Source organism: Bufo gargarizans, chromosome 7 (genome assembly GCF_014858855.1).
Source record: "Bufo gargarizans isolate SCDJY-AF-19 chromosome 7, ASM1485885v1, whole genome shotgun sequence".
Classification (NCBI taxonomy): Eukaryota; Metazoa; Chordata; class Amphibia; order Anura; family Bufonidae; genus Bufo; species Bufo gargarizans.
Genome location: NC_058086.1, coordinates 229,751 through 301,839, shown reverse-complemented (window position 1 = coordinate 301,839; position 72,089 = coordinate 229,751). Strand labels below are relative to the sequence as shown.

Sequence of the window (72,089 nt, the reverse complement as noted above, 5' to 3'; positions counted from 1 at the left end):
TGCTCCGTCCCCGGTATTAACACACCATTGTAGCTGTGCACACAGGTAATAAATTTGGAAGTGGGGTAAGCCTAGGCCACCATTACTTGGCACCATTTGCAAATATTGTAATTTAATGCGGACCCTCTTTCTGCCCCATATCAGGTCATTTATCAAGCGATCAATCAAATTGAAAACACTGTCCTCAATCCAAGCTGGACAGGAGCTAACCGTGTACAGTATCCAAGGCAACAGAACCATTTTGATTAGCGCAATCCTGTTAATCTGCGAGAGCGGAAGTTTCTGCCATACCCTTATTTTTCTTTTTATCTTCACAACTAAAGGGGTAATGTTTAGCTTATTATAATCCATAATGGTATTGCTGATTTTTATCCCAAGGTAATCTAAATGGTCTGTAGGGGCAATGATTCTGATCCTAAGATCATTCAGGGGAGGCATCCGGTTCAGGGGGAAGAGTACAGACTTTGTCCAGTTTATCTCATATCCGGCAATTCTGCCGAATTCCTCTGTTATCCGCATAACATCAGGGACGCTTCTCCATCCGTCATTCAGGTAGAGTAAGACGTCATCTGCGTATAGACAGATCTTATCATCTGTCCCTCTCCCCCCGAAACCCACTATACCGGTTTCAGCCCGTATTCTGCAGGCGAGGGGTTCCATAAAAATTGAGAAGAGAAGTGGAGAGAGGGGGCATCCCTGGCGTGTCCCCCGCTTTAGGGAAACGGCAGGTGTGAGCACCCCATTAACCTTAATTCTGGCTGTTGCTTCACTATATAGCAATTTAACCCATCCAATAAATTCCTGGCCCAGATTCATCATATGCATAACACGCCAGAGGAAGGGCCACTCCACCCGATCGAACGCCTTAGCGGCATCCAATGACAGGATGGAGCGGTCCTCCCCCCCTCCAATCTGAATATTCAGGATGGTCCGGCGTATGTTGGACTGTATCTGTCGCCCGGGGATGAACCCGGTCTGATCTACATGGACCAGGCGGGTTATTACTTTTTTTAGCCTGTTGGAGAGAACTTTTGCAACTATTTTATAGTCTGCATTAAGCAACGATATAGGGCGATAATCCTCCACTTTATTGCCCATTTTCTCTTTCTTAAGGATCAGTGTGACCGTTGCTTCAGTCAGAGAGGGGGGCAACCTTCCACATTTGCTAGATTCATTTAGGACCTGTAACAGTCCGGGCAGAAGTATCTCCGCATGGCACTTATATATGCCAAATGGGAGCCCGTCCGATCCGGGCACCGAGGAGCCCCGGGTCTCGTGCAAGGCCACCTGTAGCTCCTCCAAAGAGATGGGGGCGCTCAAGGGGGCAGAGTCCGAGTCCGACAGCACCGGGATCCTAACCTGTTCCAAATAGTCATCTATTTCAGTCACTGTATCTGTCACGCTAGATCGATATAAACTGTCAAAGTACTTAACAAACTCTCTCTCCATCTCCACTCCTCCTTCCAATCTACGCCCGTCACCCGTCAGTATTTGTCTAATTCTTTGGGGGGGCTTTTGGTTCGCTATAATGGAAACCAGTAGTTTACTCGGGGTGCCTCCCTCACAGAAATCTTTATAGCCCCTAAAAAATAATTGATTCTGCGCTTTTTTCCTCATAAAGATGGTATAGTGATCTTTAGTGGATTTTAACTTAGTGCGCGTATTCGCATCATTCCGTACACGGATACAACCCTCCAGATATGAAATATTTGCCTCCAATTTTTTTTGCTCAGCAAAAAATTCATTTTTTTTCTTTTTTATTCTGGAGAAATAGAGCCCGCGCATAAATGCCTTCATGGCATCCCAAACAAAGTGGACATGTGCTGTGCCATTATTCTCTTGCCAAAATTGCGCAAGTTCTCTATCTATCCCTGCAGAGTCATTTAGTATAGTTAACCAATGTTCATTCAATCTGAACGGTCTGCTAATCCCAGCTTGTTGTCCGGTCTTCATCACTAGTAAGATCGGTGAGTGGTCGGATATGCCGTGGACCTCATATGTCATTTTTAAAACGGAATCAAGCATCTGCTCATTAGCCAAGGCCATATCAATCCTGGACATAGCACTGTACGCTTTACTAAAGCAAGAGAACACCTGTTTGTTACCATAGAGCCATCGCCAGACATCTATTAATCCTATCTCCTCACAGAACCCGCGAAGTAGGGCGTGTTTTCCCTGCGCACTATTCCGAGCAGCTGAAATTCTATCCAGCGCCGGATCAAGTACGCAGTTAAAATCACCACATATTAATATCGGCGATCGCTCTATATTATGCATAAAAAGCGCCAGCTGTTTTAGGACTGTCATTGTAAACGGAGGCGGGATGTACAGGAAAGCAAGAACGCACTTTCTGCCGTTCCATTGAGCATAGAGGAAGATATATCTCCCATCTATATCAATCAATTGGTCCAGCAGAACAAAGTCAATGCTTTGATGTACATACACACTGATCCCTCGGGAGTATGTCGAGAAGCCGGAATGGAACTGGTGCGCCGCCCATCTTTTTATTAGATATCCGGGGATATTAGGTGTCGCGTGCGTTTCTAATAGGGCAACTATTGCAGGGAGGTGTCGAATAATCAGATCAAAAACCACAACCCGTTTTATTCTATCGGCCAGTCCACGCACATTCCATATCATAACTCTATTATTGATCATATTATGAGTTATAGAGGAGGCGTCCATCGCCCCCCAGGGGCAACCGCAACCATGCCAGAATCCTCCCCCACCCACTGCCCACCCACCCCGTTTGACCCCCACCCCTCATCCCCCTAACTGGTTCACTGATGCGGAGCATCATTGTAAACCTCTTACTTATTCGCCCATCCGTCCATGGGCAGCCCCCTCTGTTCCCACACCCCCTTCATTGGGCAGGTCTCCTGCCACCAAGACCCGACGTCTAAATCCTGACAGAATCTAACCATTCTAGAGTTTCTCTAGGTGAATGGAAAAACATTACAGTATCTCTGTACACCACTCTTAGCTTGGCAGGGTATAACATAGAGTATTTGATATTTCCATCCCGTAATCTTTTCTTGATATCAAAATACTCCCTACGCTTGCTTTGAGTATCCTTAGAGAAGTCGGGGTATATCTGTATCTGGTGTCCGTCGAGGGTAGTATCACCTAAATCCCTCTTGCGTCGAAGCACCCAATCTCTGTCACTGGAGGATAGTATCCTAATTAAGAGGGCACGAGGGGGGCCACCCGGCGGAGTCTTTTTTGTAGGAATTCTATGTGCTCTCTCCACACATAGTGCAGGAGTATCTCCGTCTGATCCTAGCATTTCAGTCAGCCATTTTTGCATATACGCCGCAGGGTTCCCCCCCTCTACCCCCTCTGGGAGGCCCACTATTCTAAGATTATTGCGACGTGCTCTATCCTCCATATCGGTTAGTCTTGCATTAATCCGTTTGTTTTCTTTGTCCAATTCTTCTATTTTTTTTGTCATCTGTCGCTGTTCTATTTGAACCTTAGATAACCCAGTGTGTACAATTGAGATATCGGCCCTAATTTTATTCATGTCTTCTCTAATAAGAGTAAGCTCAGTCTGCAGTGTCTGTACGGTGGTGGAGACATCTAAAACTGACTGATTAGTGATCTGCGCAACTGATAATATATCTGCTAATTTATTCTCAATGATGTCAAATCTCGTACATTGTTCAACCAGTACTGGTGGGTCGGTCTGTGTTTCCACCAGTTCGGGTATTTTTCTCCCCCCCCTCTGTTTAGGTGGAGGCGATTTCAGATATTTATCCATTCTAGCCTGTGGGCTATTACCATCGCCCGCCCTGGGGGATCCCGTGCCCCCGGATCTCCTACTATATTTAGGAGGCATATTATCAAATCTCTCAAAACGGGGGTACACCGTATAAGGCGAGTAGGGGATGGAGAGGAGGAAAAGGAAAAAAAAAAAAAAAAAAAAAAAGGGGTAGACTATCCCAGTGGCAGAAGGCTCTCGCTATATAGCCCCCAGTCACAAGTATCCTAATACTGTTTCTGCATCTGATATTTGTAGTTGTATCTATCCAATAGCGAAATAAAAATTCATATGTATACCTGGCATTAATTTGTCTAAGCCCGTCTGTATGGATATATAAACATATACATAGCTATATAAACGTATACATATACAAAAGCAACAGTGGTTATTTACATAGCATATAAATCAATCAGTCAGTATCAGCGGCTTGACAACGGCAACATATGAAAACAAGTGTCAACGAGGGCAAAGCGCCTATTCCAGACAGTGGTGCGAGCGGAGTCAGTAATAGAGAATACGGGTCACAAATACCATCGCCGCTCACCACATATACCCTGGTTGGACCCAGTGACAATTAGGACCCCAAATTGACGTCGGCATATAATATCCTTCCCGTAGATTCCGGAGTGGTGGGAGGTAGCCCCTCCTACGGATTGCCGTGGGGGTAGTTCAAACAATCCAGTCAAACTGAGTGCTAAGACATGGAAGTAACCCCTATTAATTAATTATAAAGAGGAGTATCAGGTAATAAATCCCCATGGTCCCGTTGTATATTCCCTGTAGTTTCACTCGTTCTGCGGCCACATAGTCAATACGCAATCACCATAGGGGAATATATAAATGCTGCGACCGTTGAGAGGTTAAATTAACATCAAATAAGATCGTGGCAAACTGCCACGTGAAGGCAGATCACACAGTTGAGTCGCACACCTGTATCAGGATAATGTCAAAGTTCCAGCCCCCTATCACCAACCATCAACTTCGCAGGGGAGTAGTCGCGAGGTAATCGCGGGGTCGTCTCGTATAGCCGTAGACAGTATATGCCGGAGGCCTGCTCCTAACTGGCCAGGTAGTCAATGATCAACAAATAGATCGAAGTTGGACTAGGCGGACAACAGCCATCTTTGCACACAAGGTTAGAGACGTTGAACATGAGACGTTGATTAGTAGGGGGGGGGATGACGATGGATAACTTTGACACAGAGGCGATCTCACCCGTCTTCAGCAGCCGTCAGATGTATCAAGTATGTCACTGCCGACCGATGTATACCTCTCCGCCACCGCTCATCTGTAGTCAGCGATCCCACTTTGCAGCGATCCCACTCTGCAGCAGGCAACATCCGATGGTGTTTTTTCCCTTCTTTTTTTTTTTTTTCCTTTCCCCTTTTAGGGTCTGCTACATGCGGGCGTCAATAGGCATCAGCTGGGCGCTATTCCAGGAGCCACCGCAGTCCACATCGCTACCGTTCCTTGATTCAGCAGGACAGAGAGCTCCCTGTCTCGGTAGCCGATTTCAAATAGACCGCGCTGCAGGCTGCCGAGCAGGGCAGGTGAGGAGGCCAAGACGCCGAGACGCCGGGCCGAGGCGGGTGGGTAAGGGGGCGGCACCCATGCGGACGTGCGGTACGCCCACGCAGCTGCTCCGCTACGTCATACCGTCTCCGCCTTCTTTACAAGAGGAAACTGGCAGGCAAATTCAACTCTGCTATATCTTTCTCTTTGACTCTGCTGTACTGGCAAGCTTAAATATTATCTTTGCTTTCTTCTTGATGCTGCACTTTCTCTCTATATTCTGACTCTAGGTTATACCAGGGAACTTTCCTCCTGGCTCATAAATCTTTAGGCTTCTGCCTCCATGGCCAGCAGAGCTTAAGGTGCTCTGGCTGGCATGGGCATGTCCAGCAGAGACATGCCCCTGCACGCCCTTTCCCTGTCTAGGGAAGACTAGACTGGAACTAACTGGTCCCCACCCTTTCTGCAGGAAGTAGGACTGGCTCACTTTCCTCCAGAGGGGGGTTAGAATGGAATGTTAAGTTCCATTGTATCTAAGATAGCTCTGTCATATTTGATGCCACCTGCTGTCGAACCAGACATATTACATGAACACAACAGTTGCATAAAGATATTAGGAATGCACAGTTTATAGGACCTGAACAACAATACACAAAAGTAAATTGTGTTAGCTCATTAAAGACAGTAGCATGGTGTAGGAGTGGTAACACCATGCTGGGGTGTTACACATACACGCGGGCACGGGCCACCGGGCTCCCTCACTCCCTTCTGCTACCATGTGCCATGCTGACAAGAGCAGGCAGCAGGTAGTTTAAACTGTTATATCTGCTCCCTCTGCTGGAGCTTCCTTCCTTGCTGGCATAAGTGCAGCTATGTGTCTCTCTCCCTTGTGTGAAGATGTTTGTTAAGTATCTGCTTTACTGTGTACCGGACCATGCTTTTCAACTAAACTTACTTTGCTTAATTGCCCTCCTGCCTCTGACCTTGGACTTCGATTACAGATTTTACTTAATCGTTGCCTGTCCTTACTCCACACTTCCTGACCACATCTTTATCCTCGGTGCTTTTCACCAATATCTCTGACCCCTGGTTTAGCTGCCACTGGCCACCATCAGAGGCTATAGTGAAGACCAGGTAGTTACTTAGTCACGCTCCTCCAGGGTAAAGCTGGTCAGTGGCTCATTGATCCACACCTGCTTACATAACAGGGTAGAGGTTCACCAGTCTGTGAAAAAGCACATCTAAAAATTGTGGAACAATTTCAGAAAAATGTTCCTCAACGTAAAATTATAAAGACTTTGAATATATCATCATCTGCAGTGCATAATATCATAAAAAGATGCAGAGAATCTGGAGAAATTCACGTGTGCAAGGCTGACAGTCATTATTGGATGCTCGTGATCTAAGGGCCTTCAGACGGCACTGCATTAAAAACAGACATGATTCTGTACTAGAAATCACTGTATGGGCTCAGGAACACTTCCAGAAATTATTGTCGGTGAACACAGTTTACCATGCAATCCACAAATGCTAGTTAAAGCTGCATCATGCAAAGAAGAAGCCATATGTCCACACTATCCAGAAATGCCCCCGTCTTCTCTGGGCCAATGTTCATTTAAAATGGACTGAGACAAATGGAAAACTGTTCTGTGGTCAGATAAATCAAAATTTTTAATTCTGTCCCGATAAGTGGGGAAATGAAGAACACCAAATAAACAAACTACAACAGTAACACAGACTAGGCCCCAAAACTAGTTAGGCGATAAAAGGTAACCTCCAAGTTATCCCTGAGCCTCTCCCTGACTGCTAACAGTATGAGCAAATCCTAATGGTGGAAGAACTCATACACCGGAAGCTAAGACCTGCTGAACCTGTCACAAAACAGGGACCAGCGTCTCCCTGAGACCTAGACACAACACACACACAAAGAAACAGGAGGACTTAGCTTGAGATGAGTAAGAAATAGGAGAACCTCTAACAACCAACTTAGAACTCCAGAAGGAAATAACAACCGCAAGGTCTGCAGTGAGAGCTAAAATAGAGCCACTAAACAGCAAATGAGCAGAACCTGTAGAGAGATGAGATCCTGCCCACAACAACAGACAGCTAGGAAAAACAGAAAGACCTGTCAGATAGACTCACGTGCTGCAAGTCTATCTCATCTTCTCAGACCTCCCATAGGGCAGGTAGTGACAAATTCTCTTTGGGAACCATGGAGGGCGTGTCCTGCAGACTCAAGCAGAGAGGGACCAAGACGAGAATCAAGAGACATGGGCAGCTTAAACACCTGGAAAGGCACTATCAATGTTAAACAGCATATAGATGTTTTAGAAACACGTATGCTTCCATCCAGACAACGTCTCTTTCAGGGAAGGCCTTGTATATTTTCAGTATATCTACATAGACAGGCACTCCTCACCTGGTCATACACAGATATAAACATTTATTTCTGAAATACATAAAAACTATTATGAAAAATGTAAATATAAATAATTTGCTTGTTTATACAGATATGAATACACAAAGTCCTTGAAGTATGGGAAGATTTTTGTAAATGTCCAGTTGGTAATCACTTTTTCCCATTGAAATCAGAAACACATGAAGATGATTTTATCTTCCCCTAATTGAGCATAGAGGTGCAAAAAAGTGCAAAGAAAACAATTTTTATGAACAGGCTTTTTTTGTGGACATAAACGGCCTAATTATCATGCTCCTGCAGTCATTATTTTATTGATTGAGATAGGAGTATTATATGATATCCTTTTATAGTTGTCAATATATCATTTATGTTGCCAGTAGTATGTCATTAGATTTTTTATATATACAAATGATGCTTAAGTAATTCCCAGTAATTATAAGGGTTATTAAAATATAGCAAAGTTCCAATAATATAACAGTTCATTTGTGGTACTGTAAATCGATATTATTGAACTCCCACAGCCGTTGTAAAGTTGTATCTAATTCTAACTCATGCAGGTCCGGCTCCCCTTCTGGGGCCCCGTGATAGGTTGAACATGTGGGCGTGACGTCAGTCCTTTGGCGTCCCACATGTATTATGCCGGTCTTATTTGGCCTTATTCGGCCATTCCGCCAATCAATGCTAAGGTACAGTACTGTGGGTGGAAGCACTTCCAGAAAAAATAAAAAGATGTACACTGTTAATCACATATGGGATGCGGGTATCGTCCTTTTACACCAGACGCGTTTCGGATTCTAAGACTGACTCCTTCCTCAGTGGCTAACCAGCGTTTGCCCATGAGGCTCCTATATATCCCTTGTTTGGTTGTGAGGAAAAACTGGGATGGATTTCATCTGTATATGGATTTGTAAATCTTCATAAGTAAAGGTTCATAGTGTCCATTATCTCATAGTACAATCAATAAACTACAAGCTTCAAATTCTTCATAAATAAAAGGCCATAGTGTCCATTCTCTCATACTGTAGTCAGTAAACTCCAGTTTTTATTGCAGTAACGCAGCGGTTTTTTTTTCATTTTTATTTTCTTTTCCTTTCGTTTTACATATATTTGTTTTAGGGGAATTGTATTGTAACCATTACATAAAAAATTCATGTAATATCTTCAAAGGTGTAATAAAAACATCAAAAAATTCTAATCGATAAAAACATAAGATTGTATGAGATTTATCTATGGGGTATTATGATTATCCCCATAGAGACCTGTATATCTGTATTTCTTTTGCAATACATTAATATTAGTTTCTTCATTTTAACTAGTCCAAATAAGTGTTTGATGAGAAGGAGGACGGGGGCCTCCTACCGAAGGAGGGTCGGGGTGCTAACAAACAGCCGGATGCCGACCTCCGTCGGCCAGCGGCACCCACCCCGGTGAGTCTATAGAAAGACGAACAGCTCAAAATCTGCATTCAGTCCTTCCGGTATAAGTGTATTAAATTCAAATATGTATTTTGATTCTATGCGTGACATCTTCATAATGTGGTTCCCTCCTCTCCAGTGTTTCTCCACTCTTTCATTTGCCGCAAATGATAGGCCCTTTGGGTCTTGTTATGGAATAACTTGAAGTGTTTGGAAAGTGAGTGTTGTTCGTACCCATTTTTTATATTATTTATAATTGGGTTTCAAGTGTGGGAGTGTCTGTGTTTGTAGGGATTCGTGGTAGGAGTGTTCCCTGTTCCCCCAATCTTGATTGTCCTGCCTGTTCCTCAAGTTGTATTGGTATGCTATTGGGGGGAAAAGATTGTTTGGTTCAGGTCGGTGTTTGTCGTGACGTTCTTCAGATCTGTGATCTGTGGTGTGGCGGTGTTTTGTCTAAAAAATGTTCATCTGACAGTGTTTCATACCTATTGGTGACTGGAATATTATACTTTGGTTGTGTCATATCTCGATCTTTTTTTTCCCGTTTCCCTAATAATTTCCCATGCGTGTTTTTTTCTAATGTTTTATTTCTAATAAATGTTTATATCTGCGTACGACCAGGTGAGGAGTGCCTGTCTATATAGATATACTACATTACGTTTTACTTTAATGATTGGGTGAATCAGATAGACACTGAGCACCCAATACATGGTAACAATCAGGTGAGCCACCATAACAATTTTTGTACCAAATATAAATCCTAATCACCCAGATTTCGCTGTGCTCCCAGGTTGTGTACCATAGACATCTGGAACTACGTAGAGAGTAAATGGCTGAAGGTTGAACAATTTTTATTTGATGTTGGGGATATTGAGATAATTAAGGACAAAAATGTATGACAGAAACACTCCTACACAAACAATTGAGACAGTGGTTGGAGATTAGGTCCTTGAAACAATATATCGATAATGCTAAAATCCCTAAGGGTCTACAGCTTACAAAAATTCCATCACAGGACCTCTGCGATACAGATTTTATTAAAGAGTGGAACTCCCTCCTAATGGTCCAGTCCACAGCACTAGTCCACCTAATTATTGAAAAAAGAACACAAATTTTACATGATATTACAGAGAAAATAAATTATATGAAAGAAACGATAGCTCAACTTCCGAAGAATGATGAATACAACATATGGCAAGATTCAGGAGTAATCGGGAAAATACACAACCAAAAAAACATTACAAAAATCACAAAACCACGCACGGGAACTCACTAGGGAAACGGGAGAAAAAGATCGACATATGACACAACCAAAGTATAATATTCCAGTCACCAGTAGGTATGAAACACTGTCAAATTAATTTTTTTTGACAAAACACCGCCACAGCACAGATTACGGATCTGAAGAATGTCACAACAAACACCGACCCAAACCAAACTATCTTTTCCCCCAATAGCACACCAATACAACTTGAGGAACAGGCAGGACAATCAAGATTGGGGGAACAGGGAACACTCCTACCATGAATCCCTACAAACACGGACACTCCCACACTTGAAACCCAATTACACACAGGAAACCCCACAGAAATATCATCACAGATATCACACAAGAAAGGGGAAGAGAAAGACCCAGAGAGGACAAGGAAAAAGGAATTCACAACAGAAGATAGACACAGACAAACCTAAAGATGTAATGATAAATCTTAGCACTCATACACTGATGGAACCCCAAATTAAACTTCTTAATAAAGGGTTAAAATGTGCACCGACCACCAAAATGGATAAATTTCACACCTTTATAGGAGTAGAAAAATTTCTTAGAAAACTCTGCCTAAAGAAGTACTTTATGAAAAACCCCATTACACAAACTACAAGAAACCATGGTAATTATAGACACGCTGAATAGAAACAATGCTCAACCAAATTTTCTGAAACAGGAAATAAGTCAAGAAATCTCTACGTTCCATAAATGTGTATAATCCGACTTATAACGTATAAACATCAAAACTAACAGAAATAATTTGTCAAATCAAGAAATTCAAGTGATCAAACAGCTACTGATGCAAAATGATATAGTTATCCGGCCGGCAGATAAGGGAAGGGGCAGTGGTGATTCTAGACATTGAAAAATATGAACTAGAATGTAATAGACAATTTCTAGATCATTCCACATATAAGAAATTAACCCCACCAGAAAGTACAGTGAATTACTATCAAGTTACTGTCAAAAAGGTGTAGAAAGCAACATTTAATGGAATAAGAAGCTAAATTCATCTTAAATAGGCAACAAAGATTGCCAGTCTTTTATTGCTTACCAAAAGTACTCAAGAATTTGGAAAATTCGCCAGGTTGACCAATAATTTCAGGGATTGGGTCCCTAACATCGAACCTATCACAATACATAGACCGACTACTTCAACCTGTAGTAAAGAATACTAAAACATACATTAAAGACAGTACACAAGTTATAAAATTGATTGAAAGTTTGGATCATAATCCTAATTGCATTTTGGGGACCCTAGATGTCCAATCATCTACCACAAACAAGATATAAAAGCATTGACGACACAACTAGAAAAAAGCCATAGGCTCCAAACAGAACAAATTAAATATTTAGCGCAGAAGGAGTGGAATTTATTCTGACTCACAACTATTTCTGTTTTGGATCAGAATTTTTCCTACAGGTTAAAGGGTCATGGGCACCAGGTTCGCCCCCAGCTATGCAAATCTCTTCATATCCCAATGGGAGGACCAACACATACTACATAGGCTGGGAACGGACCTGGTGCTATGGCAAAGGTACATCGATGATGTCCTCTTTATTTGGCAGAATGGAGAACCAGAACTTCAAGTTTTTCTTGAAGAAATTAACAATTCAATCAATTTACATTTCTCAGCTAACACAGGTAAATTTCAGATAGAATTTTTAGACCGTCACATTAAAGTAGAAAACAATAAACTTACCTGTTGCACATTCTCAAAGCTGACAGCAAGAAACACCTTCATCTGTTATTCTAACTGCCATATACCTAGATGGCTGGCAGGCATTCCAGAGGGCCAATTCAGACGCTTAAAGTGTAACTGCACAAGTGAGGAAAGGTTCAAGTACGAAGCACAATTATGGAAAGTTCAATTTGTCACAAGGTAATAACCTCCAACAAGGATAGAGACACCCCTATCCAAAGTAAGGAATCTTGATAGAAAAACCTTCTTCACTGATGAGAAAATAAAAAATGCTGAGATATCAGAAACAGAGGAAACTCATCATAACATCATATTACCCTTTAATGCCCAATATAAAAAAGTAGAACAGATCATCCGAACACATTGGCATTATATTCAAAAATACAAATTAATAGGTCCCTATATCGCTATGAACCCACGTATCTACACAAAGGCCCCAAACCTAGGATTAAAAGTTGCTCCATCCATTAAACCACCTAATAAGAAACAAAAACATCCAGTCAGTGGATGATTAAAATTAAAGGGGTTTCATAGATGTAACAAATGCGGCAATTGTAAAATAACCACCTTTCAAAAAAAGACTGAACAATTATATTCAACTATAACCCTTTTTGAATATGAAATTAAAGAATTTCTTACTTGCAACATCACAAGTGTTATTTATATAGTACAGTGTCCCTGTAAAAAACAGTATGTAGGGAGAACTAAAATGACACTGAAAAGGCAGATGCCAGAACACATCAATAATATAAAAAATGGGTACGAACAACACTCACTTTCCAAACACTTCAAGTTATTCCATAACAAGACCCAAAGGGCCTATCGTTCGTGGCAAATGAAAGAGTGAAGAAACACTGGAGAGGAGGGAACCACATTATGAAGATGTCATGCATAGAATCGAAATACATATTTGAATTTAATACACTTATACCGGAAGGACTGAACGCAAATTTTGAGCTGTTCGTCTTTCTATGGACTCACCGGGGTGGGCTGTCTGTCAGCACCCCGACCCTCCCTCGGTAGGAGGCCCCTGTCCCCTTTCTCATCTTCAACACTTATTTGGACTAGTTACAATGAAGAAACTAATATTAATGTATTTCAAAAGACATACAGATATACAGGTCTCTATGGGGATAACTAGAATAACTCCATAGATCAATCTCATGCAAACTTATATGTTTTTATTTATTAGAAATGTTTTCAGATGTTTTTATTTCACCTTTGAAGATATTTATTACATAATTTTTTTATATAATGGTTACAATTAGAGTTGAGCGGACACCTGGATGTTCGGGTTCGAGAAGTTCGGCCGAACTTCCCGGAAATGTTCGGGTTCGGGATCCGAACCCGATCCGAACTTTGTCCCGAACCCGAACCCCATTGAAGTCAATGGGGACCCGAACTTTTCGGCACTAAAAAGGCTGTAAAACAGCCCAGGAAAGGGCTAGAGGGCTGCAAAAGGCAGCAACATGTAGGTAAATCCCCTGCAAACAAATTTAGATAGGGAAATGAATTAAAATAAAAATAAAATATATAAAAATTAACCAATATCAATTGGAGAGAGGTCCCATAGCAGAGAATCTGGCTTCACGTCACCCACCACTGGAACAGTCCATTCTCAGATATTTAGGCCCCAGCACCCAGGCAGAGGAGAGAGGTCCCGTAACAGAGAATCTGGCTTCATGTCAGCAGAGAATCAGTCTGCATGTCATAGCAGAGAATCAGGCTTCACGTCAGCCACCACTGCAACAGTCCATTGTCATATATTTAGGCCCAGCACCCAGGCAGAGGAGAGAGGTCCCGTAACAGAGAATATGGCTTCATGTCAGCAGAGAATCAGTCTGCATGTCATAGCAGAGAATAAGGCTTCACGTCAGCCACCACTGTAACAGTCCATTGTCATATATTTAGGCCCAGCACCCAGGCAGAGGAGAGAGGTCCCGTAACAGAGAATCTGTCTTCATGTCAGCAGAGAATTAGTCTGCATGTCATAGCAGAGAATCAGGCTTCACGTCAGCCACCACTGCAACAGTCCATTGGCATATATTTAGGCCCAGCACCCAGGCAGAGGAGAGAGGTCCTGTAACAGAGAATCTGGCTTCATGTCAGCAGAGAATCAGTCTGCATGTCATAGCAGAGAATCAGGCTTCACGTCAGCCACCACTGTAACAGTCCATTGTCATATATTTAGGCCCAGCACCCAGGCAGAGGAGAGAGGTCCTGTAACAGAGAATCTGGCTTCATGTCAGCAGAGAATCAGTCTGCATGTCATAGCAGAGAATCAGGCTTCACGTCACCCAACATTGGAACAGTCCATTGTCATATATTTAGGCCCCGGCACCCAGACAGAGGAGAGGTTCATTCAACTTTGGGTAGCCTCGCAATATAATGGTAAAATGAAAATAAAAATAGGATTAAATGAGGAAGTGCCCTGGAGTACAATAATATATGGTTAAGGGGAGGTAGTTAATGTCTAATCTGCACAAGGGATGGACAGGTCCTGTGGGATCCATGCCTGGTTCATTTTCATGAACGTCAGCTTGTCCACATTGGCTGTAGACAGGCAGCTGCGTTTGTCTGTAATGACGCCCCCTGCCGTGCTGAATACACGTTCAGACAAAACGCTGGCCGCCGGGCAGGCCAGCATCTCCAAGGCATAAAAGGCTAGCTCTGGCCACGTGGACAATTTAGAGACCCAGAAGTTGAATGGGGCCGAACCATCAGTCAGTACGTGGAGGGGTGTGCACATGTACTGTTCCACCATGTTAGTGAAATGTTGCCTCCTGCTAACACGTTGCGTATCAGGTGGTGGTGCAGTTAGCTGTGGCGTGTTGACAAAACTTTTCCACATCTCTGCCATGCTAACCCTGCCCTCAGAGGAGCTGGCCGTGACACAGCTGCCTTGGCGACCTCTTGCTCCTCCTCTGCCTTGGCCTTGGGCTTCCACTTGTTCCCCTGTGACATTTGGGAATGCTCTCAGTAGCGTGTCTACCAACGTGCGCTTGTACTCGCGCATCTTCCTATCACGCTCCAGTGCAGGAAGTAAGGTGGGCACATTGTCTTTGTACCGTGGATCCAGCAGGGTGGCAACCCAGTAGTCCGCACACGTTAAAATGTGGGCAACTCTGCTGTCATTGCGCAGGCACTGCAGCATGTAGTCGCTCATGTGTGCCAGGCTGCCCAGGGGTAAGGACAAGCTGTCCTCTGTGGGAGGCGTATCGTCATCGTCCTGCCTTTCCCCCCAGCCACGCACCAGTGATGGGCCCGAGCTGCGTTGGGTGCCACCCCGCTGTGACCATGCTTCATCCTCATCCTCCTCCACCTCCTCCTCATCCTCGTCCTCCTCGTCCTCCAGTAGTGGGCCCTGGCTGGCCACATTTGTACCTGGCCTCTGCTGTTGCAAAAAACCTCCCTCTGAGTCACTTCGAAGAGACTGGCCTGAAAGTGCTAAAAATGACCCCTCTTCCTCCTCCTCCTCCTCCTGGGCCACCTCCTCTTCCATCATCGCCCTAAGTGTTTTCTCAAGGAGACATAGAAGTGGTATTGTAACGCTGATAACGGCGTCATGGCCACTGGCCATGTTGGTGGAGTACTCGAAACAGCGCAACAGGGCACACAGGTCTCGCATGGAGGCCCAGTCATTGGTGGTGAAGTGGTGCTGTTCCGCAGTGCGACTGACCCGTGCGTGCCGCAGCTGAAACTCCACTATGGCCTGCTGCTGCTCGCACAGTCTGTGCAGCATGTGCAAGGTGGAGTTCCACCTGGTGGGCACGTTGAATATGAGGCGGTGAGCGGGAAGGCCGAAGTTACGCTGTAGCGCAGACAGGCGAGCAGCGGCAGGATGTGAACGCCGGAAGCGCGAACAGACGGCCCGTACTTTATGCAGCAGCTCTGACATGTCGGGGTAGTTGTGAATGAACCTCTGCACCACCAAATTCAGCACATGCGCCAGGCAAGGGATGTGCGTCAAACCGGCTAGTCCCAGAGCTGCAACGAGATTTCGCCCATTATCGCACACCACCAGGCCGGGCTTAAGGCTCACCGGCAGCAACCACTCGTCGGTCTGTTGTTCTATACCACGCCACAACTCCTGTGCGATGTGGGGCCTGTCCCCCAAACATATGAGTTTCAGAATGGCCTGCTGACGTTTACCCCGGGCTGTGCGGAAGTTGGTGGTGAAGGTGTGTGGCTGACTGGATGAGCAGGTGGAAGAAGAGGAGGAGGAAGCTGAGTAGGAGGAGGTGGCAACAGGAGGCAAAGAATGTTGCCTTGCGATCCTTGGCGGCGGAAGGACGTGCGCCAAACAGCTCTCCGCCTGGGGCCCAGCTGCCACTACATTTACCCAGTGTGCAGTTAGGGAGATATAGCGTCCCTGGCCGTGCTTACTGGTCCACGTATCTGTGGTTAGGTGGACCTTGCTACAGATGGCGTTGCGCAGTGCACACTTGATTTTATCGGATACTTGGCTGTGCAGGGAAGGCACGGCTCTCTTGGAGAAGTAGTGGCGGCTGGGAACAACATACTGTGGAACAGCAAGCGACATGAGCTGTTTGAAGCTGTCTGTGTCCACCAGCCTAAATGACAGCATTTCATAGGCCAGTAGTTTAGAAATGCTGGCATTCAGGGCCAGGGATCGAGGGTGGCTAGGTGGGAATTTACGCTTTCTCTCAAATGTTTGTGAGATGGAGAGCTGAACGCTGCCGTGTGACATGGTTGAGATGCTTGGTGACGGAGGTGGTGGTGTTGGTGGTACATCCCCTGTTTGCTGGGTGGCAGGTGCCAACGTTCCTCCAGAGGCGGAGGAAGAGGCCGAGGCGGCAGCAGCGTGCAAACCACTCGGGTCTTGTCGTCAGCACATTGTTTGAAGAAGTGCCATGCCAGGGAACTCCTTGAAGCTGCCTTTGGGGTGCTCGGTCCCAGATGGCGGCGGTCAGTAGCAGGCGGAGTCTCTTGGCGGCGGGTGTTCTGCTTTTGCCCACTGCTCCCTCTTTTGCTACGCTGTTGGCTCGGTCTCACCACTGCCTCTTCCTCCGAACTGTGAAAGTCAGTGGCACGACCTTCATTCCATGTGGGGTCTAGGACCTCATCGTCCCCTGCATCGTCTTCCACCCAGTCTTCCTCCCTGACCTCCTGTTCAGTCTGCACACTGCAGAAAGACGCAGCAGTTGGCACCTGTGTTTCGTCATCATCAGAGACGTGCTGAGGTGGTATTCCCATGTCCTCATCATCAGGAAACATAAGTGGTTGTGCGTCAGTGCATTCTATGTCTTCCACCGCTGGGGAAGGGATAGGTGGATGCCCTTGGGAAACCCTGCCAGCGGAGTCTTCAAACAGCATAAGAGACTGCTGCATAACTTGAGACTCAGACAGTTTCCCTGGTATGCATGGGGGTGATGTGACAGACTGATGGGCTTGGTTTTCAGGCGCCATCTGTGCGCTTTCTGCAGAAGACTGGGTGGGAGATAATGTGAATGTGCTGGATCCACTGTCGCCCACCCAATTGACTAATGCCTGTACCTGCTCAGGCCTTACCATCCTTAGAACGGCATTGGGCCCCACCATATATCGCTGTAAATTCTGGCGGCTACTGGGACCTGAGGTAGTTGGTACACTAGGACGTGTGGATGTGGCAGAACGGCCACGTCCTCTCCCAGCACCAGAGGGTCCACTAACACCACCACGACCATGTCCACGTCCGCATCCCTTACTAGATGTTTTCCTCATTGTTATCGTTCACCACAACAACAAAAATATTATTTGGCCCAATGTATTGAATTCAAATTCAGGCCTTTTTTTACAGACACCTAACACTATCTGGCTATCTATTTAAGTACTGTATTACACTAATACAGGCACAGCAGTAACCACAGATTTAGCTGAATATAAATTTGAGGCCTAGTATTTAGGCGCTGGGTGACAGGTATAGGTTTACTGACAGAATTTGACTTGGAAATGCACAGTAGCGTGTGTGTGTGTGAAGTTATTCAGAATGACCCTATGTGCACCTTGAATCTTATATACCCTTTTAGGGATATATTTAAAATAGCTCTAAAACAGCAGAAACCACTAAATTAGGAAATTGCTAAATTGGGAATTGTATTTCAACCCAGAACAAAAACTGTGCTTTGACGGACACTAAATAACTTGACCAGCCACACCAGTAACGACAGATTTAGCTGACTATAAATTTGAGGCCTATTCTTTAGGCGCTGGGTGACAGGTACAGTCATGTGAAAAAATTAGGACACCCTTTGAAAGCATGTGGTTTTTTGTAACATTTTTAATAAAAGGTTATTTCATCTCCGTTTCAACAATACAGAGAGATTAAAGTAATCCAACTAAACAAAGAAAACTGAAGAAAAGTCTTTTCAAGATCTTCTGTAAATGTCATTCTACAAAAATGCCTATTCTAACTGAGGAAAAAGATAGGACACCCTTGCCCCTAATAGCGAGTGTTACCTCCTTTGGCTGAAATAACTGCAGTGAGACGGTTCTTGTAGCCATCTACCAGTCTTCGACATCGGTCTGAGGAAATTTTACCCCACTCCTCAATGCAGAACTTTTTCAGCTGTGAGATGTTTGAGGGGTTTCTTGCACGTACAGCCCTTTTCAAGTCACCCCACAGCATCTCAATGGGATTCAAATCTGGACTTTGACTTGGCCATTCCAGGACTCTCCGTTTCTTCTTTTTCAGCCAATCTTTGGTTGATTTACTAGTATGTTTTGGGTCATTGTCATGTTGCATGGTCCAGTTCCGCTTCAGCTTTAATTTTCTAACTGATGGTCTCACATGTTCTTCAAGCACCTTCTGATACACAGTAGAATTCATCGTGGATTCTATGATGGTGAGCTGACCAGGTCCTGCTGCAGCAAAGCAGCCCCAAACCATGACACTTCCACCTCCATGCTTCACAGTTGGTATGAGGTTCTTTTCTTGGAATGCTGTGTTTGGTTTACGCCAAACATGTCCTCTGCTGTTGTGTCCAAATAATTCAATTTTGGACTCATCTGTCCAAAGAACATTATTCCAGAAGTCCTGGTCTTTGTCAACTTTATCTCTGGCAAATGTCAGTCTGGCCTCGATGTTTCTCTTGGAAAGCAAAGGTTTCCTCCTTGCACACCTCCCATGCAAGTTAAACTTGTACAGTCTCTTTCTGATTGTAGAGGCATGTACTTCTACATCAACAGTAGCCAGAGCCTGCTGTAGTTCTCGAGATGACACTTTAGGGTTTTTGGAGACCTCTTTTAGCATCTTGCTGGTCTGCTCTTGGGGTGAACTTGCTGGGGCGACCAGTCCTGGGCATGTTGGCAGTTGTTTTGAAAGCCCTCCACTTGTAGACTATCTTCCGGACAGTGGAATGGCTGATTTCAAAATCTTTTGAGATCTTTTTAAATCCCTTCCCAGACTCATAGGCTGCTACAATCTTTTTTCTGAAGTCCTCTGACAGCTCTTTTGCTCTCACCATGGTGCTCACTCTCACTTCAACAGTCAGGAGCACACCAAACTAAATGTCTGAGGTTTAAATAGGGCAAGCCTCATTCAACATGCAGAGTAACGATCTACTAATTATGTGCACCTGGTGTGATATACCTGTGTGAGATCTGAGCCAATTTAAGAGGGAATACATGTGAGGGTGTCCTATCTTTTTCCTCAGTTAGAATAGGCATTTTTGTAGAATGACATTTACAGAAGATCTTGAAAAGACTTTTCTTCAGTTTTCTTTGTTTAGTTGGATTACTTTAATCTCTCTGTATTGTTGAAACGGAGATGAAATAACCTTTTATTAAAAATGTTACAAAAAACCACATGCTTTCAAAGGGTGTCCTAATTTTTTCACATGACTGTATAGGTTTACTGACAGAATTAGACTTGGAAATGCACAGTAGCGTGTGTGTGAAGTTATTCAGAATGACCCTATGTGCACCTTGAATCTGATATACCCTTTTAGGGATAAATTTAAAGTAGGCCTGATACAGCAGAAACCACTAAATTATGAAATTGCTAAATTGGGAATTGTATTTCATCCCAGAACAAAAACTGTGCTTTGACGGACACTAAATAACTTGACCAGCCACACCAGTAACGACAGATTTAGCTGGATATAAACTTGAGGCCTAGTATTTAGGCGCTGGGTGACAGGTATAGGTTTACTGACAGAATTAGACTTGGAAATGCACAGTAGCGTGTGTGTGAAGTTATTCAGAATGACCCTATGTGCACCTTGAATCTGATAAACCCTTTTAGGGATAAATTTAAAGTAGGCCTGATACAGCAGAAACCACTAAATTAGGAAATTGCTAAATTGGGAATTGTATTTCAACCCAGAACAAAAACTGTGCTTTGACGGACACTAAATAACTTGACCAGCCACACCAGTAACGACAGATTTAGCTGAATATAAATTTGAGGCCTATTCTTTAGGCGCTGGTGACAGGTATAGGTTTACTGACAGAATTAGACTTGGAAATGCACAGTAGCGTGTGTGTGAAGTTATTCAGAATGACCCTATGTGCACCTTAAATCTGATATACCCTTTTAGGGATAAATTTAAAGTAGGCCTGATACAGCAGAAACCACTAAATTAGGAAATTGCTAAATTGGGAATTGTATTTCAACCCAGAACAAAAACTGTGCTTTGACGGACACTAAATAACTTGACCAGCCACACCAGTAATGACAGATTTAGCTGGATATAAACTTGAGGCCTAGTATTTAGGCGCTGGGTAACAGGTATACGTTTACTAACAGAATTAGACTGGGATATGGCCAAAAAATAACCACACTATTGATGGTTAAATGCACTTGGTGTGACAGCTTGACCAACCACACTACTGAGGGTTAAATGCACTTGGTGACAGCTTGCCCCTGATGTAGTATATGGCCAAAAAATAACCAGACTATTGCTGGTTAAATGCACTTGGTGTGACAGCTTCACCCTGATGTAGGATTTAGCCAAAAAACAACCACACCATTGAGGGTTAAATGCACTTGGTGGCAGCTTGTGCTGGCACACCACAAGACACAAAATGGCCGCCGATCACCCCAGAAAAAAGTGACTGAGAAACGCTCTGGGCAGCCTAAAAACAGTGAGCAATTCAATAGCAGCAGTTCAATCATCCACAGCTGCAGATCGATCTCTGAATGAAGTCCTTTGGAGGAGTTAATCACTGCCTAATCTCGCTCTAACGTCGCGGCTGCAACCTCTCCCTATGCTGATCAGAGCAGAGTGACGTGCGGCGCTACGTGACTCCAGCTTAAATAGAGGCTGGGTCACATGGTGCTCTGGCCAATCACAGCCATGCCAATAGTAGGCATTGCTGTGACCGCCTCTTGGGGCAAGTAGTATGACGCTTGTTGATTGGCTGCTTTGCAGCCTTTCAAAAAGCGGCAAGAAAGCTGACGGACACTGAACCCGGACTTTTACGAAAATGTCCGGGTTCGGGTCCGTGTCACGGACACCCCAAAATTCGGTACGAACCCGAACTATACAGTTCAGGTTCGCTCATCCCTAGTTACAATACAATACCCCTAAAACGTATATATGAAAAACGCAAGGAAAATTAAAATAAAAATGAAGAAAAAAACGCTGCATTACCGCAATAAAAACACAACATAGCAATCTGGAGTTTATTGAGAATGGACTCTATGGCCTTTTATTTATGAAGAATTTGAAGCTTGTAGTTTATTGATTGTACTATGAGATAATAGACACTATGGACCTTTACTTATGAAGAATAGTAGATTTATCAATCCATATACAGATGACATCCATCCCAGTTTTTCCACACAACCAAAGATGGGTTCTGTGGAGCCTCATGGGTAAGTGCGGGTTAGCCACTGAGGAAGGAGTCAGTCTTAGACTCCAAAATGCATCTGGTGTAAGTAGATGATACCCGCATCCCATATGTGATTAACAGTGAACATCTTTTTCTTTTTTCTGGAAGCGCTTCCACCCACAGCACTGTACCTTAGCATTGATCGGCGTACCGGCCAAATAAGACCAGCATAATACATGTGGGACGCCGAAGGACCCACGTGTTCAACCTATCGCGGGGTCCTAGAAGGGGAGCCGGACCTGCACGAGCGGCTACAGGCTGTGAAGACTCCAGGACAGGTAACGGCAGTTCTAGATGTTGTAAATACGGCCATGTGGGACACCACGGATGGCTCAATATCCAGCTGCCTGAATTAGATACAACTTTACAACTGCTGTGGGAGTTCAATAATATCAATTTACATTACCACAAACAAGCTGTTATATTATTGGAACTTTGCTATATTTTAATAACCCTTATAATTACTGGGAATTACTTTACCATCATTTGTATATATAAAAAATCTAATGACATACTACTGGCAACATAAATGATATATTGACAACTATAAAAGGATATCATATAATACTCCTATCTCCATGTCAATCAACAAAATAATGACTGCAGGAGTATGATAGGAAGCCGTTTTATGTCCACAAAAAAAGCCTGTTCATAAAAACTGACGGTTTTCTTTGCACTTTGCACTTTCTTTGCACTTTTTTGCACCTGTATGCTCAATAAGGGGAAGATAAAATCATCTTTTTGTGTTTCTGATTTCAATGGGAAAATGTGATTACCAACTGGACATTTGCCAGAATCTTCCCATACTTCAAGGACCTTGTGTATTCATATCTGTATAAATGTATTTATATTTATATTTTTTGTAATTTTTTAAATTATTATAGCTTCTTTCATAATTGTTTTTATGCATTTCAGTAATAAATGTTTATATCTGGGTACGACAAGGTGAGGAGTGCCTGTCTATATAGATATACTACATTTTACTTTACTGATTGGGTGAATCACCCAATACATGGTAACAATCAGGTGAGCCACCATAACAATTTTTGTACCTTGTATATTTTTAGCAAGACAATGCTAAACCGCATACTGCATCAATTACAACAGCATGACTTTGATAAAGAGTCTGGGTGCTGTACTGGCCTGCCTGCAGTTCAGGCATTTTAACAATATACAACATTTGGTGCATCATGAAACAAACAATCTGCTAAAGAAGACCAAGGACTGTTGAGCAGCTGGAATCCTAAATTAGACATGAATGAGACAATACTCCTCTTCCAGAACTCCAGCAACTGGTCTCTCCACTTACCAGACATTTACAGAGTGTTAAAAGAAGTGGGGATGCTACACATTGGTAGACTTTTTTAGAGATGAGTTGCTCCCATCAAGTTCCTGCAACCCCTGAGCGCCGATCAGTGACAACCATCTTTTATTTTTATTTTTTTATGAGAAAGCTGCCTTTTTGTTATTGTTATCTTAATTCTATTATTTTCTTTTTTTTCTCTCCCAAATTTTATTTGACATTTATTACAGCCCCTTCACGTGTACAACCACTAAATACACCATGTCGGAATATTTATGCTGTCTCCGATTGACAGTCTATATTATTTATGTGAACAAATTAAAATCTGTAATAAAGAAGATTCTAACTTATTATCATAAATATCAAGCTAAAACAAGCTCGTGATCTGCGTTGAATTGAAGACAAAATCCTAGACAAAATATATATGTAATTTATTAATACAATTTATAGTGCAAAATAATATATATAATAAAATTGGTGATAATTAAATTCAATCAATGATATGCAAAATAGTGATAAAGTCAAAAATAATTGAGAATATATATATATATATATATATATATATATATACATAATTATGCCTTCTTATAATGATACCCCTCAATTATATTTAAAATTAATTTAATACTTGATTTCTCTCAGCCGACAAATGTCCGATTAACCCAAATCTGGTTTATCTTTTATCTATACAAATATATATATCTATCTATCTATCTATATACATATATATATATATATATATATATATATATATATAATAAACCATACTGGTTTAGAACTGAATTCAATTCCTTGGAGATAATACCGTGTTTTCTCCAGTATATTTTCAATCTCCCTGTATTGGATTAATTTTCAGGATGATGCTGCAGGTACACCCCAATCTTATTCCAAAACAGATACTATACACAAGGTATGGTTAATTGAATATATATAGATATGTATTATATTAATTAATTATCCTATAAAATATAGGTAAGGTTATACTATACCAAAATGTCAGCTAGCAGAAATCAGTTTCAATGGTTCTAAGATGGCTGCCTCCAATGACTGAAAAGATGGTCAGGGCTGGATCTGGTCTTTTGAAGATGGTCAGAGAGAGAGAGAGAGCTAGAGAGCTCTAGAGATCGATCCTTTCTGTCAGCCCATACCATCTTTTTATCCTATCTTAGAAAGGGCTTGGCCACTTTTTATCATTAACTAGTGACCTCACTTTATAATCAATAGAACCTCCTTAAATCTTTGTTACCCTAACACTAGATGCACTAGTACTCCATACCAAAGTCGAAGCACTCACTTTATTCCTTTATTTATATACTAGCAATTAATTTTATCTAAGGTTTCAGACAAAACCTTGAGAAGATCTTGAATAGACAATGACTTTTATACTTCGTCAACCACCTTGTTTATCCTTAAATCTTTTGACCAGACCTAATTAAATCAAGATAAACATAACTATTCTAAGTCATTGTTCTTGGAAAAGGCAAGGTTTGTTCATGATCACCTGTGTCCACATTTCATCATTCAAGAAAACCTCAAGGAGAGAACTAATTAACGTGTGTGTTACACTGAGAGAGATTCTAAAAATGACAGAAGAATTTGTACCTCGTTTCTAATCTTAAAACTGAATATAGCTATAAGGACCATACTCTTATATATATATACTATATATTCGGCACGCCTATTAAAATTTATAATATAAAATCAATCTACTCCTACATTGATTAATATAAAACCACAAAGAAAGATTAGAGTCTTTCTATTCACTGAAAATCATCAAAACTCAGCACATTTCTAATACATTGTCTTATCTAGGCAATTACATTTCATTAGACCTTGGGACATCTCCTTCTCACAAAAACAGACTTAGGTAAAGACTTTGGTACATATCGTAAACCTTAGGTTAGCAATTTCAGAGTAAAAAAATCCTGAACTCACTCTGCCTTTTAAAATAAGACAAAATGGTTGTCCCTTAGGCTCATGTCCATACTCTTATATAGGCCTTATACTTATGGACCTTATTCATACCCAATAGTTCTGACAACCGCATGTGCTTATATAATCAATACACACTTTACATGTGTTGAATCACACTCTTTACACACCACAATAAAAATAGCCCAGTCATCCTAAAAGTGGTATTCATCTGAGGAGGAATATACCCTCATTGCCTCTGATACAGATCCGGCCAGCGAGGAAGAAGAGGATGCCACATTCCTCTTGTTCTCTTCCTCCTTATCATCCAGCGATGCAGGACCCTCAAGAAGGCACCCCAGAACAACAGCAGCCCCCAGAGTGAGCCAATATGGACTCCACCCCTGAGGACTATCGGCCTCAAATTCTTAAGTTTGTGGGCAGCTCAGGAATCCTAGGGTTGATATTGGAAGGCTTCACAGAAATTGATTTTTTCAGAATCTCTCAAGATTTTGTAAATTTAATGGTGGCCCAAACTAATTTATATGTATAGCAATTTAATGCCCATAATCCCACATCATCATTTGCTTGACCCCAGATGTGGAGCCCAGGAAATACAGCAGAAATAATTACATTTTGGGGGGCTGTGCTGCATATGGACTTTGTAAGAAAGTCAGATATTAGACAGTAATGGAGTACAGATGTTTTGTATTACACTCCAATTTACCATATGGCCATGACCCCAACAAGATTTTAAGCAATTAGAAAATGCTTACATTATAATGCGTAATGCACAATGGCCCAAAATAACCCATGACATGACTGACTGACAATGGCCAGTCCTCAAACACTGTAGCACCAATTTTGCTAAGGTGTATACCCCTGACAAATAATCTGTGGAGACAAGCCCATTATACATTTTAAAAGGAGGATAAGGTTCCGCCAGTACCTGCCCGGCAAGATATGGCACTAAAATATATAAGCTCTACATGAGTACACCCACAGATTCCAAGATTATGAAGGAAAAGACACCCTTTTTAATCCTGGAATCTATGGGACCCAGTGCACCCACTTCTAGATAAGGGTTGCCACCTGTATGTGGATGACTATTACACCAGCATAAAATTGTTTAAGTCCCTAAGTTCTAGAGGTACTGTAGCTTGTGGCACAGTACGCAATAATCAGAGAAGCCTCACTAGCTTAGGCAACCATTCAGAAATGGTAACAGCTGGGCTCTCTGCAATCAGAACATGGTGGTTAAGTACAAGCACTAGAGGGATGTTCTTGCAATGACCACAATTCACGGGACCAGCAGCTCAACTATGCAAAATAGTTCTGGAGCCCCAGTTATGGGTCTTCAACACAGTGATAGCCAGATATCCCTCAAAGGAAGGAAAACCGAGCAAAGTGGTGTCCCCATTACAGAGATCACCAACTCCACCATATTAAGTGGCCGCTATGTCAAGATCCCATTCTTTTACAAGCTTTAAGGATGTGATGGGGAAGACCTAAGCCAGTTATCTATCCACAGACAGCTTTTTCGGGGTGTTGCCCCTCATCAGTGTGGAGTAGGATTCTGGCTAACCGGGAGCAATGCCTTGGAGACTACTCAAACAAAACAATAGCTGATCTTAGGGAGACCAGCTACAGAAAACACTGTGGAGCCTCATTTAAGAGTCTCGACACAGCAATACAAAGTGCAAAGCTCCCTGGGAAACAGTAATATGCAAAATAATTGTGGAGCCCCAGGTATTGGTTTTCAACGCAGTGATAGCCAGATATCCTTCAAAGGAAGGAAAACCAAGCAAAGGGGTGTTCCCATTACAGAGATCACCAAATCCACCATATTAAGTGGCCCCTATGTCAAGATCCCGCTCTTTTACAAGCTTTAAGGACCTGCAATAGAGGCACACCACATGACTGCTATGGGGCCCAGAGGGAGAGGGGGACGCACACAACTCACTCTTTTCTTCCTCACCTGAAAACACTGCATTTCCACGCAGTCGCCACTATGGGAAGCTTAATGCAAAGACAATATTACAGCTTCTGTGGTAGTTGTATTCATTTCTAGAAAAAACAAAAACAATGTAACAGCACTCTGCAAACACAGTACAATAATGCCATAATTGTAGAAAATATTCTGGTGCTAATGCTACACTTATTTTGTAAATTTGAGATTCTTGGCAAATACATTTTGTACAAAATTATTTGGGCCCCTCTGCCGGCGCCAAGGCGATCTCTATAAGACGGGAACCTAACACTAAATGTGCCATAATGGTCACCATAAAATTCAGGGAGTGCAGGTTCCACATGCATGCTGGGTCCACTCTGCCTTTTACCATTTTTGGTGCCATAATGGCCTCCATTAAATCCATGGATGTTTGGCAAACGGGCCAAAATAATTTTGTACAAAAAAAGTTGGGTTCGGGTTCACTCATCCCTATTCAGGATCTGTTCAGGGAACAACTAATGGTTTTTCAATTAGTTTTTTTGCGATATCGTTCTTTGTGTGTTTTTCTATTAAATACGTTTTTCACGCACTTTGAAGGGGTTGTCGGATGAAAAATATTCTACAGTTTTCAAACCAGCACCTGGATCTGAATACTTTTGTAATTGCATGTAATTGAAAACTTTTCTATAGCCAATGCAATGTATCTTTATAGCGCCACCTGCTGTTTGTTTTTTTCTTTATTTCTTTGTCCGGCTCACTGAGAAGGCAGCACATGCTCAGTTTCATCCTCCGACAGCCTCCTGAGCTGTGATAGTGAGAGCTGGGCAGCAGAAAAGAACCTCCCCTTGAGCTGCCGTCTTGATATAAATCTGGCAGAGCAATGAATGGAGAACTCTCTGGATCCATGTGAGGCACAGTGATGGTTCTAGCTTTGTTAGAAAAAGAATGTCATGTACTATATGATGTCTGATTTTCATTTTTTATATTAGTCATGGGATAACCCCTTTAAGAAAAACTAAAGAATAACAAGCTATGTCTCCGAGCAATCATCAGTGAAAAATGCAATGCATCCAGATTGCATCCGGATGTTTCAGATTAATTTCATTTTTCATACAAGCCCCATTCACATCTATGGACCAAGAACTGCGTGAAAAATGCACAGTATAGAACATGCTGCGATCTTTCCCTAACACAAAGATGCTATGTGTTCACTTCACACATCGCATGTGCATACAAAACTTGCTCGTATAAAAGAGCCCTTAGAGAAGCATTTAGCGCAGATAGTATGCTCACTGTTGGGGAATTAAACCATTTAAATTGTAAATTATTTTGCATTCGAGAAATGAATTATATAGTATGTATTCTGTGCTAATATTTGACATTTTCCTTTTCTGTAGATGGAGCTCTCAGAGGTTGTCCCCTGGCGACGTGCCGTACTGGCAGTGAGCTTTAATTTGGTGTCCCTTGCTCTGTCCACTACTGCCCTTCTTAGTAGTTACTGGTGTGAAGGCACACAGAAAGTTCCTAAACCTCTTTGTGGAAATGGAAAGGCCACCAAATGCATAGTAGTCCCTATAGCCATGGAGAGCATAAATGCTTCTGGTCAAGATGTGGTTCATTACAGCTGGGAGACTGGAGATGACAGATTCGCTTTCCGCTATTTCCACACTGGAATCTGGTATTCTTGTGAAGAAAACATTTTGGGGACAGGTAAGAAACAACATCATTTTTTTGGTTGTAAATTGTGTTTATTACAAACACTTACGACATGCACTTAAAGGGGTTGTCTCACTTCAGCAAATAGCATTTATCATGTAGAGAAAGTTAATACAGGGCACTTACTATTGTATTGTGATTGTTCCTATTGCCTCCTTTGCTGGCTTGACTCATTTTTCCATCACATTATACAATGCTTGCTTCCATGGTTACAACCAACCTGCAATTTAGCAGTGGTGGCCATGCTTGCACACTATAGGAAAAATGACCAGCCTATGTGAGCTCCCACAGTCCCAGCCACCAGAGAGGCCAGCACATGGAAACGAGCAGTGTAAAATGTGAAAGAAAAATTAGTCCAGCCAGCAAAGGAAGCAATATAGACAATCACAATACATTAGTAAGTGGCTTGTATTAACTTTCTCTGCATAATAAATGCTATTTGCTGAAGTGAGACAACCCCTTTAAGGCACAAATGTGGAGTCACACTTTAGAGATGAAGACTTAAAGGGAACCTGTCACTCGTTTTCTTCCTAAGGGCAGATGAAGCAAAAGCTCAGAAAATGTTCTTTTATCCCCTGCATGTGTGATTTTCTAGTCATGCTTGAACTGAAGGGGGCAGCGGCCTCCTTGCTTCAAGTCAAGGTAACGGCGCCCCCTTCCCTGCCCCTTCGCCTGTAACTGACAGCCGGCTGTTCGGCAAAGGCAGCCGAACTCTCTGCATAAGCTCTTTCAGTCACAGCGAAGAGCAGGGAAGGGGGCATGGTTACCGTGACTTCAAGCCTGACTAGAGAAGCGTGCCGGCAGGGGATAAAAGAATGTTTTCTGAGCTTTTGTTTCATCTGCCTTCAGGAAGAAAACGATAGTTGGAAACGCGCTGCTGGCTACTCTCAGGTAATGCTGGCGGCTTGGTATGGTTTTTGGAGGTGATAGGTTCCCTTTAAATTTGAAGTGTGGTGCACCTAGATTGTATAACATGTTCATTAGTCATAATGCTGATGAAACTTTGCCTTTAAATCAGTCAAGAGTTAAAAGCTTGTGCCCTAGATGCGATGCAGGCATTACAGAGTTGATATGATCCATATGATGTGGAGATACCCCACACTGTTTAGGTATGCTAAAATGATGAAAAATATTTTGGAAACTTATCAATAATCTTTATTTCAATTTGATATTGCTACACATAAGTGAACATTCTCCAAAATCTATGGGTCCAGAATGGTTACACATTGTTTTTTTTGGCTCAGAGCAATTACGAAAAATTGGATCATCAAGTTACCACCCCTGATCTCACTTTGGAATTGTTTAATGAAAAATGAGGCCATCATTGAAAAACGTAATTATGTTATCGGCTGGTGTGCCTTGTACCCCAAACTGGATAAACTTGGCTGAGCCATTTTCACAGTTCACTGACATATTAGGATATCTTAGTTTCTTATTTTTACCTCCATTGGGCACTGTGAGGGATGGATTATTTATTACTTTTGGTTTTGCAAAATGGTTGTATTGTTATTCTGACTTTTATATAGCATTTTTTTTTTTTTTTATGAGAAACATAAATAATTTGTACATCATTGGGGAATACGTTCACCAAGGACAGCTCCTTTAATATTACAATATAGATTATATAGAATGGCAGCAATTCATGTACAAACCTGAAGTTCAAATGCTAAGTCTTTCTTACCATCACATTTGAAAATATACCTATAATATGTTCTTGAGGGTAAATCAGGCCAAAAATGTACAATATACACTCTTTTAACTCTATAACACCTTGAGATACCAATGAGCAATAAAGCACAAAACCGGAATACGATTGTACAACACAAATAGAGCGCAAGTGTCGAAAATAAATAGCTCCTAGATGGGACAAACCCAGGCACTCAGCATATGCACAGATATAATACAAAAATGTATCTTTACTGAAATAAGACGAATAAATAATAAATAGATGCATAAATTGGCAAAGACAGACACAAACACATGGAGAGTGCACAAAGCACATCGGGACATCAAGTTATAGCATTGCAAGTAGTGGAAGAGGTGGGATGGAAAAACAAGTATAAATAAATACAAAATCAAACCATGTGGCCCCCCCCACCTAGATAAAAAACATGATTCACAACATATACACAATACAGATCTGGCTAGTGGCACCTCCTAGAGACCCTGACACATGTTTTGCATCAGCCCCTTGGCAAATGTACATCATTCGTGGATAATTTCATACATTTTTATTAATTAAATTAGTCTCTTTGTTTCTCAAGGTTCTGTTTCTAGCAAGTATTCCAAAGGGAGCGACTATAGGGCTACAAAGGTTGCAGTTGTACCTGAGCACTAGGACCCAAGGGCCCGAACACTCACTTTGCCACTTTAATAAGTGAATACCAATGTTTATTCTCTGCACTCTGCTGTCATCGTCTACTACCCGTATTTAATCACATATTTATTGCATTTTACATAAAAAGTCATACAAAAAGTGGAAGGAAGGTGAAAATTATATAAAAGATGGATGGGGTAAAAGTGGGGTGATAAAACGAAATATTTATTACAGCCTAAGGTCTTACAGCTAAAGAGCGCATGGCAATATTAATCTCAAACAAGCTATGACTAGCAAAATTCACTATTTGGACAAAAGTAACTGGACACACTGTACAGTACCTACACATAATTTAAAATTCATATGCATTAATATGGAGTTGGTCCCTCTTTGAAGCCAAAACTGCTGAACATTTTTTTAATGGGAAGGCTTTCTACAAGATTTTGGGGTGTGTTTGTGGGAATTGTTGCACATTCATACAGAGAAAAAGAAGTGTCTGAAAAATAAAGTGCGTTTGCGCTCTGCCGCGCTGGGGTACACGATTACTTTTGAATGTTGCTGCTTATATTTGCAGTCACTTTTCCTTTGTTTTTCTATTTTCCTATCTTTAGGGGTCAGATACTCTTCTATTTTCACGGACACAGAGTTCAAGCCGCACTTGCTTAAAACCTAAATTGTAGCTTTTAAGCAAGTGCGGCTTGAACTCTGTGTCCGTGTCTTGGTGCGCTGCAGGCACTAAGCACGTTGACATAAACGGCAAGGGGTAGCTAATCCTAGCCCATTACCAGAAAGGAGGGATAGATTAAAGGTATCCGAGAAGCACACTCCCAGACTCTGATATATGGCTGATAGAGAGTAGAGATCTCGTCATACCAATAGACCAACATCAGAGCATGAAAATAGGAGTATCTGACCCCTAAGGATAGGAAAATAGAAAAATAAAGGAAAAGTGACTGCAAATATAAGCAGCAACATTCAAAAGTAATCGTGTACCCCAGCACCGCAGAGCACAAGCACACTTTATTTTTAAGACACTTATTTTTCTCTTTTTGTCTTCCTGTATATTTTAAATTAAGAAGTAAACGTTATTTTTTAAATTAGACCTGAAACGGGAATCCATTAGCCGCTGGCTACCTGAACCTTAATATTTAAAATCCCGGGTCCAAAGGGTCCCTGAAGAAAAACATTCATACAGAAGAACATTTGTGAAGTCAGTCACTGATGTTTGGAAGGAGAAGGCCTGATTCTCAGTCCATTGTAGTTCATTATAAAGGCATTTGATGGGGTTGAGTTCGGCGCTCTGTGTGGGCCAGTCAAGTTCTTCCACACTAAACTCAGCCAATCATGTTTATGGACTTGGCTTTGTGCACTGGCGACAGAAAAGGGCCGTCTCCAAATTGTTCCCACAAAGTTGAAAGCATACAAATGTCCAAAACGTTGTGGTATGATGAAGCATTAAGAGAGTATTCCGGTTAGATTAAGTTATCCCATATTCACAGGATAGGGGATAATTATTAGATTGGTGGGAGTCTTACCGCTGGAACCCCCCCAATCACGAGAATGAGGCAACCGGCTGCTCCATTCATTTCAGGGGTGCTACAGAGGGTACAGTGCCCCCATTCTCTTGATCGTGGGGGTCCTAGTGGCAGAACCCCACCAATCTAATGGTTATTCCCTATTCTGTGGATAGGGGATAACGTAATCTAATCAGAATACTCCTTCAAATTTTCCCTTTACTGGAACTAAGGGGCCTAGACCGACCATATCGGTCTAAATAACATCATAGCATATATCTTTTCCAACACTATTTTATAGTTGGATCAATGCAGTCAAGGACTTGTAAACTAATTTATAGATGGACCGTTCGAGTAGTAGGTACCTGGTGATTACGTAAATAATTATATGGAATTTGGTAACCTTTAATATATAACTTTTATTTTGCTTGTATTAAAATAAATGCCCTTTGGTATTAGTGCAAGAAAAAATTGTGGATCTACCCCACTCGTGGTGAGTGATTTGGTACTCCTAGGAAGGGTGTGGGGAAGAGGGGAAGGGAATGCTGGGTCTCAGCCCCTATTGACACCCTAATGAAAGGGCCCTTCTCCTGGTACACTGCAACCTCCTAATTTGCCCCTAAATGTGTCCCTATGCAGTGCTCCGACTGCCCAGCTTCATCCTGAAGGGGTAGGAAAGAGGGGGGAGGAATCCCTAGTGACCAAAACAGTACCACCCACAGATACGCCCCCAGAGCCCTGGGAGACGACTGTGTACAGCAACACTAGACCAGTGAAGACCTGTGTCATGCAAGAGAGTTACATAATCGGGTGTCACGTCCGTGAATCACCCGACAATCGTATTGAGGATATTCTGAAGTGATCAGTAATCATAAAATGGCCCGACGCGTTTCCCTGGTGTGTTACAGTTCGTCAGGGGCCCACAAGGATTAATATCAGTATAAATGGCCTACCCTCAGGTGGGGGCAGGTCACTCAAGTTTCACAATAAAATGCTCAGCAGTGGTTAGTAGCAACAACTGTGTAAATATATAGTTTAGGCTTCACATGCTCCCATTGTGTGGCAGTATGGCATTAGCCTCAATCACAGATGGGGCTTGCACAAAAAGATTCTACTTATCTCGTCAGGAGCAACTGGTCAGTGGACCTGTTCCCCCGATACCGACTGGTTCTGGTTCCTCACCAGTCTGTATGCTGGTTCCCGCGTGTGGCAGTACCGCAGACAACGCCGGCACCACTGCACCATTTAAAGCCGTCCGCGTCATCATGGCTCCGCCCCCTCCCGGTCACCTGACCCATCACGTGACCACAATGTCATGGTCACGTGGGGCATCATGTGACCGCAGGTCCTGTGACCACACTAGGGCCGGGACAGACTGATAGGGAGGTAGTCAAGATGATGGGGCGTGCTCACGATATTTGAGCCACGCCCACCTGCCCCCTATACTTAGTTCTCAATGGGATGTCTGCATTGTTTATGCTCATGAGATCAGGCGGAATTAGTGTGTGGGGATGCCCTACAGGGATAGGGACACCCCACAGTATATCAAATAAATGAATGAAATTTCATATTCATTCAGAGGCCGGGACGCCGCTGCACGCATACAGGCGGCGCGCCGTGACCTAGAGTATTTTGGCCGATGGGGATCGAAAAAGCTTAGGCCATGTTGTTCACTACGTCCCCTAACATGTTATACAGGGAAGAATACATACATGCAGTTCACATACTGTGGCACATTTCATGTCAGTGCGCATCAGTGGTTACAGTGTGAGCAATGGCAAAGCGAACCGGAGTAAAACAGGAATGGGCAGCTGCGCAGGAGGTAGGGAATTAGATCAAATAAAACAGCTATTGAAAGCTGTTCATTTAGTCCAAGTGGGTGGACGCTTTTTAATTGAAAGATCCACCAGGTCTCTCTTTGTAGGATCTTTTGGTCCCAATCACCTCCCCTGTTTGGGGGTGGGACAACCTCAATGCCCATGAATCGGACTTGTGAATAATCACCGCCATGGAAGGTTATCACATGGCGTGTAAGGGGGGTATCCCTTTCATGGCGTAGATCCCCCAAGTGTTCACCTATCCTCCTGCGCAGCTCCCGTTTAGTCTTGCCGATGTACTCCAGGCCGCACACACATTGTACTCGATAAATCACCCCTCTCGTGCGGCAATTTATAAATTGTTTGATGGTATATACATTTTTTGTTACATGACCGGTAAAATTTTGACCCTGCTTGATGTATGGACAAGCAACACATCCACTGCAGTGGTAGGAACCATGTGGTGCTCTCAGCCACGCAGTCGGCGTGGTAACGACACCCGAATAGTGGCTGTGCACCACATGGTCCCTTATGTTGCGCCCCCTCCGATATGTTACTTGAGCATTGGGGGTCACCATTTTTGCAATATCTGGATCTAGCAACAGAGTTCCCCAGTTTCTCCTCAGGATCTCTTTTATCTCATCGAACCCCATGTCAAAAGTGCCTATCAGACGAATCACCCTTTCCTCATCACGGGATCCCTGTGGATGTAACAGGCCTGTGCGGTCAGAGGTTAATGCTTTCTGATATGCTTTTCTCAGGACATGGTCCGGAAAACCCTTTGCCAGAAATCTCTGATGGAGGTCCCTTGCTTGTTCCTTCAAGCACAATGTTTGCAACTTTGCATTTATTGAGCCAACAGAGCATTGGTGACTTTTATTTGTCGACTTTTATGCACTATACGCCTCAGTATTTGGTGACCCCGATCTGTGACTTTATACAGTCTGTCACTTCCTGACTTGTTCCCAAATGCTTTACAATAATACCACTCACAGTTGAATATCTTGGGGGGAAGACATTTCAGGAACTGACTTATTGCAACGGTAGCATCCTATTACAGTTCCACACTTGAATTCATCGAGTTCTTTAGAATGACCCATTCTTTCACAAATGTTTCTAAAGGCAAATTGCATGGCTGTTTGCTGCATTTTATGCCCCTGTGTCTATGGAGCTGAATAAAATTGTCATGGTCTTACCTTCTCACTGTTCTCCTTCGTTTGACATGTGCTGGCGGCCATCTTGGTTTCTGGGTTTCTTGTAGCCTCCCACCCTGCGGCTCCTCCTTCCCACTGGGAGGAGCTGGATGCCTAGCTCATATATATAGAAGGTCTGTGGCTTCAGTTCCTTGCTTGGTCCTCCTGTGTGCACATGCTTCAAAGACTGCTGCTGCTTCTGGTTCCTGATCCTGGCCTCGTCTGACTACCCCGTTGGTTCCCGATCCTGGCTTCGTCTGACTACCCCGTTGGTTCCTGATCCTGGCTACGTCTGACTACCCTCCTGGTTCCTGACCTCCGTCTACGCAAGACCCTGCTTCGGTTTAGCCATCCGTTTGGACTTTAGCTACGGCTTGATTTTCAATAAAGCCTTCTTATTCCACCTATCTCTGTTGTACGTCTGGTTCATGGTTCCATGACATTAGGACCAAGCCATGAATTCTGACGGTACAGGGCCATCCTCGCTACCTACGCTGGTTGCCAGACTTGATCAGCAGGATCACCTGTTGGGTCGGTTCGCTGTGGCGTTACAAACCCTGCTTGAACGCACGGCTCATTTAGCTTCCGTTGCCGATGGGTCGGTTGTCGCTCCTGGGCCCGCTCCTACTGCCGCTCCGGTTGTTGCGCCAGAGTCTACCCCGACACCTGTTGCTGCACCTGCGGTGTTTCGGGGTATGACCGGTTCTGCCCCCCTTCCACAGCGCTTTGGGGGAGAGCCAACACAGTGCCGAGGTTTCCTTAACCAGGTGGCCATTTATTTCGAGTTGCTGCCACATGCCTTTCCTACTGAGAGATCAAAGGTGGGCTTCTTGATCTCGCTGCTCTCGGACAAGGCCTTGGCCTGGGCCAGCCCTTTATGGGAGAACAACAATCCGGTGGTTGCCGAGTTTTCCGGTTTTGTTGCTTCTCTTCGGAAGGTATTCGATGTGCCGGCTCGTGCTGCCTCTGCTGCGAAGCTCCTTATGTCCATCAGACAGGGTTCACGATCCGTAGCTGAATACGCCATTGAGTTTCGTACCCTGGCAGCAGAGGTGGGCTGGAATAATGAGGCTCTGGTCGCTGCTTTCTCTCATGGTCTCTCGGATGCCTTGAAGGATGAGACTGCAGCCAAGGACCTACCAGTGGAGCTCGAGTCCCTTATTTCTTTCCTGATTTTGATTGACACCAGACTCAGGGAGAGACCTTCCTTTAAGGAGAGCCTGCGGAGGCCTTCTAACAGATTGGCGCCTACGTTTGCTGTCCCACCCGTGCCTCCCTCTCCTCCCACGCCTCCTGGGGATGACTGGTCTGGGGGTCAACCCATGCAGCTGGGGGTTGCTCGCCTGTCCGAGGGGGAGAGGGTACTCCGGAGACGCGAGGGCCGATGCATGTACTGTGGTCTCGGTGGGCATTTTCGGTTGGCATGCCCGAACCGTCCGGGAAACGCTCGCACCTGAGATCCTGTCGGGGGCAGATCTTGGGTGGAGTCTCCTCGTCCCCGGTTTCCCGTGTTGACAAACCACTGATTACTGTTGTCCTCTCCTGGGTCGGGGGCTCGGTGACGACCCAGGCGTTGGTGGACTCTGGTGCTGGTGGCTTGTTCATTGATAGTGTGTTCGCCGCCGCCAATTCCATTCCTCTGCAGCCTCGAGGTTCCCCACTGGCTCTTGAGGCGATAGACGGCAGACCCCTTCTGCCGCCACACGTGACTCAGGAGACCCTTCCAGTGGGGATGGCCATTGGTGCCGTTCACAGAGAGTCGGTCTGTCTCCAGGTTATTTCGTCTCCACACTACTCGGTGGTCTTGGGGTACCCCTGGCTCCAGAAGCATAATCCGACTTTCGATTGGAGATCGGCCGAGATCCTCTCGTGGTCACCGCAGTGTGGGGCTAGTTGCATCCATGGGCCTGTCAAGTTGCTGTGTACTTCCTCGGACTCTCTGTTGCCTCCTGAATACGAGGAGTACCGGGATGTATTCGATAAGGTGCGCGCGGTTGCCCTACCTCCGCACCGCCCATACGATTGTGCCATAGAGTTACAATCTGGTGCCGTTCCTCCTCGTGGCAAAGTCTATCCACTGTCGGTAGCGGAGAATGAGGCCATGGAGGAGTACGTGAGGGAGGCGCTTTCACGCGGACACATTCGCAAATCCTCGTCCCCGGCAGGGGCTGGATTTTTCTTTGTGAAAAAGAAGGGCGGTGAGTTGAGGCCTTGCATCGACTACAGGGGTCTCAATCGCATCACGATCAAGAACGCTTACCCGATACCCTTGATTTCCGAGCTGTTCGATCGCCTCAAAGGGGCCACGGTCTTTACCAAACTCGACCTGAGGGCGGCATATAACCTGGTAAGGATCAAGGCGGGCGATGAGTGGAAGACCGCGTTTAACACCAGGACCGGTCATTATGAATCCTTGGTTATGCCCTTTGGGTTGTGCAATGCGCCCGCAGTCTTCCAGGAATTCATCAACGATGTTTTCCGTGACCTGTTGCAGCAGTGTGTGGTGGTCTATTTGGATGACATCTTGGTATATTCTGCATCCATGGAGGCCCACATTCTGGATGTCAGACGAGTGTTGCAACGCTTACGAGAGAACAAGCTGTTCGGTAAGCTTGAGAAATGCGAATTTCACCGATCCCAGGTAACCTTCTTAGGTTACATCATTTCCGCTGAGGGGTTCTCCATGGATCCTGAGAAGGTTTCAGGCTGTCTTACAGTGGCCCCAGCCCAGTGGGCTTCGTGCCCTGCAGCGCTTTTTGGGCTTCGCCAATTATTATCGGAAGTTCATCAGGGACTTTTCCATGCTAGCCAAGCCTCTCACGGATCTGACCAGGAAGGGCAGTAATCCTCAGGTCTGGTCGCTCGAGGCCATCCGAGCTTTTGAGGCTCTAAAGTCCGCCTTTGTGTCGGCTCCGATTCTGTCGCATCCCAACCCTGGGTTGCCTTTTGTCCTCGAGGTGGACGCGTCTGAGACGGGAGTAGGCGCCCTCCTGTCTCAGCGTAGAACACCAGAGGGTCCTCTGCTTCCTTGTGGGTTTTACTCCCGGAAACTGTCTTCCGCGGAGTGCAACTATCAGATTGGTGACAGGGAGTTATTGGCCATCGTGCAGGCCCTTAAAGAATGGAGGCACTTGCTCGAGGGCTCGGTGGTTCCGGTTCTCATCCTGACGGACCACAAGAATCTGACCTACCTCTCTGAGGCCAAGAGATTGACACCACGTCAGGCCAGATGGGCTCTGTTCTTGTCACGTTTTAATTACGTGGTCTCCTACCTACCCGGCTCCAAGAACATCAGAGCGGATGCCTTATCATGGCAGTACTCCGAGCTGTCCGGGGAGGAGTCGATTCCGACTACGGTCATACCCCCGAATCAGATCCTGGCTGCTATTCGCACCAGCCTGACCTCTCCTCTGGGTGAGCAGATTTTGGCGGCTCAATCTGGTGCTCCCTCTGGGAGACCCAACGGCAGATGTTTTGTGCCTGAGGAGTTGCGCACTCGGTTGTTGCGAACCTACCATAACTCCAAGGCCGCGGGGCACCCTGGAAAGAATCAGCTGTCCTGGGCGGTTTCACGTCTGTTCTGGTGGCCTTCTCTACGTTCCGACATCGCCGCATATGTAGCGGCATGCTCCGTTTGTGCCCAGAGTAAGTCCCCTCGGCACCTTCCGTTGGGCCTTTTGCAACCCATAGCCACCGGGGAGCGTCCATGGTCACACCTGGGGATGGATTTCATTGTGGACCTTCCTGCATCCCGAGGCCATACGGTCATTCTCATGATTGTGGATCGGTTTTCCAAAATGTGCCACTGTGTTCCTCTCAAGAAGTTACCCTCTGCACAAGAGTTGGCCTCGATTTTTGCCAGGGAGGTCTTCCGGTTGCACGGTTTGCCCAAGGAGATTGTGTCGGATCGGGGGAGTCAGTTTGTGTCCAGGTTCTGGCGCGCCTTTTGCTCCCAGTTGGGGATTCATCTCTCTTTCTCCTCGGCCTACCACCCTCAGTCCAATGGGGCCGCAGAACGATCCAATCAGGCCTTGGAGCAATTCCTTCGTTGCTATGTCTCCGATCACCAAGACAATTGGGTTGACCTCCTGCCTTGGGCTGAGTTTGCCAGGAACACGGCGGTGAACTCTTCCTCTGGGACGTCTCCCTTCATGGCCAATTATGGGTTCCAACCTGCCGTGTTACCGGAGGTATTCTCTCCCCAGGATACTCCGGCTGTGGAGGATCACCTTTCCGTCCTACGTACTTCTTGGGTACAGATCCAGAGGTCCCTTGAGGTCTCTGCGCAACGCCAGAGACTCCAGGCTAATCGCAGACGAGCGCCCGCTCCTTCCTACCAGGTCGGAGACCGTGTATGGTTGTCCACCCGCAACCTCAACCTTCGAGTGCCCACTCCCAAGCTGGCGCCTCGCTTTGTTGGTCCCTTCCAAGTGCTTCACAGGGTAAACCCGGTAGCCTATGCCCTTGCGCTTCCTCCTGGCATGCGGATCTCCAACGTGTTTCATGTCTCCCTGTTGAAGCCATTGGTGTGTAATCGTTTCACTTCCTCGGTTCCTCGGCCCCGTCCGGTCCAAGTGGGCAATCGTGAGGAATATGAGGTGAGCAATATCCTGGACTCACGCCTGGTCCGCGGTCGGTTGCAGTTTTTGGTCCATTGGCGTGGTTATGGTCCAGAGGAGCGTTCCTGGGTTCCCTCCACAGATGTCCATGCTCCTGCGTTGCTCCGAGCCTTCCACGCACGCTTCCCTCTGAAACCGTTCCTTACTCCGCGGAGGAGGGGCCCTTGAGGGGGAGGTACTGTCATGGTCTTACCTTCTCACTGTTCTCCTTCGTTTGACATGTGCTGGCGGCCATCTTGGTTTCTGGGTTTCTTGTAGCCTCCCACCCTGCGGCTCCTCCTTCCCACTGGGAGGAGCTGGATGCCTAGCTCATATATATAGAAGGTCTGTGGCTTCAGTTCCTTGCTTGGTCCTCCTGTGTGCACATGCTTCAAAGACTGCTGCTGCTTCTGGTTCCTGATCCTGGCCTCGTCTGACTACCCCGTTGGTTCCCGATCCTGGCTTCGTCTGACTACCCCGTTGGTTCCTGATCCTGGCTACGTCTGACTACCCTCCTGGTTCCTGACCTCCGTCTACGCAAGACCCTGCTTCGGTTTAGCCATCCGTTTGGACTTTAGCTACGGCTTGATTTTCAATAAAGCCTTCTTATTCCACCTATCTCTGTTGTACGTCTGGTTCATGGTTCCATGACAAAAATGCCCGAATTCTATGATTAAAGAAGTTCTCCGGGAATTAAGAAAATGCAAATACTCCCAAATACCTTCCATTAGTTATAATGGCTCTTTTTGTCTGGGGAACAATCATTTGGGGAAATGAATGACGCTGTCCTGTTAGTACACACAGAACCTGTCCTAATCACATAGTAGGACAAATTACTTCACAACACTGAGCCAAAGAGCAGCCTCATCCTCCTCTTTGCTCTACTTGTCAGGAATTATAATCTTGAATACAGCTGATAAGATCTTCACCTGAATCTCTGTAAGAATGGAGTTCATGAGGAGGCATTAAAGGGGTTGTCTCACTTTAGCAAATAGCATTTATTATGTAGATAAAGTTAATACAAGCCACTTACTAATGTATTGTTATCCATATTGCTTCCTTTTCTGACTAGATTCATTTTTCGTTTCCATGGTTACAACCACCCTGCAATCCATCACTGGTGGTCATGCTTGCACACTATAGGAAAAAGCGCCGGCCTGTCTGGTGGCCAGGAGCGTGGGACTGCACATAGACTAGTGCTTTTTCTTTTACTGTGCAAGCACGACCACCATTGCTGGATTGGAGGGTGGTTGTAACCATGGAAACGAGCAGTGTAAAATGTGATGGAAAAATTAATCCAGCTAGCAAAGGAAGAAATATGGATAACAACAATACATTAGTAAGTGTCTTGTATTAAATTTCTCTACATAATAAATGCTATTTACTGAAGTGAGACAACCCCTTTAAGTACAGAGAGAAATGGGTGGTTGTGTAGTAATGAGCAGCAGCACTTGTATACAGTCTCCATTACCACAGCCCCACATTACCACAGTCTTTCCTGTCCCTCCTCTCTGTACTTCTTCAAGTCGCCTCATGAACTACATTCCTACAGAGATTCAGCTGAAGATGTTATCATCTGTGTTCAGGATCATAATCCCTGAAAAGTAGGAGAGGAGGATGAGGCAGCTCTTTAGCTCAGTGTTGTGAAGTAGCTTCCTGTGTGATTAGGACAGGTTTTGTGTGTACTAAGAGGACAGAGGTTATTTTATTTCCCCTGATGATTGTTCCCCTGACAAAATGAGCCATTATAACTATTGAAAGGTATTTGGGAATATATTTATAGTAAAGTAATATTTAAGTGTTTTCATTTTCTTAATTCCCAGAGAACCCCTTTAAGAGCTGTGGCCCAATAGTTTTGTCCATATAGTGTACTTAATTCGTCATGGGGAGGAATGATCACTATGTCATCGCTGGTCCCTATTCTGTACAGTGGTTTGCCAGCGGCAGATCGTAATTAGACAGCACGATCTGCTGCCGGCAAATCTTGATCTTTCAGCATGCCGAGCTAATGCCCAGTGGTGAGGTGGTAGCAGCATGAGGAGACCACAGAGTGGCCCAATGTCTGATTGGTGAGGTGGCAGGAGCATGAGGAGTCCACTGAGTGGCCCAGTGACTGAGCGATGAGGTGGCAGCAGCATGAGGAAACCACAGAGTTATGAGGTGGCAGCATCATGAGGAGACGACAGAGTAGCCCAGTTATTAGACAGCACGATCTGCCGCCGGCAAATCCTGATCTTTCAGCATGCTGAGCTCATGCCCAGTGGTGAGGTGGCAGCAGCATGAGGAGACCACACAGTGGTGAGGTGGCAGCAGCATGAGGAGACCACTGAGTGGCCCAGTGACTGAGCGGTGAGGTGGCAGCAGCATGAGGAGGCCAAAGAGTGGTGAGGTAGCAGCAGCATGAGGAGACCACAGAGTGGTGAGGTGGAAGCAGCATAAGGAGACCACAGAGTGGCCCAGTGACAGAGTGGTGAGATGGCAGCAGCATGAGGAGACCACAGAGTGGTGAGGTAGCAGCAGCATGAGGAGACCACTGAGTGGCCCAGTGACAGAGTGGTGAGATGGCAGCAGCATGAGGAGACCACAGAGTGGTAAGGTGGCAGCAGCATGAGGAGACCACAGAGTGGTGAGGTAGCAGCAGCATGAGGAGACCACTGAGTGGCCCAGTGACAGAGTGGTGAGATGGCAGCAGCATGAGGAGACCACAGAGTGGTAAGGTGGCAGCAGCATGAGGAGACCACAGAGTGGTGAGGTGGAAGCAGCATAAGGAAACCACAGAGTGGCCCAGTGACAGAGTGGTGAGGTGGCAGCAGCATGAGGAGACCACAAAGTGGTGAGGTGGCAGCATCATAAGAAGACCACAGAGTGGCCTAGTGACAGAGTGGTGAGGTGGCAGCAGCATGAGGAGACCACAGAGTGGTGAGGTGGTTGCAGCATAAGGAGATCACAGAGTGGCTCAGTGACAGAGTGGTGAGGTGGCAGGAGCATGAGGAGTCCACTGAGTGGCCCAGTGACTGAGCGGTGAGGTGGCAGCAGCATGAGGAGACCACAGAGTTATGTGGTGGCAGCATCATGAGGAGACCGCAGAGTAGCCCAGTTATTAGACAGCACGATCTGCCGCCGGCAAATCCTGATCTTTCAGCATGCTGAGCTCATGCCCAGTGGTGAGGTGGCAGCAGCATGAGGAGACCACAAAGTTTTGAGGTGGCAGTGGCATGAGGAGACCAAAGAGTGGTGAGGTGGAAGCAGCATAAGGAGACCACAAAGGGGCCCAGTGACTGAATGGTGAGGTGGCAGCAGCATGAGGAGACCACAGAGTGGTGAGGTGGCAGCAGCATAAGGAGACCACAGAGAGGCCTAGCAACAGAGTGGCGAGGTGGCAGCAGCATGAGGAGACCACAGAGTGACCCAGTGACTGAATGGTGAGGTGGCAGCAGCATGAGGAGACCACAGAGTGGTGAGGTGGAAGCAGCATAAGGAGACCACAGAGGGGCCTAGCAACAGAGTGGTGAGGTGGCAGCAGCATGAGGAGACCACAGAGTGGCCCAGTGACAAAGTGTTGATTTGGCAGCAGCATGAGGAGACCACAGAGTGGTGAGGTAGCAGCAGCAGCTTGAAGAGACCAAAGAGTGGTAAGGTGGCCCAGTGACAGAGTAGTGAGTTGGCATCAGCATAAGGAGACCACAGAATGGTGATTTGCCAGCAGCATGAGAAGACCACAGAGGGGTAAGGTCGCAGCAGCATGAGGGGACCACAGAGTGGTGACGTGGCAGCAGCATGAGGAGACCACAGAGTGGCCCAGTGACTGAGTGGTGAGGTGGCAGCAGCATGAGGAGACCACAGAGTGGTGAGGTTGCAGCATCATGAGGAGACCACAAAGTGACCCAGTGACAGAGTGGTGAGGTGGCAGCAGCATAAAAAAACCACAGAGTGGCCCAGTGACAGAGTGTTGAGTTGGCAGCAGCTTAATGAGACCACAGAGTGGTGAGGTGGCAGCAGCATGAGGAGACCACAGAGTGGCCCAGAGACAGAGTGGGAAGGTAGGGGGGCAATGCTAGTACCAGCGAAAGATAGTGGGTGGCAGTAGGAGCACCTGGCAGCAGGTGTTTGGCATCAGGCAGGTGGCAGCATTAGAATAGTAACTGAAGCAGGTAGCCAGAAGAAACAGGTCTCTTTTGACAAAGTTTGGGTGTGACACCATGGATGGTCTAGTCTGATGCATCAGGCACTGGTGTGTGGAAATCCTGGCTGATCCATGCCTGATTCATCTTCACAAAGGTCAGTTTCTACACATTTTGGGTTTATAGTCGAGTTCTCTTTGGGGTAACTATGGCCCCCGCCACACTAAACACCCGCTCTGATGCCACACTACTGGCTGGGCAGGAAAACTTGGCAAGTTGGGGCCACAAATCGAGTTTTGCTGCCCAGTAGTCCAAAGGATCTTTGATATGGGGTGGCAGTGTGCAGTCCAAGTATGCCACAACCTGCTGGTTCAGGTTCTGCTCCATGTCTAGCTTATGCTGCTATGAGTGGTTTCTTCACTAAGTGGCTGAAAAAAACTGCTCATCAGCAACTCATTAGACTTAAGTTGCTGTTGATGGAGCTGGTACTGCTCCTGCCCCCCAGCAGCCATGGCAGTGGAATGTAAGCGCAGAGGGCTTCCCCTGGTCAGACCTGCGTAAGGATGGGTGATGGCGCACATAGGCAGTGGCCAACTGACTACATAGGATGTCTTGATAGTAGTTCAGTTTGTCGTCCCTCTCACCAGGTGGAAAAAAGGCCCCTATTTTGGAAAGGTAGTGAGGGTCGAAGGCTACTTTCACACTCGAATTTGGTGTGGATCAATCATGGATCTGCACAGACGCATCCGTTCAGATAATACAACCGTCTGCATCTGTTCAGAACTGATACGTTTGTATTATCTTTAACATAGCAAAGCGGATCCGTCTTGAACACCAGATTGTCAGTGAAAACAGATCCGTCCCCATTGACTTACATTGTGTGTCAGGACGGATCCGTTCGGCTCAGTTTCGTCAGATGGACACCAAAACGCTGCAAGCAGCGTGTTCGCCTCCAAAGCGGAATTGAGGCGGAACGGAGCCAAACGGATGCATTCTGAGAGGATCCTTATCTATTCAGAATGCATTAAAGGCAAAACTGATCCATTTTGGACCGCTTGTGAGAGCCCTAGACGGATGTCACAAACGGAAACCAAAACGCCAGTGTGAAAGTAGCCTAACATGGGGGAGAGCCAGTAGTCATCCCACTGCTGAATGGTGACAATTCGGCTGTTATTACGCAAGCAACTTAGCATGCATGTCACGCTTTGGTGTATGAGGGAAAAACCACACCGAGCATAGGAGGGAAGGGGGGAACAGGGAATCGGGGCTGAGAACTAGGGAAGGAAAATGGACTCCTCCTAGTGAAAACCCTAACCAAAATCCTGACTGACTACCAGTATAAACAGACCCCAAAGGTAGGTGAGTTTATACACAGGAATACCTAGAATCCTATCAAGCCCTATAGGACCCTGGTACTAATGGCACGGACGAAACTACCTGTTCCTCCAAAAGGAAGGATGAACAGGAGTCTCCTTCAGGCCTAATACAAACAATAGGGACATGCAACACACAGAACCCAAACAAAACACAAAAGGGTAAGGAAAGACTTAACTTCAAAAGAGCAATAGAAGCACCAAGAACTCAGCCGAGAGCCAACCACAATCTATCCAAAAGGTCCAAACAGAAGCTATAAACCGCACAGCATTGTGGGAGAAGCAACTATAAATAGATAAGGTTAAATTACCCTAATAGCCACACCAGGGGGAAAGAAGGTGTGGCAAGCACCAGAAACAACACAGACGTACATTTGATCCAAACGGAAAACATGTCAGATCAAACCACGTGTTGCCAGTCTCACCGATCTCCTGCCACCTGTAGCTGGAACCTCCATGACAGCTGCCTTCTCTGCTCTGTTCATCTGCTGAGGATAGGTCATCAATACTAAAAAAGTGGACAACCCTATTAAGAAGCTGTTATTGATCAATGCCTGATAAATGTATTGCCATATGAAGCTAGTGTCCAGATTTTTAAGGTAATCCTCATCCCCAAATTCTTTTGGGGTTATGATTTTGTGGCATTCACAGAGCAGTGTAAGTGACATAGCTACAGTCTGTAGGTCAGGATTATTACAGCAATATGAAATGTATGGCATTTTTATGTTTCTCTTTTTTTTTTTTTTTTTGTCGCTGCATTCAAGGAACCACAACATTATTATTTTTTAAAAATAATGTGATAATCTTATTGTATGGGTCATTGCAGCAATTCATACTTTTTAATAAGTTTATTTTATATTTACATGTAAATAAACTTGTAGGGAAGATTATTATTTTTTTTTTACATGAATCTTTTTTCTCAAATGCTTTTTCAAAATCTTATATTTTTTTAAACATATATTTTCAGTGTCCCATTAGAGGACTTGAACATGCAATCTTTTTATCTCATTTAACCCCTTAAGGACACAGCCCTATTTCACCTTAAGGACCAGGCCATTTTTTGCAAATCTGACCAGTGTCACTTTAAGTGCTGATAACTTTAAAACGCTTTCACTTACCCAGGCCGTTCTGAGATAGTTTTTTCGTCACATATTGTACTTCATGACACTGCTAAAATTGGGTCAAAAAAAGTTTATTTTTTTGCATAAAAAATACCATATTTACCAAATATTTTGAAAAATTAGTAAATTTCAAAGTTTCAGTTTCTCTACTTCTGTAATACATAGTAATAACCCCCAAAATTGTGATGACTTTACATTCCCCATATGTCTACTTCATGTTTGTAGCATTTTGGGAATTATATTTTATTTTTTGGGGATGTTACAAGGCTTAGAAGTTTAGAAGCAAATTTTGAAATTTTTAAGAAATCTTTTTATGGACCAGTTCAGGTTTGAAGTCATATTGTGAGGCTTAGATAATAGAAACCTCCCAAAAATGACCCCATTCTAGAAACTACACCCCTCAAGGTATTCAAAACTGTTTTTTCAAACTTTATTAACCCTTTAGGTCTTCCACAAGAGTTAATGGCAGATTGAGAAACAATTAAAAAATTTCTATTTTTTGGAAAATTTTCCAATATAATCCATTTTTTCCTGGAAAAAAACAAGGGTTAATTGACAAACAAAACTCAAAATGGGTTGCCCTGATTCTGTAGTTTGCAGAAACACCCCATATGTGGTCGTAAACTACTGTTTGGCCACACGGGAGGACACAGGAGGGGAAGACCATATGGGTCTTGCAAGGCAGATTTTGCAGGACTGGTTTTGTTTATACCATGTCCCATTTCAAGCCCCCTCTTGCACCCCTAGAATAGAAATTTCAAAAAAGTTACTCCATCTAAGAAAGTACACCCCTAAAGGTATTCAAAACTGGGTTGACAAACTTTGTTAACTCTTTAGGTGTTCCACAAGAGTTAATGGCAGATGGAGAAACAATTTTGAAATTTCTATTTTTTGGGAATTTTTCCATTTTAACCCATTTTTTCCAGCAATAAAATAAGGGTTAACAGCCAAACAAAACTCAATATGGGTTTCCCTGATTCTGTAGTTTGCAAAAACACCCCATATGTGGTCGTAAACTACTGTTTGGCCACACGGGAGGACACAGGAGGGGAAGACCATATGGGTCTTGCAAGGCAGATTTTGCAGGACTGGTTTTGTTTATACCATGTCCCATTTCAAGCCCCCTCTTGCACCCCTAGAATAGAAATTTCAAAAAAGTTACTCCATCTAAGAAAGTACACCCCTAAAGGTATTCAAAACTGGGTTGACAAACTTTGTTAACTCTTTAGGTGTTCCACAAGAGTTAATGGCAGATGGAGAAACAATTTTGAAATTTCTATTTTTTGGGAATTTTTCCATTTTAACCCATTTTTTCCAGCAATAAAATAAGGGTTAACAGCCAAACAAAACTCAATATGGGTTTCCCTGATTCTGTAGTTTGCAAAAACACCCCATATGTGGTCGTAAACTACTGTTTGGCCAAACGGGAGCACATAGAAAGAGGGGAACGCCATATGGGTTTTGTAAGGCAGATTTTGCAGGACTGGTTTTGTTTATACCATGTCCCATTTCAAGCCCCCCCTTGCACCCCTAGAATAGAAATTTCAAAAAAGTGACTCCATCTAAGAAAGTACACCCCTCAAGGTATTTAAAACTGGGTTTACAAACTTTGTTAACCCTTTAGGTGTTCCACAAGAGTTAATGGCAGATGGAGAAACAATTTTGAAATTTCTATTTTTTGGGAATTTTTCCATTTTAATCCATTTTTTCCAGCAATAAAATAAGGGTTAACAGCCGAACAAAACTCAATATGGGTTGCCCTGATTCTGTAGTTTGCAAAAACACCCCATATGTGGTCGTAAACTACTGTTTGGCCAAACGGGAGCACATAGAAAGAGGGGAACACCATATGGGTTTTGTAAGGCAGATTTTGCAGGACTGGTTTTGTTTATACCATGTCCCATTTCAAGCCCCCCCTTGCACCCCTAGAACAGAAATTCCAAAAAAGTGACTCCATCTAAGAAAGTACACCCCTCAAGGTATTCAAAACTGGGTTTACAAACTTTGTTAACCCTTTAGGTGTTCCACAAGAGTTAATGGCAGATGGAGAAACAATTTAGGAATTTCTATTTTTTGGAAAATTTTCCATTTTAACCCTTACTTTATTACTGGGAAAAAATGGGTTAACAGCCAAACAAAACTCAATATGGGTTGCCCTGATTCTGTAGTTTGCAAAAACACCCCATATGTGGTCGTAATCTACTATTTGGCTAAACGGCAGGACATAGAAGAAGCGGAACGTCATATGGTTTTTGGAAGGCAGATTTTGCTGGACTGGTTTATTTACACCATGTACCCTTTCAAGCCCCCTGATGCACCCCTAGGGTAGGAAACTACGGGATAAGGTGGTTGTTGTTTTGGAACTATTTTATGGTAAATATGATTTTTGGTTGCTCTATATTACACTTTTTTGAGGCTAGGCAACAAAAGATTTAAATTCTAAAATTGTTTCTACATTCGCTATTTAGTTTTGTGGAACACCTAAAGGGTTAACAAAGTTTGTAAAGTAACTTTTGAATACCTTGAGGGGTGTAGTTTCTTAGATGGGTCACTTTTTTGGAGTGGAGTGGAAGTGGCAGGTGGGGGTCTGGGGTCTGATAGATGGATCAAGGAAAGTTTAGGGTAAAGTTTTGTTTTTTTTCCTAACTAACTTTTTTCCTAACTTTTCCCTTCCTAATGGTGCCTCTCCCTCACTGACCCTAACCTACCTGGGTGGCGATGGGTGCAGGAGGGTGATGGATTACGATTAGGGGGACGCAGGAACTGGTGCTGGACGGTGCTGACGGGTGCTCATGCAGAACAGGAAGAGGAGGGGAGAGAGGAGCGCAGGAAGTTTGAATCTCGCGCCTCTTTCCCCTGCACCAGCACCCTGGACAGCGGCGTTCAGCACCAGGGCCAGCACCGCCTCTTCAAATCTTCGTACTGCGATTGGTGGTGTATAATCACGCCAACGATCGCAGTCTTTTTCCGGTTCATCGGGTCACCGGATACCCGAATGAACCGGAAACGCAGAAAACCGCAGGTCTGAATTGACCTGCGGTTTTCTGCGATCGCCAATACGGGGGGTCAAATGACCCCCCCTGGCGTTGTTACAGGATGCCGGCTGAATGATTTCAGCCGGCATCCCGTTCCGATTAACCCCCGCGGCGCCGGAATAGCGATTTAAAGCCATGACGTACCGATACGTCATGTGTCCTTAAGGACTCGGGAAATGAAGTAGGCGGTGCAGGCACGTGACATCAGTGAGTTACAGCCGGCCGGCCGCCCTGCTCTGCCTGCTACAGGACATTTAGTAAGTAGTACAGATGGGGCTGGGGATCGGAAATTCAATTAAAGTTATTATAAAAGGTTTAGGCATTAAGGAAGTGAGTGAGCGGCAGGGCCGGAGTACAGTGACCACACAGGCCCCGCTGCATTTGCATGACACTGGCCCCTCCTCCCTCCCTCCTCCAGCTGATACATTGCAGACTGCGATGTAAAATGGCAGCATTCGCCCCATAAGACGCAGGGGCATTTTCCCCCCACTTTTGGGAAGGGGGGGGGGAGTGCATCTTATGGGGTGAAAAATGCGGTATAAAATATATAAACAATAAATAAACATATATCATATCGCCACGTCTGAAAAGTCCAAACTATTAAAATATTTTAAAAAGTCCTATGCGGTGAGCGCCATAACAGAAACAATAAATAAATTAAAACTGCGCGATTCTAATTTTTTTTCCCTTGTCCCCCCCCCCCCAAAAATAGGGTCAGACTGTTATATTATGGGTCAGACGTTCCATAAAATGCGGAATGCATGTGTCTTTTTTTGGTGTTTTATTTTTTTTGCGTGAATGGTATCAAGTTTCGCAATACTTTTTTATGGTATCGAAACAACTAGTGGGCATTACTACTATTAAGGGGGCACAATGGTCATTATTACTGTGAAAGGCGCACAATGGCCATTATTGCTATGAAGGGGGCACAGTGGGCATTTATTACTGTGAAGGGGGCACAATGGGGATTTCTACTATGGAGGGGGCACAGAGGGCATTACTTGCACGGTGGGCATTACTACTATTAAGGGGGCACAATGGGCATTATTACTATGAAGGGGCACAGCGGGCATTATTACTATAAAGGGGGCACCAGAGAAAGGACCTGCCCCAGGTGCCAAACACCCTAGGCACGCCACAGCCTACAGTACCTTCTCATGCATCATAACCTCATTTAATGCTGAGTTTCTGAAAGGCCTGAGCTGAGGAGTATTCTGAGGTGGGGAGATGTGGGATGTTAATTTATTGAATAGGGCTATCTCTATTGTCCTGAACCCACTGACCTATGAAGAGGACTTTCTGCCATTTTGTAAGTGATAGCATTCATACGCTAGACCCTTGTGGTGTCCGAAGTCTCCAGCAACCTACTGGACCTGAAATAATTGTGGGTCACTCACTACCAGTCTCCCATTCCTTATCTTCTCTCCCATTTTTTTCTTGGCCTCTTGAACTTTCCTACACTTATTTGGCCTCCAATGAGTTTCTTTAACTCTCTGATATTTTGTTTCTCTCCCTCTTCTCTCGTCTTGCTTTCTCCTAATTCTGACCTATTCCGACTTCACTGTAAGGCTGCGTTCACACAGGCGAGATTTCCGCGCGGGTGCAATGCAGTAGGTGAACGTATTGCACCCGCACTGAACCCTGACCCATTCATTTCAATGGGGCTGTGTACATGAGCGTTTTGTTTCACGCATCACTTCTGCAATGCTTTAAAATCGCAGCATGTTCTATATTCTGCGTTTTTCACGCAGCCCTGGCTCCATAGAAGTGAATGGGGCTGCGTGAATAACGCATTGCATCTGCAAGCAAGTGCGGGTGCGATGCGTTTTTCACTGATGGTTGCTAGGAGATGTTGTTTGTAAACCTTCAGTTTTTTATCACGCGCGTGAAAAATGCATCAAAACGCATTGCACCCGCGCGGAAAAAACTGAACAACTAAACGCAATCACAGACAAAACTGACTGAACTTGCTTGCAAAATGGTGCGAGTTTAACTGAACGCACCCTGAACGCATCCGGACCTAATCTGTCACGCTCGTGTGAACTCAGCCTAAGGCTACTTTCACACTGACGTTTTGGCTTTCCGTTTGTGAGATCTGTTCAGGGTTCTCACAAGCGGTCCAAAACAGATCAGTTTTGCCCTAATGCATTCTGAATGGAAAAGGATCTGCTCAGAATGCATCGGTTTGCCTCCGTTCTGCCTCCATTCTACCTTGGAAGTTTTGGTGTCTGTCTGATGAAACTGAGCCAAACTGATCCGTTCTGACAAACAATGTAAGTCAATGGGAACGGATCTGTTTTTTCTGATACAATCTGGCACAATGGAAAACGAATCTGTCCTCCATTGACTTTCAATAGTGTTCAAGACGGATCCGTCTTGGCTATGTTAAAGATAATACAAACTGATCCGTTCTGAACGAATGCAAACGTTTGTATAATCTGAACGGATCAGTCTGTGCAGAACCATGAGGGATCTGCACCAAACGCGAGTGTGAAAGTAGCCTTAAGAATCACTGCACAAGCCTACATTATTAAAAAAAAATTGAAAATTGTGCATAGTTTATCCACAAAATCACAGTATGGACATTTGTGTGTAAACATAGAAGGGCGTTTCCCCATGTGCATTTCACAAAGCAGCAAACATTATGTCAATTTAGCCTCGCCCTGTGACCTCACCCTAGAATACTTGTTCATAATTAAGTATTATATTACAACCAAATATAGCTGTTACTATTTAGCCAATGAAAATGTTACTCTTGCTACGTTTTAAATAAAAAATGTTGTCCTTTGTGTGTTTATAATTCTTTCTGTCAAATTGCAGATGAGAAATGCAGAAGTTTTTTGGAGTTAACCCCTCCAGCTGAAAGAGGTATACAAAACATTGTATCTTGTCATTTCTTGTGGGTACAGTGCCTTGCAAAAGTATTCACCCCTTTGACCTTTTTCGTGTTTTTTTTTACATTACAGCCTTAAATTCAATGTTTTGTTAATCTGAATTTTATGTGATGGATCAGAACACAATAGTCTAAGTTGGTGAAGTGAAATGAGAAAAATATATAAATAAAACTATTGTTCAGAAATAGAAAACAGAAAATCGCCTTGTGCGTATGTATTCGCCCCCCTTTGTTAGCCCATAAAAAGCTCTGGTACAACCAATCACCTTCAGAAGTCACATAATTAGTGAAATGATGTCCACCTGTGTGCAATCTAAGTGTCACATGATATGTCATAACATATACACACCTTTTTTGAAAGGCCCCAGAGGCTGCAACACATAAGCAAGAGGCATCACTAACCAAACACTGCCATGAAGACCAAGGAACTCTCCAAACAAATAAGGGACAATGTTGTTGAGAAGTACAAGTCAGAGTTAGGTTAAAACAAATATCCAAATCTTTCATGATCCCCAGGAGCACCATCAAATCTATCATAACGAAATGGAAAGAACATGGCACAACAGCAAATCTGCCAAGAGACGGCCGCCCACCAAAACTCACGGATTGGGCAAGGAGGGCATTAATCAGAGAGGCAGCACAGAGACCTAAAGTAACCCTGGAGGAGCTGCAGAGTTCCACAGCAGAGACTGGAGTATCTGTACATAGGACGACAAAAAGCCGTACGCTCCATAGAGTTGGACTTTATGGTAGAGTGGCCAGAAGATAGCCATTACTTTCAGCAAAAACTAAAAAGGCACGTTGTGAGTTTGCGAGGAGACTAAAATTGAACTTTTTGGCCATCAAAGAAAACGCTTTGTTTGGTGCAAACCCAACACATCACATCACCCAAAGAACACCATCCCCACAGTGAAACATGGTGGTGGCAGCATCGTGCTGTGGGGATGTTTTTCAGAAGCCGGGACTGGGAAACTGGTCAGAGTTGAGGGAAAGATGGATGGTGCTAAATACAGGGATATTCTTGAGCCATCCTGTACCACTCTGTGTGTGATTTGAGGCTAGGATGGAGGTTCACTTTACAGCAGAACAATGACCCCAAACATGTTGCTAAAGCAACACTTGAGTGGTTTAAGGGGAAACATGTAAATGTGTTGGAATGGCCTAGTCAAAGCTCAGATCTCAATCCAAGAGAAAATCTGTGGTGAGACTTAAAGATTGCTGTTCACAAGAGCAAAACATCCTACTTGAAGGAGTTGCAGCAGTTTTGCAAGGAGGAATGGGCAAAAATCCCAGTGGTAAGATGTGGCAAGCTCATAGAGACTTATCCAAAGCAACTTGGAGCTGTGATTGCCACAAAAGATGGCTTTACAAATTATTGACCTTAGGGGGATGAATAGTTATGCACATTGACTTTTTCTGTTATTTTAGCCTATTTGTTGCTTGCTTCACAATAAAAAAAATAAGTAAAAAATCTTCAAAGTTGTGGGCATGTGCTGTATATTAAATGGTGCAAATCCTCAAACAATCCACAATACTTTTGCAAGGCACTGTATCTTATTTTCTTTTCCCAAATGTATAGTTCATAAAAAACAACAGTTTTATATAAAGGCAAATAAGACTATAACATGAAAAAGAAACATTTGAGGTAATTTACTGATTGCATCCATGTAACACTACCTGGGTGGAATCACTCCCAAGGTAAACATTTGCAGATACTGCATCTGTTAAAGTTTCAAGTCATGGTCTGCATCACGTGGCTTTCCAGCTGTGGGGAGAATACAACTACATGGATGCAGTTTGATGATATAACCCCAATTCCAAAAAAGTTGGGATGCTGTGTAAAATGTAAATAATGTAAATAAAACACAATGCAATGATTTGCAAATCTCATAGAACTATGTTTTATTCACAATAGATGATAGAAAACATATCAGATATTAAAAGTGAGACATTTTACTAGGATTAAGTGAATCGAAGTATCCAAAATTGTATTCGTCGCAAAGCCAAATTTCCTTGTGCTTTGTGGTAACAAATCAATTTGCCCTGAAATGATGTAAAAAAAACAAAAACATACTCACCTCATGCACTTGAGCGGGAAGAGGCTGCCACAGCCATTTTGATTGAAGATCCCACGTGAAATCTTGTGCGTCGTCACGCACATCGCGAGATTTTGCACGGAATATTCAATCAAGATGCCCGCAGCGGCCTCTTGACACTTAAATGGATAAGGTGAGTATTATTTATTAATTTTTTAACCCCTGAAAGGCCTCCATTTTTACATCAGATGTTGCGATCACTGATGAACGCGGCATCTGAGAGCTTCAATGACGGGGCAGCGCAATTGCAGTTCCCCGTCATTGCACCTGCTACTTACAAAGAAATGTGCTTCGTGACAAACTAATTTGTCACAAAGCAAATTTCTTTGTGAAATTCGGTGAAGCAGCTAAATCGAAGTTTTCATAACTTTGCTAAACACTGCATTGTACCATTTCATGAAAAAAAATATAACTCTGCTGGCAGAAAGGCATCTAAAAAAAGGTGGGACAGGACCATGTCTACTATTGTGTAGCATTCCCCTTCCTTTAACAACTTTTAGGAAGTGAGGAGACCAATTTCTGGAGTTTTGGGAGAGAATATTGTCCCATTCTTGTCTGATGTAGGATTCTAGCTGCTGACCAGTCCTGGGTCTTCTTTGCCAGATTTTGTTTCATGATGCTCCAAATAGTTTCTATTGTTGAAAGGTCTGTACTGCAGGCAGGCCAGATTAGCATCCAGACTCTTCTTCTGTGAAGCCATGCTGTTGAGATGGATGTTGTATGTGGTTTAGCATTGTCTTTCTGAACTATGCAAGGCCTTCCCTGAAAGAGACGTCTGGATGGAAGCATATGTTGTTCTAAAATCTCTATATGCTTATCAGTATTGATAGTGCCTTTCCAGATGTTTACACTGTTCACTCTATAGGCACTAATGCAAGACCATGCCATGAGAGATGCAGGCTTTTGAACTGTGTGGTGATATAAAGCTGGATGGTCCCTCTTCTCTTGAGTCTGCAGAGCATGGCGTCATCTGTCCACAGAGCAATTTTCCATTTGCCTCAGTCAGTTTTAAATGTGCTTTGTCCCAGAGAAGACAGCGGTGTTTCTGAATTGCATTGACATATGGCTTCTTCTTTGCATGATACAGCTTTAACTTGCATTTTTGAATTGCACAGTGAACTTTGTTCACAGATAATGATTTTTGGGAGTGTCCCTGAGCCCTAAGTGATTTCCAGTACAGAATTAATGCAGTGTCACCTGAGGGCCCATAGATCACGAACATCCAGTATTGACTGCTGGAGTTGTCCCTTTTGCACATGGATTTCTCCAGATTCTCTGAGTCTATTGATGATATTATGTACTGTAGATTGTGGAATATTCAGTCTTCACAATTTTGGTCCCAGGTGTCAGGCTCCACAGATAAAATACTGATGACCTTATCCTTGTACAGGACAATGCCACATAACAGAGTAAAAACGTTCTAGTCTTGGCGACTCTGCTAAACAAGAATGAGATTTTTTTTTTAAATGAAGCAAGGCTATTAAAAGAAAGGGGTGGAACCTAGTCTTAGCAGACCATCTTATTATCCTTCAGACTGCTGCAGAAAAGACTGAAGAAGTATGTCTTTGGGTTGGGAAGTTAAAGGCTATGGTACTTTCTGAACCATATTCTTTCATTATTGATTTGCACGTATTTTGACCTAAAAACATTATTGTAGTAGGTTTTAAAATGTAAAAAAATGTTTGTTTTGCTTCTGCAGGTGCCAAATTTCACAGTACAGCTGCAGAATGCTGTTCTTTAATAAATCTATCAGACTGGTTGCCTGACAGCTTGTTCTCGAGTCCCCCTCTGACCTCTCCAGAAAAAATTCTAAGCTAATTTATGTCCAAAGCTTTGATAAACCAGTCTGATGAATTTATTATAGAACAGCTTTATGCAGCCGCTATACACTCACCTAAAGAATTATTAGGAACACCTGTTCTATTTCTCATTAATGCGATTACCTAGTCAACCAATCACATGGCAGTTGCTTCAATGCATGTAGGGTTGTGGCCCTGGTCAAGACAATCTCCTGAACTCCAAACTGAATGTCAGAATGGGAAAGAAAGGTGGGCTACAACAGCAGAAGACCCCACCGGGTACCACTCATCTCCACTACAAATAGGAAAAAGAGGCTACAATTTGCACGAGCTCACCAAAATTGGACTGTTGAAGACTGGAATAATGTTGCCTGGTCTGATGAGTCTCGATTTCTATTGAGACATTCAAATGGTAGAGTCTGAATTTGGCGTAAACAGAATGAGAACATGTATCCATCATGCCTTGTTACCACTGTGCAGGCTGGTGGTGGTGGTGTAATGGTGTGGGGGATGTTTTCTGGGCACACTTTAGGCCCCTTAGTGCCAATTGGCCATCGTTTTAATGCCACAGGCTACCTGAGCATTGTTTCTGACCATGTCCATCCCTTCATGACCACCATGTACCTATCCTCTGATGGCTACTTCCAGCAGGATGATGCACCATGTCACAAAGCTCGAATCATTTTAAATTGGTTTCTTGAACATGACACTGAGTTCACTGTACTAAAATGGCCCCCACAGTCACCAGATCTCAACCCAATAGAGCATCTTTGGGATTTGGTGGAACGGGAGCTTCGTGCCCTGGATGTGCATCCCTCAAATTTCCATCAACTGCAAGATGCTATCCTATCAATATGGGCCAACATTTCTAAAGAATGCTATGAGCACCTTGTTGAATCAATGCCACGTAGAATTAAGGCAGTTCTGAAGGCAAAAGGGTGTCCAACACCGTATTAGTATGGTGTTCCTAATTATTCTTTAGGTGAGTATATACTGTGAATTTAATAAACCAATTTTGCCGCAACTATGGAATACACTGTCCCATCACAGTGTACACAGCTAAGCCCATTGGTAGAACACTAAATATTACACTTATAAATCACTACCAGACCGCTTGTAATTAAATACCAATTTATTGCATGATTTCAAAAGACATAAATGTCCGTGTACTCAAGTAAAAACCAATAAAGTGCAAGTGCATAAGAAACATACCAAATTTAATTAGACAAAGAACAGTTACCAATGCTGTGCTCGCTCCATGATGGCGCCAGCCCAAACGCGTGTTTCGGTGTACCTTCGTCAGGGCTGGAGCCATCCTGGAGGGAGCACAGCATGGGTAACTGGTCTTTGTCTAAGTGATTTTTGTATGTTCTCATGCACTTGCACTTGTACTGGTTTTTACTTGAGTACACGGACATATGTATGAATTGTTTATCCGCTGTGGTCTCCCTCCAGGTGATGCCGCTTTTCCCTTTACTTGTATCCTCTGACTATTTTTAATTTTTAATATGTATGTCAATCATGTCTTTTGAAATCATGCAATAAATTGGTATTTATATACTGTGAAGAACAGCAGCTGCCAAACAAACCAAAATGTGAATCTCATCCTGCTAAACATTGGAACTTTACATTGTGGTTGCAATCTCCTGTCCAGTTATGTAGAGAAGGAGCTGTGTACCGTATGAGCTATTTGTAGCAGTTGCTGCAGTTGCAGACACGTTACTGCAGTTGCCGGGACTGTAGCTAGCATGGGGTCCCCTAAACTCAAACGCCCCACTGGGGACTGATGTTTGTAAAGTCCTGCAGCATATGGTGGCACAAAAGGCAATAATTAGCAAAAATAAATCCAATCGCTGCACCTAAGCCACTAGTTTGCTAATAAATACTGCATATCATTAATTGTTGGTTCTCAATTACAGGGATCCTATGGCTTTCATTGGGATCGGAACTAGTGTACATTACACTGTTAGTCATTAGCTTTGTGCTGCTGCTATTGGAAATTATTTACACAGGAAACCCTGTGTGTGGACTGAAGCTGAACGCATTTGCTGCAATGTCCTCAGTGCTTTCAGGTAACATAACTTGTCTCTACAACACAGTTAAGCTTCAGTTTAAGTTCACTCCTTCCATTACAAATCGGTAAATTATGCACATATTGCATATTTATGCACTTACATTATGCACATATAGTTATAGTATCATTCAGAAAATAAGATGAGTGAAATGCTTTTCCTAAACTTTCTCAAATTGCCCAAAAATACATTAGAACATGATATTGTGTACCGCAAAATCATGTATCAACAGTGATTCAACAGTGTTCCCCAAGATATACCATAAATATCTAATAGGTGAAGATGCCACCTCTTGGACCTGCTGCTATCTGAAGAACGGGCCCTGGTGAGAATAGAGAATATACCTTGCATGCATGGATCTCTCCATTCACTGCTACAGGTCTTCCAAAAGTAGCCAAGTATATATGATAAAAAAAGCCAAAAAGTGCAGTGTGTTCCAAGAGGGGTGTAAGAAAGGACACCTAGCCCGATAAACCAGAACTGTGTATACATTTTCTTTTTAGAATGTACCATAATTCACTTGAATCTTAGTTTACATTGATGTACTCTGCACAGTTTATACCTCCTACCATATATCACCAGAGTAAACCCCAATGCGCCTCATGCCACACCTTTCCTTCTGAGCTCTGCTATGCACCGAGCAAATAACAGCTATAAAAAATGTGTGAAAAAAATAAACCAATATACTCATCTCGTTGACCCCCCACTGCCACTGTTTCGACAGTACACAGGCCCCAGCTGCACTTTCACTTCCTGCTCCAGTTCTCAACATTTCAGTAAATGGCTGGTACTGCCGCTTAGCCAATCAATGGCTGAGATGGGCCATTGCTGCAGTCAGTGATTGGCTGAACATCAATCCCAGCCTTTACTGCCGTGTTAAGAACAGGAGAAGAAAGTGGAAAACAGCGGAGACCTGCGCACTGTCAGAAGGGCAGCAGTTGGGATTAGCAAGGTGAGTTTAAGCTGGTTTATTCTTTTTAACCAATTGCAGTTAATAAGGCAACATTTTTAATGTGCTGGAATGCCCCTTTAACTTTGGAATGATACCTGTGGGGTCAAAATAATTGATATACCCCTAGATCAGGGGTGGGGAACCTTTTTGCTGCTGAGGGCCATTTGGATATTTATAACATCGTTCGGGGACCATACAAAATTCTCAACTTAAAAATTTGACTGCTATATTTGGTCAAACAAGTGACTTAGGGTTAAGTTACAGAAATTGCGCTTTAATTTTTAAAAATCTAGAGCGCTGTATTTTTGCAGCACAAAATGGCGTCTGAACTATATATTACAAATAGTACAGGCGCCATTTTGACCACATATAGCAATCAAATTTTTAAGTTGTGAATGTTATACATTTAGTTCTTTATTTGAAATTAATGGCAGCCAAGCTAAACCCAGGAGGGGGGGGGGGGGGTCCAGAGAGGAGTTTACCCAGCTTTCACTCTCCCTGCCACTGTCCCTGACTCTTTCTTCGCAACTGTCCCTGCCTTTGTCCCTTTCTTAGCTTCAGATCTGCCTCCCCACCTCCATCAGCCTCAAATCAGCCTCCTATCAGACCCCCCAGCCTACATCAGCCTCAGACCCTCATCAGACTCTTCCCAGCCTTATATCAGACCCCAATCAGACCCCCAGCATCAGATCACATCCCCATCAGACCACCCAGCCTCAGATTAGACCCCCAGCCTCATATCAGATCCCCCAGCCTCAGATCAGACCCCCAGCCTCAGATCAGACCCTCATCAGACCACCCAGCCTCAGATCAGACCCCAAAGCCTCAGATCAGACACCCAGCCTCAGATCAGACCCTCCCTAGCCTCAGACCAGACCTCTATCAGACCCCCACCTCAGATCAGACCCCACCAGCCTCAGATCAACCCCCATCAAACTCATATCAGATCCCCCAGCCTCATATCAGATCCCCCAGCCTCAGATCAGACACTCAGCCTCAGATCAGACCCTGAATAGGCCCCCTAGCCTCAGATCAGACCTCTATCAGACCCCACCAGCCTCAGATCAGCCCGATCAAACTCATATCAGATTGCCCAGCCTTTAGATCATACCCCCATCCTCAAATCAGAGCCTGAATAGGCCCCAAATCCTCAGATGAAACCTCTATCAGACCCCCAGCCTCAGATCAGCCCCCAGCCTCAGACCCTCAATAGGCCCCCCAGCCTCAGACCCTCAATAGGCCCCCCAGCCTCAGATCAGACCTCGCCAGCCTCCGATCAGCCCCCATCAAACTCCCGCAGCCTCACATAAGCCCCCATCAGACCCCCCAGCCTAAGATCAACCCCCCTCAGACACCCCTAGCCTCAGATCAGCCCCATCAGACCCCCCAGCCTCAGATCAGACCCTCAATATGCCTCCTAGCCTCAGAACAGACCTCTATCATACCCCCAGCCTCATATCAGATCCCCCAGCCTCAGATCAGACCCCCCAGCCTCAGATCAGACCCTCAATAGGCCCCACAGCCTCAGATCAAACCTCTATCAGACCCCAAGTCTCAGATCAGACCCACCAGCCTTATATCAGACCCCCCAGACTCAGATTTCACTCTCCCTGCCACAGTCCCACCTCTTTCTTTGCAACTGTCCCTGCCTTTGTCCCTTTATTAGCCTCAGATCTGCCCTCACCTCCATCAGCCTCAAATAAGCCTCCTATCTGACCCCCCAGCCTACATCAGCCTCAGACCCTGATCAGAACTTCACCAGCCTTAGATCAGACCCCAATCCGACCCTCAGCCTCAGATCACACCCCCATCAGACCTCCCAACCTCAGATCAGACCTCCATCAGACCCTCCTTAGCCTCAGATAATCCCCCATCAGACCCCCCCAGCCTCAGATCAGACCCACATCAGACCACCCAGCCTCAGATCAAACCCCCAGCCTCATATCAGATCCCCCAGCCTCAGATCAGACCCTCATTAGGCCCCCCAGCCTCAGATCAGACCTCTATCAGATCCCGAAGCCTCAGATCAGCCCAATCAGACCCCCCAGTCTCAGATCGGACCCTCAATAGGCCCCCAACCTCAGAACAGACCTCTATCAGACCCCCAGCCTCATATCAGATCCCCCAGCCTCAGATCAGACCCCCCAGCCTCAGATCAGACCCTCAATAGGCCCCACAGGCTCAGATCAAACCTCTATCAGACCCCAAGCCTCAGATCAGACCCCCAGCCTTATATCAGACCCCCCAGCCTCAGATCGACCCCAAAGCCTCAGATCAGACCCCCAGTCTCAGCTTTCACTCTCCCTGCCACAGTCCCTGCCTCTTTCTTTGCAACTGTCCCTGCCTTTGTCCCTTTATTAGCCTCAGATCTGCCCCCACCTCCATCAACCTCAAATAAGCCTCCTATCTGACCCCCCAGCCTACATCAGCCTCAGACCCTGATCAGAACTTCACCAGCCTTAGATCAGACCCCAATCCGACCCTCAGCCTCAGATCACACCCCCATCAGACCTCCCAACCTCAGATCAGACCCCCATCAGACCCTCCTTAGCCTCAGATAATCCCCCATCAGACCCCCCTGCCTCAGATCAGACCCACATCAGATCCCCCAGCCTCAGATCAGACCCTCAATAGGCCCCCTAGCCTCAGATCAGACCTCTATCAGACCCCCAGCCTCAGATCAGACCCTCAATAGGCCCCCTAGCCTCAGATCAGACCTCTATCAGACCCCCAGCCTCAGATGAGACCCCCTAGCCTCAGATCAGACTCCACCAGCCTCAGATCAGCCCCCATCAGACCCCCCAAGACTAAGATCAGCCCCCATCAGACCCCCGATCAGCCCCCATCAGACCTTCCCCACCCTCCATTAGCCTCAGATCAGAAATTTTAAATAAATAAAAAAATGTACTTACCTCTCCAGCTCCGGACGGCGCTGCCACTTGGCAGATTCACATGTCCTCCCTGGTCTTCTCCCCGCCGTGCTGTACTATGACCTGACAGCGCACAGTGTCCAGGCTACAGAGAGGGGTTCACCCAGCTTTCACTCTCCCTGCCAATGTCCCTGCCTCCTTCTTCGCAACTGTTCCTACCTTTGTCCCTTTCTTAGCCTCAGATCTGGCCCCCACCTCTATCAGCCTTAAATAAGCCTCCTATCAGACCCCCCAGCCTACATCAGCCTCAGACCCTCATCAGACTCTCCCCAGCCTTATATCAGACCCCAATCAGACCCCCAGCCTCAGATCACACCCCCATCAGACCCCCCAGCCTCAGATCAGATCTCCCAGCCTCAGATCAGACCCTCCAGCCTCAGATCAGACCCTCATCAGACCACCCAGCCTCAGATCAGACCCCTATCAGATCCCCAGCCTCAGATCAGCCCCATCAGACCCCCAGCCTCAGATCAGACCCTCAATAGGCCTCCAGCCTCAGAACAGACCTCTATCAGACCCCCGCCTCAGATCAGACCCCCCAGCCTCAGATCAGACCCCATCAGACTCTCCCAGCCTCAGATCAGCCCCCATCAGACCCCCAAGCCTCAGATCAGCCCCCATCAGACCCCCAAGCCTCAGATCAGCCCCAATCAGACCTCAGATCAGAAATGTAAAATAAAAAAATAAAATAAACTTACTTCTCCAGCTTCAGACGGCGCTGCCACTTGGCAGATTCACTTACCCGCCCTGGTTTTCTCCTCGCCGTGCTGTACTGTGACCTGACAGCATACAGTGTCCAGGCTCCAGAGAGGAGTTCATCCAGCTTCTCCTCCCCCTGCCACTGTCCCTGCCTCTTTCTTCGCAACTGTTCCTGCCTTTCTCTCTTTCTTAGCCTCAGATCTGCCTGCCACCTCCATCAGCCTCAAATCAGCCTCCTATCAGACCCCCCAGCCTACATCAGCCTCAGAACCTCATCAGACTTTCACCAGCCTTAGATCAGACCCCAATCAGACCCTCAGCCTCAGATCACACCCCCATTAGACCTCCTGACCTCAGATCAGACCCCCATCAGACCCTCCTTAGCCTTAGATAATCCCCCATCAGACCCCCCAGCCTCAGATCAGACCCCCAGCCTCATATCAGATCCCCCAGCCTCAGTTTAGACCCTCAGCTTCAGATCAGAACCCCAGCCTCAGATCAGACCCTCATTAGGCCCCCAGCCTCACATCAGCCCCATCATACTCCCCCAGCCTCAGATAAGCCCCCATCAGACACCCCCAGCCTAAGCTCAACCCCCATCAGACCCCCAAGCCTCAGATCAGACCCTCAATAGGCCCCCTAGCCTCAGATCAGACCTCTATCAGACCCCCAGCCTCAGATCAGACCCCATAAGACTCCACCAGCCTCAGATCAGCCCCCCCAAGACTAAGATCAGCCCCCATCAGACCCCCGATCAGCCCCCATCAGACCTTCCCCACCCTCCATTAGCCTCAGATCAGCCCCAATCAGACCTCAAATCAGAAATTTAAAATAAATAAAAAAATGTACTTACCTCTCCAGCTTCGGACGGCGCTGCCACTTGGCAGATTCACATATCCTCCCTGGTCTTCTCCCCGCCGTGCTGTACTATGACCTGACAGCGCACAGTGTCCAGGCTACAGAGGGGGGTTCACCCAGCTTTCACTCTCCCTGCCACTGTCCCTGCCTCCTTCTTCGCAACTGTTCCTACCTTTGTCCCTTTCTTAGCCTCAGATCTGGCCCCCACCTCTATCAGCCTTAAATAAGCCTCCTATCAGACCCCCCCAGCCTACATCAGCCTCAGACCCTCATCAGACTCTCCCCAGCCTTATATCAGACCCCATTCAGACCCCCAGCCTCAGATCACACCCCCATCAGACCCCCCAGCCTCAGATCAGATCTACCAGCCTCAGATCAGATCCCCCAGCCTCAGATCAGACCCTCCAGCCTCAGATCAGACCCTCATCAGACCACCCAGCCTCAGATCAGACCTCTATCAGATCCCCAGCCTCAGATCAGCCCCATCAGACCCCCCAGCCTCAGATCAGACCCTCAATAGGCCTCCAGCCTCAGAACATACCTCTATCAGACCCCAGCCTCATATCAGATCCTCCAGCCTCAGATAAGAACGCCAGCCTCAGATCAGACCCCATCAGACTCTCCCAGCCTCAGATCAGCCCCCATCAGACCCCCAAGCCTCAGATCAGCCCCCATCAGACCCCCAAGCCTCAGATCAGCCCCAATCAGACCTCAGATCAGATTTTTTTTTAAAAATAATAAAAATAAAATAAACTTACTTCTCCAGCTTCAGACGGCGCTGCCACTTGGCAGATTCACTTACCCTCCCTGGTTTTCTCCTCGCCGTGCTGTACTGTGACCTGACAGCATACAATGTCCAGGCTCCAGAGAGGAGTTCATCCAGCTTCTCCTCTCCCTGCCACTGTCCCTGCCTCTTTCTTCGCAACTGTTCCTGCCTTTCTCTCTTTCTTAGCCTCAGATCTGCCCGCCACCTCCATCAGCCTCAAATCAGCCTCCTATCAGACCCCCCAGCCTACATCAGCCTCAGAACCTCATCAGACCTTCACTAGCCTTAGATCAGACCCCAATCAGACCCTCAGCCTCAGATCACACCCCCATTAGACCTCCTGACCTCAGATCAGACCCCCATCAGACCCTCCTTAGCCTTAGATAATCCCCCATCAGACCCCCCAGCCTCAGATCAGACCCCCAGCCTCATATCAGATCCCCCAGCCTCAGTTTAGACCCTCAGCTTCAGATCAGAACCCCAGCCTCAGATCAGACCCTCATTAGGCCCCCAGCCTCACATCAGCCCCATCATACTCCCCCAGCCTCAGATAAGCCCCCATCAGACACCCCCAGCCTAAGCTCAACCCCATCAGACCTCCAAGCCTCAGATCAGACCCTCAATAGGCCCCTCAGCCTCAGAACAGACCTTTATCAGACCCCTAGCCTCATATCAGATCCTCCAGCCTCAGATCAGCCCCATCAGACCCCCCAAGCCTCAGATCAGCCCCCAGCAGACCACCGATCACCTCCCATCAGACCCTCCCCACCCTTCATTAGCCTCAGATCAGCCCCAATCAGACCTCAGATCAGAAATGTAAAATAAATAAAAAAATAAACTTACCTCTCCAGCTCCGGACGGCGATGCCACTTGGAAGATTCATTTACCCTCCCTGGTCTTCTCCCCGCCGTGCTGAACTGTGACCTGACGGTGCACAGCGTCCAGGCTCCAGAGAGGGGTTTACCCAGCTTTTACTCTTCCTGCCACTGTCCCTGCCTCTTTATTCACAACTGTTCCTGCTTTTGTCCCTTTCTTAGCCTCAGATCTGCCCCCCACCTCCATCAGCCTCAAATCAGACCCCCCAGCCTACATCAGCCTCAGACCCTCATCAAACCCTCCCCAGCCTTAGATAAGACCCCAATCAGTCCCCTAGCCTCAGATCACACCCGAATCAGACCCCCCACCCTCAGATCAGACCATCATCAGACCCCCAGCTTCAGATCAGACCACCAGCCTCATATCAGATCCCCCAGCCTAAGATCAGACCTACCAGACTCAGATCAGAACCCCAGCCTTAGCTCAGACCCTCAATAGGACCCCCACCTCAGATCAGACTTTTATTAGACCCCCCAGACTCAGATCAGCCACCATCAGATTCCTCCAGCCTCAGATCAGCCCCCATCAGAGCCCCCCAGCCTCAGATCAGCCCCTATCAGACCCCCCAGCCTCAGATCAGACCCCATCAGACACCCTCAGCCTCAGATCAGCCCCATCAGACCCCTCCAGCTTTAGATCAGGCCCCATCAGAGTCCCGATCAGCCCCCATCAGACCCTTCCCACCCTTCATTAGCCTCAGATCAAAAACTTAAAATAAATGTAAAAAAAATTAACTTACCTCTCCAGCTTCAGACCTGGTCTTCTCCCCGCCGTGCCGTACTGTGACCTTACAGCGCACAGCATCAGGTCATAGTGTCATAATGGAAGCGGTCATTAGCATTTTCACAATATGTTCTGGCAGGGGGCCAGGTGCCACATATGGCCCATGGACCGGAGGTTCCCCACTACTGCCCTAGATGAATGCCTTAAGATGTGTGGTTTAAAAAATGGGGTCACTTCTAAGGGGTTTCACCTGTACGGGTACCTCAGAAGCTGTGTAAATGCAACATGGCAACCAAAAACCATTCCAGAAAAATCTGTTTTAAAAACCAGGTAGCACTCCTACCCCTCTGAAGCCTGCTGTGTGCCGAAACAGCAGTTTACAATCACATATATAGTATTGCTATACTTTGGATTGCGTTAAATATTGTGGGCTGCATTTTGTCCTATTATACTGTATCAAAATCAGAATGTTTGCACTAAAACTACATATTATTGAAGAAATTAAATGTTTTAATTTCACAGCCCTTTTCTAATAAATTGAGGTAAAAATTGTCACAATTTCACAAAGATAAATTCATTGAGGGGTGTAGTTTACAAAAATGAGTTCTGTTGGTGTGTTTTTCTTATTTATATAAGAATTATATAATATATTATATTTTGGCACCTCTGAAATCTGAAATACCTAAAAAAATCTTAATAAAAAAAAGGCCTGATGAAGAGGCCTAAATAGTCTCTAAAACTTGCTATTTTGTTCTCATCTATACAGTTAGCCATTAAGCCAGTTAGCCATTAAGCCAGTTAGCCAGGGATCGACTGAGGACTCTCGATTTTTTTCTTCTTTATCTACTATTGCCTAACATGGTACACAGTGTTTAGTTTTAAAATAGTCACCCTGAAGCAAGGTGTCGACAAGTCGCTCAAATGTTTTTGGCTACGTGAGTTTTTTTAACTTGATGTGGTGGATCACATATCACTAGGTAGCTCCTGTCTTATAGCAAATGAGGATAAAAACAAAGAAACCTCTTATCTTATTCATTTTTTAGTTTGTTCCAGCACCTTGGATAGTGCAAATTTCTTATCCCCTTTATGACCAGCCTGTGTTGGACCTTAGTGAACAATCTTTTTCATTTTTTTGTCATCACATTCCAAGAGCTATACCTTTTTTTTACTTTTCAGTCATTGCGTTCATATGAGGGCTTGTTTTTTGTAGGACAATTTGTAGTTTTTAATGCACCATTTGGGATAGACATAGCTTATTGATTAACTTTTATCATTTCTTTCTGGAAGTGAATGGAAAAAAACAAGAATAACATTATTAACTTCTTAGGGCTCATGCACACGACCGTATGCCCTCTGAGACATACGGTCCGTGAGCGGGCCATATGTCCCGGAGCGGCATACATCATGCGCACAGGGGCGCACAGCATCATAGGTTACTATGATGCTGTGAGCATCAGTCCGCCCGCGGGGCTATTGTCCCGCACTCATAATATCATTTGAGTGCTGGACAATAGTCCCACGGGCAGCCCGTTGCGCACAGCATCATAGTAACCTATGATGCTGTGCGCCCCTGTGCGCATGATGTATGCGGCTCGGGGACATATGGCCCGCTCACGGACCGAATGTCTCAGAGGGCATACGGTCGTGGGCATGAGCCCTTATGTTGTAAATTTTGAGATGTTCACTTTGCAGAATAAATAATATGATCACTTTATTCTCTGGGTAAGTTCAATCCTAATGACACCAAATACATATGACAGCTCCTTTGGAAAATGAAAGGTAGAATCAGATTGGTTGCTATGGGCAACTAAGCCAGTTCTACTTTAAACCAGTTTGATAGATGACCCCAATAGTTTTTAGGTTTTTTCTGGTTTTGCTCATTTAAAACCCTTTAAAAAAATGTTTTTGCATCGCCACATCGCAAGATCAATAACTTTTTTATTTTTCTTTCTACGGAGCTGTGTATGGGCTTAATTTTTGTGGGATGACCTGTAGTTTTCATTAGTATCATTTTGGGGTATGTATGATGTTTTGATTTTTTTTTTCTTTTTTTTGCTGGAGAATAAGCAAAAAACAGCAATTCTGATTTTGTTACAGTGTTCAACATGCAGGATAAATTACATGAAAATTGTAATGTTCAGGTTGTTAGAGATGCAGCAATACTAAATATGTGGAGAATATTTTTTTTTTATTTGTTTTCCATTGTTTTGTTTTTTTACTTAGATTTTAACTTGTGTATTACAGTGTATTATGCTGTCAGTAGAATACAACAGGCATACACAGAGGGCAGACCTGGGGCCTTCACTGTAGCCATAGATGCTGTGTAGACATCGGCCCTGTGATCCTATTCCTGGTGGTACTGATGGCTGACAAAGGGAGCTCCCTCCCACTGAAGCCACTTAGGTGCCGCAGTTGCTATTAATATGATTTATTTTCTGCAGGACTTCTAGGGATGGTGGCACACATGATGTACACTCAGGTTTTCCAAGCTACTGTGAGCCTTGGACCAGAGGACTGGAGACCACATTCATGGGATTACGGTTGGGCATTTTAGTAAGTTTATCTATGATTTGTTCACCAAATGTACAGAGAAATACTAATTTCTAATTAATTTTAAGAGTAGGCTTTTCTTTACTGAAGAAAAATCTATCTTCTCTATTTTAGCACTGCATGGGCATCTTTCACCTGCTGTATGGCTTCTGCTGTCACAACTCTCAACACTTACACCAAAACTGTTCTGGAATTCCGAAGAAATCAGAAAGCTTTTCAGCAAAGCTTTAAGGAGCAAACCTGCTTTCTCAACCACAAAGGAATGCATTTTTATAGAGACAAACCTATTCACTCTGTGTCAGAAAGTGTGGACTTCTACACAGAACTTCAAAAGAAAATCCTTCTACGCGACCATTCAATGGATCTTGAGGATGTGGAAGAATCCATGGAGGAGGAACATTGCTAGACAATTAGAATATGGCACTTTTTTAAACTTTTGAAATTCTAAGCAATGGATTTGGTATATGGACAGAGTGGAATAAAAATAAATTATCTACAACCACAGCATTTAGCATCCAGCAGAGCTGGACATTACTCTATTTAATATCTATTATCTATTTAATATTGCATGTATTCTCCACCAACCAGCCATGTTTTTCCTTCAAAATACTTACCATATATTAAGTAGCTGTGAGTATGGATAATGCTATGAATAATTCTGTTCTAACCTTTTTTATGTAGAACTGTTTCATTCATCATTTACAACTGTTTCTGGCAGAAATTATAATAAATGTGCCCAGGCTGATAGTTTTGCCCACACACCAAAAAACTGGCAAGGGTGTTGTGAAAACACCAGTTGGGACTAGATTCAGTCGCAATGGCGTTTAGAAGTCACAAAACCGGTTTTGCAACTTTTTAACACCAAAAAACAGGTGTAGGGATATAATGAATCCATCCCTTAATAAAGGGTTTTTGTTAAGTTAGAAAAGATGCCTGCTTTGTTCCAGAAGCAATATTTGTCCATGGGCTGTGACTCAAATAGATAGGACTGAGCTGCTATACCTGAAACAACTCATGCACAGAAATGGCTCTGTTTCTGGGAAGAAATTATGATTCTCATTACGAAGTACACATACTGTACAGCTATAATTAGTGATCTGTGATTATGTACTATGTGGACACATTGGGGGATATTTATCAAATTGGTGTAAAGTACAACTGACCTAGTTGCCCATAGCAATCAGATTCCACCTTTCATTTTTCACAGCGCCTTTGGAAAATGAAAGGTGGAATCTGATTGGTTGCAATGGCCAACTAAGCCAGTTCTACTTTACACCAGTTTGATAAATCTCTCCCATTATATACCTACAGAAGCTTTTATGGAATCCCATTCTAAATCCATAGGCATAAATATAGAGTTGGCCCCAGTTTTGTGCTAAAACAGCTTCCACTGGAGTGTGTTTGTGGGAACTTTTCCTATTCATCCAGAAGAGCATTTGTGTCTAGTTGTCAGTCTCCATTGTAGTTCATCTAAAAGGTGTTTGTTGAGTATGAGGTCAGGACTTTGTGTGGGCCAGTCATGTTCTTCCACATCAAACTCACCCAACAATACCTTTATGGACCTTGCTTTGTGCATTGAGGCACAGTCACCTTGGAACAGAAAAGGTTCTACCCAAACTGTTCCTACAAAGTTGGAAGCATACAATTGACCAAAATATGCAAAACTAAGATTTTCCTTAACTAGAACTAAGGGTTCTAGACTAACCCCTGAAGAACAAACCCATAGCATTATCTTTCCTACACTAGACTTTACAGTTGGCACTATGCAGTCAGGCAGGTAATGTTCTCCAAGCATTCACCAAACCCAGACTCGTCAAGACTGCTAGCTAGACAAGGATGATTTGTCACTCCACAGAACATGTTTCCACTGCTCCAGAGTCCAGTGGCAGTGTGCTTTACACCACTCCATCTAATGCTTGGCATTGTGCTTGGTAATTTAAGGCTAGCATGCAGCTGCTCAGAAATAGAAATATATGCCATGAAGCTCCCAGTGCACTGTTTTGTGCTGATGTCAATGCCAGAGGAGGTTTGAAGCAATGCAGTTATTGAGTGAGCAGAACAATGGTGACATTTTTGCACTAAGGCCCTTTGCAGACGAGCGTGTCCAGATTATGTGCGGATGCGTTCAGTGAAAACTGCACGATTTCGCAAACAAAGCCATTCAGTTTTGTTTGTGATCGTGTTCAGTTGTTTCGTTTTTATCGTGCAAGTGCAATGCGATTTACTGCGTTTTGCATGCGCGTGATAAAAAACGGAATGTTTACAAACAACATCTCTTAGCAACCATCCGTGAAAATCGCATCGCATCTGCACTTGCTTGCGGATGCGATGCAATTTTTACGCAGCCCAATTCACTTTTTTGGGGCTAGCGCTGCGTGAAAATTGCAGAATATAGAACATGCTGTGATTTTTACACAACGCAAATGTGATGCATGAAAACCACCGCACATGTACACAGACCCATTGAAATGAATGGGTCTGGATTCCATGTGGGCGCAATGCGTTTGCATGACGCTTGTGTGAAAGGGGCCTTAGTGCCTCAGAACTCGGCGATCCCACACTTACACTGTAATTTAACGAAGTGTGCAACTGTTTCCACTTTGCAATAATACCACTCTGAGTTGATTTCAGAGACTGACTTGTTGTAACGGTGACATCCTATTACAGGACCACGCTAGAATTCACTAAGCTCTTTTGAATGACTGTATGGCTAGGGGCTGTGGCACTAAATGAAACACCTGAATTCTATGGTTAAGAGCTGCCTCTCAATACTTTTGTCCATATAGTGTATATTCAAATCCTGCTACAGAAATCAGATAGACAGGTCTCCATCTTGCTGGTTTTCTTCCGTGTACTATTCTAAAGTAGTGCCTATGCATCTTTTATTATTTATTACCTTTTATTTATTTAGTGCTAACATATGTTAAATCAGGCCCAAAATCTAATATCCACACACTATGGCTAAATTCCTAGGAAGCCCATGAGGGCTCTA

The 72,089-nt window shown here is 44.7% G+C and overlaps 1 protein-coding gene across 1 annotated transcript; it reads left to right on the top strand.

Moving 5' to 3' along the window:
• The first annotated feature begins 28,475 nt into the window (after positions 1-28,475).
• On the top strand, positions 28,476-69,732 carry GSG1 (germ cell associated 1). The gene is made up of 5 exons (XM_044301964.1): positions 28,476-28,788; positions 52,704-52,751; positions 58,591-58,743; positions 68,989-69,100; positions 69,212-69,732. Exons 1-5 carry the CDS (start codon positions 28,476-28,478, stop codon positions 69,501-69,503), a joined length of 918 nt encoding a protein of 305 aa, XP_044157899.1. The 3' UTR covers positions 69,504-69,732.
• The last annotated feature ends 2,357 nt before the right edge of the window (positions 69,733-72,089 follow it).

Excerpts from the sequence above, each read along its gene's own strand:
- GSG1 (XM_044301964.1), top strand. The coding sequence starts at position 28,476 with ATGGAGCTCTCAGAGGTTGTCCCCTGGCGACGTGCCGTACTGGCAGTG. Across the intron at positions 58,744-68,988 it reads AATGTCCTCAGTGCTTTCAG|GACTTCTAGGGATGGTGGCA; the intron begins GTAACATAACTT and ends TATTTTCTGCAG. Across the intron at positions 69,101-69,211 it reads GATTACGGTTGGGCATTTTA|CACTGCATGGGCATCTTTCA; the intron begins GTAAGTTTATCT and ends TCTCTATTTTAG.